General features: G+C 41.5%; 1 protein-coding gene across 2 annotated transcripts; it reads left to right on the top strand.

Moving 5' to 3' along the window:
* The first annotated feature begins 28,602 nt into the window (after nucleotides 1-28,602).
* PPP2R2D (protein phosphatase 2 regulatory subunit Bdelta) lies at nucleotides 28,603-67,467 on the top strand. Of its 2 annotated transcripts, none has more exons than XM_060241403.1 (10): nucleotides 28,603-29,078; nucleotides 29,320-29,406; nucleotides 49,409-49,506; nucleotides 50,547-50,712; nucleotides 54,100-54,212; nucleotides 55,950-56,127; nucleotides 57,775-57,939; nucleotides 62,909-63,078; nucleotides 63,164-63,255; nucleotides 65,362-67,467. In XM_060241403.1, the coding sequence occupies exons 1-10, from the start codon at nucleotides 29,072-29,074 to the stop codon at nucleotides 65,639-65,641; spliced, it is 1,356 nt and encodes a 451-aa protein (XP_060097386.1). In that variant the 5' UTR covers nucleotides 28,603-29,071; the 3' UTR covers nucleotides 65,642-67,467. The 2 variants fall into 2 exon arrangements, with proteins under 2 accessions (XP_060097386.1, XP_060097385.1); XM_060241402.1 differs by having other exon boundaries at nucleotides 28,614-29,078; nucleotides 29,317-29,406.
* Nucleotides 67,468-72,089: the final 4,622 nt, after the last annotated feature.

The raw sequence follows: 72,089 nt of genomic DNA, 5'->3' as shown, positions 1-72,089 counted from the left end.
ATAGGGGTGAGTTAATATGACAGTGGTGTGATGAGATTCAAGTTGCTGGACAAATGAAGTGAGTGACATCTTCCAGGTATTAGACAATAGGTAGGGTATTTGCTGATAGGTGTAAGAATTTGGTTGAATGGTGGCAGTTCAGTAAAAACTGTAAAGCTAATGTTTACCTTAATAGCCTGGAATAAAGGGAGGAAATACAGATACATGACACATAATTGGCATTAATGAAGTGATTATCTGGAAGGGACACATACCTTTGGTACCAGAGTATAACAGGAACAGAGACAGGAAACACATTGCCAGACATAATCCATTTATACCAGAGGAAATAGACTAGAAGCTAATATACTTTGACAAACAATAGGCAACATCTTAGCCATTTGGGGACATAGACAGTGATTGCCCAGCTGCTGTTCCACAGGGAAGAGGAAAGAAGGGAGGGGGACTGCTTGGAGGAATTTGGCAACAGTGTCTGCCCTATCACTGAGCCTTTATTTCTCTCTTGCAGATCCAATGATATCTCCTAGTCTCCTAGCATACCACCTCTCCTGCCAAGCCTGGCTTTTTGGGGTGCAGTGCTATAGGAGATTCAGATGTTTCTCCAGGTTGCTGGGGTGTCTCTACTTGTGGAAAAACCACCTCCAGTTGCAGGGCTGTTGCCATAGTTACAACCTTCCCTAGTTCCTGATGGCTGCTTGACCAGAGTCATTAAGGTCCATTGAGGGAATATCCATAATATTCCTGTTGTCACATAGACTGGATTACTGCAATGTGCTCTGCTTGAAGATTTGGGGCCAGCTATTAGAAGTATGTGACTCTGATATTATAGCAATTACACTGGTTACTGATCTACTCCTAAGTCCAATTCAAGGTGTTGGTTTTGACCTTTGAAGCCATACACAGCTTCTCCCATATATTCTTGCCCAGGAATTAAGATCATAGGGAGAGGCCCTCTTGACTATCCCATCAGACAAGGAAGCTTGATTGTTGTATATGGGAAGAAGACCTTTTCAGTGGCAGCCCCATGATTATGGATCAGCCTCCCCAGAGAGGTGCACCTGGCTACCTCACTTTTGATCTTTAGGAGGAAGCTGAAAATCATTTTATTTAGGAATGCATTTAGTTAGGTTTATTAGAAGTCCTGAATTATGTTTTTAAATATTGTCTTTTATATTTTAACTAGAAATAACTAGAAAGAGGCTCTGGGTGAGCGCCCCCTCACCCTTGCTGTTTTCCTGCCCACGCAAGTGAAGGCATTCACTCCCCACCCCTTGGTGTTTTCCTATACACCTCTTCTTTGCTGCCTACTTCCATTACCACCTTTGTTCCTTGTCTCTTCGCCATCTCCCTTCTGCCACTACCTACTTTATCTTCCAAATGCCCTGGAGAGTGGGTAGGCAACAGAGAGGTGGAGAGAGGAGTGGACTTAACCAATGGAACACAACTGATCTTGAGTGGCAATTGATGGGCCAATGTCTGATGGAGCCCACACCACAGCCAATGGGAGAGCTGGAAAGTGCCAATACACATGGGGTTTTATATTTATGGAAGAAAGGTGGCTAACAAATACAGGATAGACTGAGCCACTAAAAACAGCTCAAAGAGGTGTGTTTTTTGGTGGGACAGCAGCAAGGAGAGAAGGGATCAAAGGCCACCCCCCACCCCCCACCCCCCAATGCATCTGCAGACTCACTCTCTCTTCCTTCTTCTGCTCCAAGCCTCCCCTCAAACAAGCAGGAGAGTTCCACTGGGAAAAATAAATATCTTTTTTTTAAAAATTGTGGAACTGTATATCATTTAGCTTTAGCCTGGCACTTGTTTGCAGAGTTTAATCTTTAAAATAAGAAGTAGCAGAGCTAGCAAAATGCCTTTGCTCTTCTACCGAATTCCAGAGGTGTGAAGGCTAGTAAAAATGCAAGACCTTTGCTGACTTCCTTATCTGGCACCTTCACATCACATGCCTCCCCACTCTGCACCACACAGAAGACTCAATGCATGAGCCAGGCCCTCTCTAGGAAAGCCAAGCCCTGGGATTTTCTCTTTCAAACACAGTTGTGTGGTGGCTGATGGAAATCCAGACGGTGTCAACTAACATACTAACAGGGCCTCAAGGTGAACAGGAATTCCATGTTGTGTCTATGACTGGAAATGATTGCGCCACTACAGTGTATTTTACTCCTTGAATGCTTTATAAATGCATTGTATAGATGTGATATGCTCTATTTTACTTGAGATTCATTGATGACAAGTCTGGATAAGAACATAAGAGAAGCCATGTTGGATCAGGCCAATGGTCCATTCAGTCCAACACCCTGTGTCACAGTGGCCAAAAAACCCAAGTGCCATGGAATCCATGGGAAAGAAGCCCTTGAGAGATCTCACCAGGCTTTCCACAACTTCCAGCCCACCATCAATCTAACTATGAATTAACTATGCACAAGGGACCCTTAAGTACCACATTATTACCAGAAACCAATAGATCAGCAAGCTTATCTACATGCCTCCAGCTACCACTCCAACCACATCAAAGAATCCATTGTGTTTAGACAAGTGCTACGTTGTAGCAGTATCTGCTCCAACCTTTCAGACAGAAATACTCACTTGAAGGATCTGCAACAGGATCTTCAACATCAGAAACCACAACATTCAGAAAACAAAGTGGGAACATTTTACCCTTCCAGGACATTCACTTGCTGACCTAAAAGTAGCAATTACCTTACAAAGGAATTTCAAAGGCAGATAAGAAAGAGAGACTGCTGAATTACAACGAATAACAAAGCTCAAGTCAATGCATCTACCTGGATTGAATCAAGACCTAGGTTTCCTATACCATTACCAATGATGATTTCTCCATGCCTACTACCTCTCTGCATATTACACCTAATCCAACTGTACCTTCTATTGTCATTTGCCTGGTAATGTCATTTGGCATCTGAAATCACTCCACTTTTCAATATATATATAGGAAATACGGACTCACATTCTAGCTGTATCTGAATAAGTGCGCAGTGACTCACAAAAGCTCATACCCTACCACAAATTGTGTTAGCCTTTAAGGTGCTACTGAACTCTTACACTCTTCTGCTGTATTTTGGCATGTGCAATATGCTCTAACATCCACTTAGTTATGGATTAAGGTGTTTCTTACATAGCATTAAAAAGAGCCCCATGGCGCAGAGTGGTAAAGCTGCAGTCGGAGCCCTCTGCTCAGCCTTCCATCCTTCGGAGGTCGGTAAAATGAGTACCCAGCTTGCTTGGGGGGGAAGTGTAAAAGACTGGGGAAGGCAATAGCAAACCACCCTGTAAAAAGGTCTGCCATGAAAACGTTGTGAAAGCAGCGTCACCCCAGAGTTGGAAACAACCGGTGCTTGCACAGGGGACCTTTCCTTTCCTACATAGTATTTGCAAATCAGAAACTTATAAGAATGCCAACTGCCCTAGATGAAGAATTGTCCCCGTAATAGAGACTTATTAGGATTTTATTTACCAGGTGATGTTATTTATCTCCATGAAAAAAATTAAACTGGCCATTTCCACACTTTAAGCCTCTATTAATGGAACAGACATTTTTCTCCAGGACTGATGGCAACCCCAGAGTCCTCTAGTATTGGCGGGGGGAGAGTGTTCCTGTGGTCATGATGGTTTGTACCCCCTTTTTTTCCTTTCTAGTATTAATAGTGTCAGGACTGCTGCACAGTCCTGACACAACAGACTGTATCAAGCCCTGGGAAGCTGAATGTATGCCACCAGATCACATATTGTGATCTGACTGATTCTTGATGTATCTCCTATTTATGAAATTCTAGGTGGAAGGCCAAGAGGTACTAGAGCTCATTAAGTGCCCTGGTGGGCCACCTCGACCCAGCTAGTGGGCTTTGGTTTCCTAGGTCACAAGTGGTGTGTGACTCCACTGCATGGGTCAAGCCTGAGAACTGACAGTAGATAGCGTGTGAAAACCTGAGCTGCTCTCAACAAGATGAAAAAAGTCAGGTAGCAAAGGAATAATAATGGGACGTCCCTCCTCAAAACAATGTTTTGCCAAGAACTCTATCTCTTTTCTATACCTCCCCAGGCCTCTTGGGCTTGTAGTTACTAATCCATGCACATGAAAGCTTATACTCAGAATTAAACTCTTGTGGTCTTAAAGGTGGCACTGGACTCAAACGCTGTTCTATTGCTTCAGACCAACACAGTTACCCATCTGAATCTAATCCATCATTGAGATGTTGTTGTTTCTGAATTAGCAAAGCAGCAATTATCCCTGCTTTCTCATGGAGCGTAAAAATGAATCCTTAACCTTTAACACATAAGTGGAATCTTTCCATTCAAAGCACAGATCTGTGGTATTAGCATTCTGCTCCTCTGCTAGAGCTTGAGAGTAGTAGAAAATGTGGGTTCCCCCCCCCTTTCTGTTTTACACTTTTTTCACCATATTAAAAAAGCAGACAAATTCCAGCCATGGGAATCTTGAACAGCATGATAAAAACTCCCCCAATATTTGAAGCATTTAAGTTATTCCATGTGTCTGTTTTGATTCATATGTACAGTCTGATTCTAAAAGGCCCTCAGAGTTCACACTGCTCTTATCTAGCTATCCCTTATGTCAAATAAGGCTTCATGAAACTGAAATTCATGAATAAGGAACAATAGTACCACCTAGTGGCTACTTAGAAAACTAAAGCAGTCAGAAAAAATCCTGGTTGGAAGAGGTATCCGTCTGACGCAATAAAACAAAGTTGGAGCCTAATAACACCTTTAAGATCAACAAAATTTATTTCTGGGTATAATCTTTCATGTGCACACCCAGAATTAAACTCCATTGGTCTTAAAGGCGCCACTGGACTCAAACTTTGTTCTAATGCGAATCCTGTGTATTAAGACCTAATGGTCCATCTAGTCTGACATCCTGTTCTACACAGTGGCCAACCAGTTATTCTGGAGAGCCAATAACAAATCAGAGAGGCAAAGTCCTGGTGCTGCCTCTGGTACTCAGAGGTTTATTGCCTCAGATTCTAGAAGCTCTTTTTAGCCACTGATAAACCTGTCCTCCATTAATGTATCTAGTCTAGGATTGCCAGGTTCCCCCTGACCACCAGCAGGGGGTGGGGGGCTTGGGTTGCTAGATTCAGGTTGGGAAACTGAGAGATTTGGGGGTGGAACCTGGGGGGGACAGAGACCACAGTGGGGTACAATGCCATACAGTCCACTTTCCATTTTCTTCAAGGAAACTGCTCTCTGTAGCCTGGAGATGAGCTGTAATTTCAGGGGGTCCCCAGATCCCTCCTGGAGGCTGGCATCTCTAGTCCTCTTTTAAAGATCTCTAAGCTTGTGGCCATCACTACATCCTCTGGAAGTGAATTCCACATTTCAATCACTCGTTGAGTAAAGTACTTTGTTTTTGTCCATATTGAGTCTATTGCCCATCAGCTTCATTGGCTGCACAAGTCCTAGTATTTTGGGAGTGGGAGAAAAAGTTATCAACATCCACTCTCTCCTCCCCTTGCATAAATTTATAAATCTCTATTATGTCCCCCTTCAGTAATTTTTTCCTGAACTGAAAAGCTGATGTTTCTTTAACTTTTCCTTCCAGCTCCATAATCATTTTTATTGCCTTCTTCTGTCCTTTTTCTAGCTCTGTGTCATTTTTAAATACAGTGAAAATAACTGCACACAGTATTCCTAATTAGCCACATCACAGATGTAGGGGGGCATCATAATATTGACATTTTTTATCTCAATCCTTTTCCTAATAATCCCCAGAATGGAGTTTGTCTTTTTCACCATTGCTGCATACTGATATTTTTATTCAGCTATCCACCATTGCCCTCTCAGTTTCAGCTATTTCAGATCATATTACCATATACTTAAAACCGGGGCTTGTTTTTTATTCCAATGTGCATAAAGTTGGTGGTGGAACATGCTGTCAAGTCGCAGCTGATTTATGGAGACCCCGACCTGACCTGGATAGCCCAGACTAGCCAATCTCATCAGATCTTGGAAGCTAAACAGGGTTGGCCTTGGCTAGTATTTGGAAGGGCAACCTCCAAAGAATACAGGGTTGTAACAAAAAGACAGGCAATGGCACCATCTCTGAAACATTTCTTGCCTTAAAAACAAAACTAGCTTGCAACCTAGTGGTACATAACACTAAAGGAGCTAGAGCTTTTGGTTGCCAGACAATCTTAGGATCTCCTGGCTATTCTACACACAATGGGATATGATAATTTATTAATTACAGTGACCCTGTAGGGCAGGGGTGTCAAGCATATGGCCCACGGAGACGGATCTGGCCCCCACAGGGCTCAGATCCAGCCCACAAGCAACTTTCTTCTCCTACTTCCTTTTCCAGGCTGACACTGTAGCTTGCTTTTTCCCCCAGTTCCCTCAATGACTCTTTGCTTCCTGTTCCCTGCCTCTGCTTCCCCCCCCCCACACACACACACACAGTTCCCTCAATGGCTGCTTCCTGCAGGAGAAATACAAAGACAAGCCTCTCTTACACATGCACACACAGAGAGAGTGTCTGCTTTCTTCTCCAGGGCTGCTGCTCCTCTTTTGGGGAGGATGGGAGGGGGAGGAAAGAGAGAGGAAGAAAAACAAAGTTGGAGTCCCATGGCAGCTTTAAGACCAACATTTTATTCCAGGTATAAACTTTTGTGTCCAAGCATACATTCACAAAGAGGGTGGGTGGGTAGATAGATTGATGGATGGATGGATTTTTCTGACAAACACAATTTATACTGCGGAAATTATTTTGGCTTATCCTGAAAGGTTTTTTTTTAAGATTGGATTTCTCTGTTCCTATTAGGCTTCCCAATCCCCAGGTCCCAGCAGGGGATCCCCTGGTTTTACAGGTTCCACCCCACCCCCAGCCAGCTGACGAGTGGGGGAAAGCCCCACCCCAGCAGCCAGAATGTTTGTTTAGATTCCACAGGTTTAGAAGCCTGCAAACAAAATGTGTGTGCGTCTTTAAATTTGAGCAGGAAGTATTTAATGGCGAAGGGCCAGCAGCAGAGCCACATGAGAGCACAGTCCCTCAGTTTGTTTTGCTTTCGTTTCACAGCAAGTAAGTATATGTGGGTGTGAGAGAGAGAAAGAGCGCAACATAACCCCTGTACTTTTCAGACGTCTTTGTGGAGGAACCAGAGCCAGTAAGAGCGTGTGTGTGTTTGTTTTGCATTGTTTTCAGAGTCTTTGTATAGGAACCTGTTTATGGGATGCAGGAAAACTCCACCTCTCTCTCTTTTTATTTGCCAGTGTTAGCCTATAGAACAGCAGTTCCTGTAAGTAAAGCCCCAGTAAGATCAGAAAAATGTGAGCTTGCAAACTGTGTGCATTTTGGCTTTTTTGTGTATGATTTAATAGAATTGCAGCTTTGGGGGGGATGAAGAAATGATGACTATTCAGGTGAACTGCACTGCTGTATTTTTATGTATTTTTGAGAATGGGACAGCCTTGCTCCACCCCCAAAGTCTCCTGGCTCCGCCCCCAAAGTCCCCAGATATTTTCTGAATTACTTGGCAACCCTAGTTCCTATCTGGATTTTATTTTCTTTCAAAAAGAATTAGAACGCTTGAAGTGTGGAGTGATTTCAGATGCCAAATGAAAATAGCAAACATTGGTAATGAGACAGGAAAACTAGCTCTCAATTCAGTCCAGGAGGGTGCACTGTTTTGAGCTTCATTATCAGTCGCAATTCAGCAGTCTCTCTAATCTTCCTTTGAAATTTCTTTGTAAGAGAACTGCCACTCTTAGGTCAGCAACTAAATGCTGTGGTTTCTAATAGCAGATGTTTGTCCATTTATTCTTATCCTCCTGAACTGAATCCCCCTAGATTGCATTGAGACCTAGGTTTCCTGTCTCATTACCAATGCTCCACACCTACTACCTCTCTGCATATCACACCTAATCCAATCAAGTCTGCATTGCCATTTGGCATCTGAAATCACCTTTATCAAATTTATATCTCCAGTACCTCATGGCATTCATGTCAGATCTGGCCCTTGTAGCAAATGATTTTGACACCTCTGCTGTAGGGTTTTCAAAGCAAGATACATTCAGAGCTAATTTGTGATTGCCAGCCTCTGCATCACAACTCTGGTATTCCTTGGAGGTCCCCCACCCAAATACTAGCCAGGGCTGACGCTGCTTCGCTTCCAAGATCTGATAAGATCAGGCTAGCCTGGGTATCCAGGTCAGACCTCTGCTTACTTAACTGAATTACTTTCCTCAGTTCCAGAATGAACTAGTATGAGATCAATTCCACACGTTCCTGGAAAGGATGGAAGGGAGAGACATTAGGGTATCACTCTCTACTGAAATAACATGGGATAGTCATACTGTAATAGTTTTCTGAATGTCATGGATGTGTTACCACCTATGTTGGGCTGCTGCATTCTGTGGTATTTTAAATAAGACTCCCAGAATGTCTTCATTTTTAGAGTTCACTTGACCTCTTTGCCTCTACCAGTTGCAATGTATGCATTTTCTGAAGACGCAAAATGAAAAACCTGTTACAGCTGACTTGTGACTGAGTCACTTCTTTGCAGCTCGGTGTGGTTTGGGATGCTTTCCATGTTTACTGTCAGAATTGGCATTTTTAATGGAAGATCGTTTTTGCATGTGAAAGCATCTCTAATTTTTATGGTCTATCCATGTCAAGAAGGTCCTTCTAATGCTATCCCAAGAAAAGCTGCACATATGACTTCCTTGGAAATGGAAGAATTACAGTGCAATGCTAAGCCAAGGTACACCCAACTAAGCCAATTGACTTCAATGGGTTTAGAAGGGTGTAGCTCTGTTTAGGATTCTATTGCTCATAAACTCCAAGGCCATGGCTTTGGAAATGATTGTACCTGAATATGAAGCATGTTTGTTTCCTTAAAACGTGTCATAGAATTCTTCTCTAAATATAGTAGAAATTATTGTGACATTCCTCCCAAAGGCAGTTATAAATAAACAGGTGGAAAAATCAGCAGAAGGGTTTTGGAAGTGGAAGAGCCAACAGGATGTAAGTAACTTGGAGGCAGCCACCCCACCATTCCTCTTTGTCACTTGAAGGCTTCTATTTTGGCTGCAGTTAACAGACGCTTGTGGGTGGGTGTATATAAGCACCCAGTGGAGGAGGGATATGATGTTACTCTGAGACTGTGTTCAGACATACAGTTTAGTCATTGTTCCCTACTGGATTTAAAGTGTACGATCAGACAGCAACATCTGCCTCCTGTTAGTGAGTTGTCATGCTCCCGCTCAAATCCCTCTTTAAGATGGATACTTTTGTTACCTGATCCATTGTGGTGTTTTACAAGTTGTCCAGTTTTGCCCCACAGATGTTGCTGTCTGAACCTTCCTGCTGCGATGTCAAGCCATTTCTGGATGCCTGAATGTTTTTCCAGCATGAATGCTGCTTTAGAAGTCTCCAGCTTCCACTTAACATCCACCATTTTTTTACTAGTTAGTGATGTGCACATAACTGGATATTCACATATTGCTCGCTCACTCTCTCTCTCACACACACACACAGGAGCTTTTCTTTAAAAAAAAAAAAAACTACCAGAGAAAGACATCTGTGTATTGCCGCTTTTTTCTGTGCTTTGCAGCACACAGGGTGGAAAAGGGTTACTTGAAAAGAGATAAGGGGTTCCCCCCCCCTAGAGATGGAGGGAGAGGGCAGTCTGAGGACGATGCCTGCAACTCCAGCTTTGCTCTAAGCTTTTAAATAAAAATGTCAGCAGCACACAGGACCACAATGAGGTTCTGTATGCTCTCCACAGTTTTGAAATGTTTAAAATGTTGGCGTTTTTAAACACACAGCTTGAAAAACACTTTCCTCATGCTGACTGGACTACATATCCCAGAAGCCTCCTCCAGGAATCCCATTGGCCAACAGATGCCACCATTCTGCCAGGAGTTGAAGTGCTTCTTCCCATAAGAACTTATGCACATGCTCAGAAGACAAATGAGATTAGGGGGGAAGCCCACTGTCCCACTCCTTTGCTGCTGCATCTGATCAGTCAAGGACAGGGTGAAAGAGCACTGAAGGTTAAGAGGCTAAGTCTGATCAGAACTCTCTATTACAACAAACAAACAAAAAACTGGGTCAATTAGAAATGGGGCCAAACTGGATCAGAGAGCCAGTTTGGTGTAGTGGTTAAGTGCATGGATTCTTATATGGGAGAACCGGGTTTGATTCCCCTCTCCTCCACTTGCAGCTGCTGGAATGGCCAGCCCCACTTACCTCACAGGGTGTCTGTGGTGGGGAGGTAAAGGAGATTGTAAGCCACTCTGAGATTCAGAGTGTAAGGTGGGGTATAAATCCAGTATCATCGTCTTCAAGCTGCACATCTGGACACAGAATGAAAATGGTATCAAGAGGTAGTGTAAGGCTCCTATCTTAAAGGCACTTCCCTGAGAATAAGGTTTATTGCATAACATGGGACTTATTTCTGAGTAGATTTGCTTGGGATTGCTGCTTACAGCTCCCTCTTCAAAAAGTTTGAAAACCATTGCATTTAGGATATTCAGTGTGTGTTTAGGAATTCTTACATATGCCAACCAGTAGGTGGCGCCATTGTACCCTTCAAATAACTAAAGTTGTTCCCTCACTGTAGTGTGGATTAGACTCTGCTTACTGTACCTCATTCCTCGTCTGAAGAAGTGTGCATGCACACGAAAGCTTACGTTCTGAGTAAAACTCAGTTGGTCTTAAAGGTGCAATTGACTCCTAATTTTTAGTATGGATTGTGACTTGTTTCCACAAATGCAGGATAGAGAACGAATGAAAATAAGTTTTAAAGATTTACTTTGACTTACAATGGCTTTGATGTATAAAAATCCCAATCTAAAATACAATGATATTTGTGAAAGAATAGAGACAAACAATTGAAAGCTGTGATGCAAACTTTAAATATATCAAAATTAAATATAACTCTCGCAATGTAAACCTGCTAACCCAGTGTCTTTAACTTGGGCCACATTATACATGGTTTAAAAGTTGTATTTCATTATTGAAACACACCTGTGTGAAAATTCTATTAGGACATATTAGAAACCACAAAAGGATGCCAGAAACGGTCCGAAAACTGTATTTGTCAAACTCAAAGCACTCATAACAGACATTTCATTTCATGTCAGTTCTTAATGGAGATCTTACCCTAAAGAGATGCACATAGCATATGGGGACACATTCTTGAGCAGGCTTCACTAATGTGAAAAGGACCTATGGGAAGGAAATCCCAATTTATTGTCACTTAGATGGCAGAAGAGATCCATTTGTGCCCTGTACTGAAGACTCCCTAACTATCAGTTTGAGAGAGCACGATAGGACAGCAAACTAATGGGGATGGGGGTGGCATCTGGATCTCATGACAGGCATTCTTCCTCTCCCCGCCCCCCCCCCCATGTCCATCACTGCCTCCAGGTCTTGTTCTAATTAAGAGCACTGAGGACCGGCATGGATGCAGGACCTCCACAGGCAGTCTCAGTGATTCTATGGCCCCAGGCAAAAGTCCAGGATGCCGCTACAGAACTCCTGTCATCCCACCACCAGCTCCCCCTGGCAGGGCCAAGGAGGTTGTGGCCTTCATCCAGTGGTAGGTGGGCAACAGCCACCACAGCCCACAGGAGCCAGCTACCTGAGCCCCTAGCCAGCCCAGGACAGAAGCAAAAGCAATGGCAGAAGCCTACTCTTTGTCTTCTTCCCCCCCTCCTCCTGCGGGGTGGGGCCATGAGTGGTTATGATCACCCCCCCCCCCCACACCAAGCATGGGACCTGGCTGGGACAGTGACTCTTGTTGGCTGAATACCCCTGGGATCCCTATCTGTAACATCCCTGAAAGTCTTCTCTGAGCGGAAACCCTCTGAACTTCCGTAGGTTGGTCACAATGGCCTTGCAGAAATTGACTTATTTCCTCAGGACTAGATGCTCACTACACTGAGCACCACACCCACAGTTTCTACCCAACAGGTATTTAGTCATACACATGACACTGTAAACTAATAATTGGGCTAGTCCCACTTTTTAAAGAGTTTTGTTTAATTCCACTCTGTTCTGTAAGCTTTGTTTCTCTCCTTCGAAACCAGGGGTGTCAAACATGCGGCTCAGTGGCCGAATCAGGCCCCTGGATGGCTCCTAATAGGCTCCCGAGCAACTGGCTGTCATCTGCTTCCTTCTTCCTCTCTCTTGCTTCCTTCTGCATAGCAGCTTGCTTTGCAAGGCTTGCTTAATCGCACAGGAGCCTCAGAACAAAACCTCTGTTTTCTCCATTGGCTGAGTCTTCTCCCTTGGGGAGGAAGGGGGGAGAGGAAGAGCTGGCTTTGCCAGACTCTCTCTATTACACAGCAAAGCTACTGAGCTAAAACTCTCTTCCTTCTATTGGTTGAGACTCTTCCCCCTCCTGGTTTTCTGGGAAGGAAAGAAAGAGCCAGAATTTCCTTTGCCCACTTCCCTGGATCCCATTGGAGAAATACAAAGAAAGCACCTTTAAGATCAAGAAGTGCTAATGTTTTGTTTTAAAGGTTATTTTTTAAAAAATATTTGTGTTTGTTTGTGTCCTTTATAAAGTTTATATCTCTGCTACCTAATCTTAAGTAGGTACACACATGGCTCAGTCCAACAAGGTCTCATCTATGTCAGATCCGTCCCGCATAACAAATGAGTTCAATACCCCTGTGTGTGAGTGGAATAACTTTGTTTCCTTTCTCTACTGCTGAACTTTCACACTAGCCCAACTGTGTGAACATGCTCTTCCAGTGTGGCTGCTGTGACACTCCTACCCAGCAGTTTCTTCTTGCTTCTTTAAAGACCCACCTCAGCAGTGAGCCAGTTTGGTGTAGTGGTTAAGTGTGCAGACTCTTATCTGGAAGAACCAGGTTTGATTCCCCACTCCTCCACTTGCAGCTGCTGGAATGGCCTCGGGTTAGCCATAGCTATCTCAGGAGTTGTCCTTGAAAGGGCAGCTGCTGTGAGAGTCTTCTCAGCCCCAACCACCTCACAGGGTGTCTGTTGTGGGGGGAGAACATATAGGAGATTGTAAGCTGCTTTGAGTCTCTGATTCAGGGAGAAGGGCGGGGTATAAATCTGCAATTCTTCTTCAAAATCGTGACACATTTTTATGACTTTCCTTCTAAAGTGGTCTCTCTTTGATAGGGAGCTGCTACTGAGGCAGAACTTTCTAAGATGACCCTACTCTCTACATTTAAAATAGGGGGTGCTGAAGCTGAAATTGTGAGGGGGGGGGGGTTAGTTCTGCCTGCCATTCTCTTGCATGAAACACGGAGAATATTGAGATGCTTATGCTTTATATGAAACGGTGCAGATACAGCAGGTGCAAAGAACTTCTTTCAACTACTGTTCAAGATCATTCAAGTTACTTAACCATCTTGGGGAAATACCTGGGGTCCATCAAGAGAGATGTCATTCCCTGGTACAAATTTTTACAATTGAGTTACAAGTCTAAGCAGGACTTTTTAAAAAGCAGTTAACAAATTTGGAAAAAAACTATTGCTTAGATGACTACTCAAAGAACTCATTTTGCAAATATACCAACAATTTATAGTGGTTAACAACATTAAAATCCCTTTGATTCAGACATCATGGAATTTAAAACCTTCAGAGATAGCACAAGGCTTAGACTGAGATGTAATTTATAACTCTCCCAATATGAAATCACCAATTTTTAATATAAGATTTAATTCTCTTAAAGTGCTTCACAGATGGTACTTACTTCCTGTTTGTCTCCATCGCATTTATCCTTCAGATAGTCCATACCATTGGACAAAAATGTGGACAATTAGGAGATAATTTGCATAATTGGCTGTTATGGCCAAAAACCTACCTTAATGTCGGTAACACCTACATTAAGTATGTGGCATATCAAAGTGTGGGAATTTTTTGAATTCAGCAAAATTACTAGCCGTGCAATCCATCCTAATATTAAGACTTATCAGGAAAACTTTCAAACACTTTGGTGTCTTGTAACAGAATATTTAGCCAGTTGTGAAACTCCTCCAAGCAATTCAATGTATTGTGAGTTGTTATACTTTTAATTCGTATGGTGTTGAAGGTTATATTTTCTTCTGCCCTCCTATCTGTATGATACTGAGAGTGCATAATGTGATGCCTTTATTGCTGCTGCTGCTGCTGCTGCTGCTGTTGTTGTTTCTACTGTACCCGAGCATAGATAACAATTTTAAAAGTATTTTTAAAAGAGAGAGGTATCATTTGGGCTGAAAAAAAGCAAGAAAGAACACACAGGAAGGGATGCGATAGCGACATTCGATCCTGGGATTAACAAAGAATGCCAACCTTATTTCGTGATTGTTTTAGAAAGTGTTTCAAAGCTGTTCCTTCTCCCCACTAAACAGTGAGATGGGTTTCATGTGAGGCAGGAATGGAGAAAACATGGGCATCTGCTTTGATTAGGAGCAAAGGAGAAACTACAATTACAAGCTCCTGTTGATCACAGCCAAAATAGAAGCCGTCACGCGACGAAGAGGCATGGTGGGGTGGCTGCTTCCAAGTTGTTTACATTCTGTTGCCTCTTCCTCTTCCAAAGCCCTTCTGCTGGTTTTTCCACCTGTTTATTTATAACTGCCTTAGGGAGGAAAGTCACAAGAATTTGTACTATATTTAGAGCAGAATTTGATGACATGTTTTAAGGAAACAAACATGATTTGTGTTCTTACACAATCATTTCCAAAGCCATGGCGTTGGAGTTTATGAGCAGTACAATTCTGAACAGATCCAGGTGGGTAGAAGAGTGGCATTCTTCCAAACCCAGTGATGTCAATAGATTTAGAAGGGCGCACCTTTGCTTAGCATTGCAGCGTAATGCTTCCATCTCCAAGGAAGACACGTGTGCAGCTTTTCTTGGGATCGCATTAGAAGGGCCCCCTTTAACAGTATCACTCGAAGGGGAAAGACCTTAAAAGACAGAGATGCTGGCGCACACAAAAACTGTCATCTATTAAAAATGCCAAGTCTGACAATGAAAGTGGAAAGCATCCAAAACCACACCTAGCTGTAAAGAAATGACTCAGTCACAAGTCAGCTGTAACAGGTTAGGGTTTTTATTTTCCTTTTTAGAAAACACATACATGGCAACTGGGTACAGGCAAAGAGGTCAGGTAAACCCTGAAAATGTAGATATTCTGGGATCTTATTTAAAGTGCCATGGGATGCAGCAGTTGAACATGGGTGGGAATGGCTCCACAATATTTAGACAACTATTATGGTATGAACATCCCACATTATTTCAGAAGAAGAAGATATTGGATTTATATCCCGCCCTCCACTCCGAAGAGTCTCAGAGCGGCTCACAATCTCCTTTACCTTCCTCCCCCACAACAGACACCCTGTGAAGTGGGTGGGGCTGGAGAGGGCTCTCACAGCAGCTGCCCTTTCAAGGACAACCTCTGCCAGAGCTATGGCTGACCCAAGGCCATGCTAGCAGGTGCAAGTGGAGGAGTGGGGAATCAAACCCGGTTCTCCCAGATAAGAGTCCGCACACTTAACCACTACACCAAACTGGCTCTCCAGTAGCAAGTGATGCTCTAAAGTAGGGTCGCCAACCTTTAGGTGGTAGCTGGAGATCTCTTGCTTTTATAACTGATCTCTGGGCAACAGAGATCAGTTTACATGGAGGAAATAGCCCTTTTGGAAGTTGAACTCTATGGCATTATGTCCCCAACCCCACCCTCCTGAGGCTCCATTCCAAAACTCTTCAGGTATTTCTCAACCTGGAGCTGACAGTCCTACTGATATGCCTCCCTGCCATCCTTCCCAGGAGCTTCTGGAATCAATCTGGTACTAGTTCATTCTGGAAATGAGCAACATAATTCAACTAAATAAGCAGAACATCTGTCTCTAACATGTGCATAAGTATATACTTTCACCATTAACATTTTTAACTATTTCAAGAGCAGGTCTCAAAATGATAATCTCCCACACCTCCAAAAGCAAAGTAACTTTCATAGCTACATGAGAAATTCAGGGAACTTGTCTTCTTAAAGAGACACAGTCACCAAGGAAAGTCTCTCTTTTTTAAAAAAAAATAAAAACAAGTTTATTTCAATAAACAGATTAATATTTAGGATCATAGTCAAAATAATAATCAAAATTATGATCCAACAAAGTCAACTAGTCACCAATAAACATCCACATGAACCACAAGTGCATACAAATAGTGCATAATCAAATTAAAAACAAATTAATACCAGACCTGTATATTATTTGCAGTTGAACCAAAATTTCCACAAGAAAAATAATCCAGAAAAGGGCACCACATAGCTATAATAGTTTACCTTCGATGTGAGGTATGCCTCCCTTCTAAATTATGTGTAATTTTGTCCAAAACAAAAGGGTCTTCCCCCCTTTTTCTTGCCAGGAAAGAATTGTGCTGACTGATATACATCTTGGTGAGACATCACAGGTGGGCCTGGTTCATTCCCAGCAGCAAACAAAGAAATGCTATGTATGAACAAAAGAAAGTACAGTGCATGCTAACACATAGCAAGGATTTGAAAGCAAATTTCAGAGAATGTAAAGGAAGCTGGATCTGTGCCAAGGCTGTTTGCTGGAACAAAGTCATCAGCAGAAAAGCAAGATGAGGCAAGAATCTGGACAGCCTTAGGAAAGGTGCGGTCCCCTACGTCATTATGCCGGTCAAAAATCACTAAGTATCAAGTAATTTAATTGATGACACATCTATCTTAAATGTCATTTTGCCTCTCTTTGGATGAACCGGCTAATCTTGTGTTTTCCATATGTGCTATCATACAAATGATAGAACCATAGGAGGCCTACCCTCCCTCTAGATTTCCTTCACAATTTTAGGGATGCCAGGCTCCAGGTGGGACCTGGGAATTCGCTAGGATTACAGCTTATCTCAAGACTACAGAAATCATTTCCCCAGGGGAAAAAATGGCTGCTTTGGAGGGTAGATTCTATCTCATTGAGGTCCCTGTCCTCCCCAAGTTCCATCCCCAAATCTCCCAGCACTTTCCAACCTGGATCTGGTAACTCTATTCTCCATTCCACACCAGTGGGCAAGGTGGACCTGGCAACCCTACAATACCTGCTCAAGCCACAGGGAAATATCCTCTCAGAAATCATGTTAATTTTTTTTATGCTATATGGTGGCAATACCCAGTGTGATATTTCTTTTGAATCTGATCAACACCAGCAGCTCAAGGAGTTCAGCATAATACAGAAGTCAGCTGGCTAAAGCATGTTTGGCTTCAGACATCCAAACATACCTCAAAGAGATAATTTCTGTTTGCCGGGAGTACTCAAAACATGCCTCTTAAATTTAATCTTACCAAGTTGCTGGCCATAGCTGGCAATCTCCTGCCTCCACTGTCTTGATGCTTGCCCTCACTCAATGGGTAGAGAGCAAAAGTGAGGGAAGAGCACTACACAGCACCATTTCATACACTCTCTGACCCCAAACATCCCCCCATACTTTCTTGTCCAGGTTGCCAACCCTACTTAAGTTGCATTGCATACTCTCTTTTGCTGTAGGTTTGTGGCATTCTTAGAATCTTGTATTTATCTATGGTTAATGGGATTCATTGTACAGCAAACACAATTTGAGGCAGCTTCTTGCTTAACCAAAAATGATTTATGGTACTTACAAAAATGACGTGAAAGAGCTAGTGCAAAACTTATACTGATGCAATCAAACAATAAAACACCTTTTTCATTCTGGCTTGGTCCTAGCTCTTGCTGTGTCCTTGAGATGAAGCAGTGACTGTTCAGTGTGCGCCTTGCTGACTCACAGAGCGGCAAAACTGCTGTAAAGCTACCATGATGCACAATTGCATACTGTTTGAAAATAAAGGCACCAAGAAAGACCAATCCAAGCTCTTGCTATGGCTGTCCTCTTCAGTATTCCTTAACTCCAGTATTCTACCGCAGACTACCAGGAAATTAGTTCACCTACATCAATCACCAAAGCCTTTCGTCAGGGCCAGCCATGCTCCCCGGCGCCGTTTCCTCCCTCCCCCCGCTTCCGTTTTTTTGGGGAGCGGGGGAAGAGGGTGGAAATCCTGGGGTCCCCCGCCAGGGCGGGAGGGTTGGGAAGCCTACAGCCCAGCCAGAGCATTCTGGAAATACTGAAGCTCCAAATTAAAAAGTGTACAATGAACCTGGCAAGTTAGCTGTTTTTGTTTTAAATACCTCCTGAATATTTGATTTTCATTGTTAAGCACTCAAAAAAAATCAGAGAGGTCAGCCTTTTCAGTGAAGATTCTAAGCCCATGAACAGGCTAACCTATCACTAGGCCACAAATGTTCCTTTCTTGCAGTTGAACTCATGTAGGGGCGTTCATTACCCTATAACACATTGGAAGGAGGTTGCTGAGATAATTGTAATACATAGCAATCACAGAATATTGTTGTTGATTCATCTGGCTAAAACAAGAAGTGCCAGATTTATGGAAAGGAAACATTCCCCACCACCACCCACTTTGCATGGGTTCCCCATGGGTGGTAGCCAGCCACATTTACTGGCTGCTAAATCACACCCAAGAATAAGTCCTGACAAAGCAATATTTTCAAACACTTATTTACTCAAAGCTGAATCTGTGAAAACCAGTTGGTTACTTTGATCTTTGGAAATACATGATGTATCAAAACTCATACATGGTAATAGGAATATATGTAACTTTATTTGTTTATTATTTTAATTTTATTAGGTGTTGTTAAATCTAAGTTGGACAATGTTGTATACATATATATCTATATACATATTTCTTTTTTCTTGTTTTATAAAAAAAAAATAAGTGTAGAAAATTAAATAAAATGTGTTATTGAAAGCTGACTCACTAAGTTTGTAACATCCCATAGAAGTATGTAAGGAGTGTCAAGTGACAAGCAATGTCCTTAGTCAAAGGACTAAGGGCTTAGTTCTTTCCATATCAGCCTACAAAACTGTCATACCACATCACACTGTCATTGAGCTAAATAAACCTTTATGACTTAGGTTCTCACAGTATGGGGCAAGACCTTTTGGGCGGGAAGAACACAACATTCTAGGAAAGGGGACGATTCCGAGGTAGGTGGAGCTTTCCCCCCACATACACACACCACATACTACCCAAAGGCTAAATGGCTTGAATACCTGGAGTGCTGATTCATGCTGGATTTGGGTGCATGCATGTGAATGAGATGGTACATTGCACCACCATACCAATCTGATTAGGAAATATGAGGTCTTAGGAGGAGCTGTTTCTTTGTTCTAAAAATGCTTCTATATTAATATAAATTTTAGAAGAGAATTGAGTCCTGTTCTAGTACATTTCCAGTGCTTGTTTTACATTAACATCCAATCCATGGAGTAGTGTGCTCCATACCCATGACTGCTGAGACTGAATGTACATGACACAAGCCCCAAACATTCCTGTAATGGTAGGACAAGCTTAGTGCAAAAAAACCCCTTGAGGAAACCCAGCTTTCTGAAGGCCACTTCAATTTAAGGCTTGATTCAGACCTCAATGGGACTGCAACCAAATGTCACAAATAAACCCCAGTGTATCTCCAACTGGCAAGAAAGAACTACAGTTTGTTAAAGAGTCATAATTTGAACTTTGAATTGAGAACAATTTCTTTGGAACCCAAATATCTTTGTTCTCAGCTCCACAAGCAAAAGGCAGGAGGGATGAAGAAGTATCATATGAACTTTTTGTTGGATTCAGACTTCAAAGGTTTAGAGAAAACTGCATTTTGATAGAATCCATTTCCTGAGATTCTGACATTTCAAGCTAGTCTGGTACTATTTTCTTCCCGTCCTGTTAATATTTCAGTGTTTACCTGCTCCCCAGTTTCTTACATACTTATTTGGGGAGGGGGAAGGTGTTCCCTGGAAGAATGTGGCAGAACAGAGTTTTGGAACCTCTTTGTGGAAACAAAATTCTCAAAAAGAGTCTAAAAGTTCATGAGGGGCACCTGTGTGTTTCTCCTTCATTCCCCTCATGAGAGTTCTGGCACCTCTTTTTCCAGAAAAAAAGCCCTGATCTGGGCTCATATATATGACAAACAAATCAGATTTTCTTAATGTGAATATAGCCAAAATTATGGTTCAGTTTAAAGGCTACAACCAATTTTTTTGACTGTCTTTTACTCTCATACAAATGGTTGGGTAGATTTCTGCTAATTGTGCTGCAATTACACAGTGTTGTGTTGCAATTACACAGTGAGCAACTTCACAATACATGGATTCATCATACATCATGATGCTGTAATATTGCATTGTACGCAATATATTTTGTTAATATAATGAACTGGACAATAGGTTAGACTCAGAAACAACCAAAAAAAGAGTGATAGAGACAAGATGCAAAACCTTCTCTAAGACCATTTGGGGCAGTAGCATCTGATCAGATCACAGATGGAATGTGAATATATATAGACCCATCCTGACTTGTATAGCCCAGGCTAACCTGATCTCATCAGATCTTCAAAGCTGAGAGGATAGGTCCTGGCTGGTATTTGGATGGGAGACCTCCAAGTAATAACAGGGTTGTAATGTACTGCCAGACAATAGCAAACCACCTCTGAACAGCTCTTGTCTTGAAAACCCTTTGGGGTCACCATAAGTCAGCTGTGAGCAGGGCCGGCCCTGCCACTAGGTAATTGCCTAGGATTCCAGCCTTTTGGGGGTGCCAAATTGGGCACCCCCATGTGACTCGGTAATATTATTAGTGCGGGGGGGGGGGCACCAGAAGTTAGTCTTGCCTAGTGGCAGGTTAGTCTCACTAGAAGTTAGTCTAGGAGCAGCCCTGGCTGTGACTATATGGCAAAAAAAGAAAGGAAGTAGAGCCACAGTGGTTGGTTAGGGTTCCCAACAACCTACACACACACACAAAAACCCTCCTGTCCCTTTAATAGAGACTTGATAGGATGTCATCTGGTGATCCGGTTTGCCTGCATGCTTTGAAAAACTTCAACTATTCATTTCCACTCAATAAGCTTCAATTAAATTAATCTATTAACAAAATTTTTGAACAGATTGAACAGCATAACTTTTAAAAAAAAATTAAAGTAAGTATAAATTCCTGGGTGGCAGGCACCTTCTTAGCAGAGACATTCCTCCTTTTGTCTCACACAGGAGAAAATGCCTCTTAACAAGAGGATGCTTACTATGACTAGCCAAAGAAAGATTTTCCCTCCAACAGAACCATTGCTTATACATGTGCAAATTTAAGAAGACAGAACAATCCCAAGCAGAGTTACTCTCTTCTGAAACCATTTACTTAAATGGACTTTTAATGTGTATCTCTGTGTAGGATTACACTGTTGATGAATTCATTAAAACTCATGAGACTATTCAACTATATTTCCTTCAGTCATCTGACAGTTCTAAAAATAAGCATGTAAGAAATTGGGGAGCAGGTAAACACTGAAATATTGAAGGGAAGGGAAGAAAATGGTACCAGACTAGCTTGAAATGTCAGAATATCAGGAAATGAATTCTACCAAAATGCAGTTTTCTCTAAAACTCTGAAGTCTGAATCCTGCTTTTGAAGCCAGCTGTGAGAAAAAGACCCACTGCCTCTTGCCCTTCCATCCTGCTCGACTCGGCAGGCTGGGTCTTTATGCTTCTCACAGCCAGGTGACTGCAAGAAGCATGAAAACCCACCACCTTTTGCTCTCCCATCCTGCTTGGCTGTGAAAGCATGAAGACCCACCATGGCTGCCTTTTGCCACCCATCCTGCTCCACCAGGTCAGGGGCCCTAAGTTGGGGGAGTTTCTTTAGGAAGTCAGGGGCTGGGCCCCCAGAGGCTCTCCCTCATAGATATGGGTCTGCTTTGACTGTGATATAAGGCTTTGCACCAATTTACATCTATTATACCCCCCCCCCATTTGGTCCTAAATAGATTTGGTAAATGTTTCAATTTGTATCTTGAGCCTGTATATATTCGATATGCTTGACCACTGAAAAAAACCTTTTAGGACCAAAATGCATCAGGTTGCATTGATTTCCACGTGTTTTATGTATTTTAATTTGTAATGAGGCCAATGTTGGGCCCTTAATTGCTTTTAACCATTAAAAAATACACACATCTATTTTTGATAATGAAGTTATACTGTTTTTACAAAAGGCCCTGCATTTGGTTTGTACTGTTTTTGGTTTTTGATTTTAAAAAGGTCCATTAGAGGCTTCACCATCTTCCAAACAGGTGTGTAGCTAGAATTGCTAGATGTTCTCTTTTTAAAGCTATGTCCCTTGTTTATGTATACCTTCCTCAGGAACACCTCAACAGAATAGACAGTAGCTCTTTTTCTCCTATTGCTAAAGAGGTAGACTGTGAAATTGTCACCAACTGCTACCCATTTCTAGGATGCCATAATTACTGATGTTTTAGCATCACATGCCTCAGACTGTCTTAAAAGTAACCCACAGTTCAGAGCACTTAGCAAACTGTTAAGTATTCCTCTGATTTTGAATGAGTGGTTATATTCAACTATTTGTTTGAAGGAAGCCTATTAAATACATCAAAGTTTAATAAAACATATTATTAATGTTACGGTTTATTGAAATGTTAAACTATAAGTATAATATGTCTAAACATACTTTTCTTTTTAACATCAATAAAACTAATAAATTTACTCATGTTTCAGCCAACTTAATCAAGGGTTAATCTCCAGCTTCCCACATTGTCCCTGTGGTTTTTAATAGCTGCATAGTGGAGGAAATGTAACAGGTGAAGCTGTATTCCATCTCAAATATCCACACAGAAAAGCTACATTTGTCATATTTCTAGCTATTGCGTAAGTGTTCAAAGACAATGATGCCCCACCAGAAAAAGATAGAAACCAACACTGCAATCCAAAGAATAATACAGGACTTACTTCCAAGTAGACCTGTTCAGGCTTGCTCCATTCCCAGATGCTTCATAATGCCCTCCTCTACTTATAGTATCAGAAATTGCCTTATGTCTTACTTGGGCACCATTTAAATTTATATTTTAAAAAATCTTTATCACATTTGTATCCTGCTCTTCTTTCCAAGAAGTTAGAGTAGCTAACATGAGGTTTTCCATCTCACAATGATTGTGTGAAATATGTAGGTGTGAGTGAGAGAGTAGTTGGCTCCGTGAATGAGCATCAGGGAATCATACCCATGGTTTAGCAACATGTTTTCTTCTGTAAATCTGTCAGACTGACTGTTGGGATTTCATAGCATCTAATAGCACAGGACTGCCTCTCGGGAACCACTTAATTCCCAGGAAGAGGAAGAGGTTGGATTCATACCTCACCTTTCACTCAGAATCTCAGAGAAGGTTACAATCCCCTTTCCTTCCCCGCAACAGGCTCTTAAGAACTGCTCTTAAGAATAGATCCAGGTGGGCAGCCGTCTGAAGCAGGAGAACAAAGTTGGAGCCCAGTTGCACCTTTAAGAAGAACCACGTTTTATTTGGAATGTAAGCTTTTGTCTGATGAAATGTGCATGCACACGAAAGCTTATATTCTGAATAAAACTTTGTTGGTCTTAAAGGTGCTCTTGATAAAGCAGCTCTTTCAAGAACTGTGACTGGACCAAGGTCACTCAGCAGGTGCATTGTAGAGAAGTGGGGAAACAAACCTGGTTCTCCCAGATTATGTGTGTGCACTTAACCACTACACCAAAGTGGGCTATGATGTTCTGGATTATGATGCTTGCATCCAGGCCGTCATTTCCCCACTCCCCAGCAATTCAGTAGTGAACAGGAGTCACTTTGTAGAAAAATAGGTGGTAGAGTTCATCCGGGGATTGTTATGCAGCTGCACTTACTATTCAATAGACAAGATGGGGAGGAGGAGGGAGAACCCTCAGAAAGGTTCAGGAGCTGTGTTCCTGTGAGCTCCTACTGAATCCGAGGCCTGGTAGTGAAGGACAATGCAACTTACCTTGAAGCAAACACACCTGTCCGGTGTGGGGAGGAGCAGTAGAAACAGCAAGGTGAACAGATCAAGTCCTTCTGTGTGCTTTTCTCTTCTCTGTTCTGCTGTCATCTTTTTATTGTTTAGATCTATAATTTCAGGGACTTCTTTCTTCCTTGCCATCTTTTCATTCTCCCTCCCTCTTTCCAACATCCAAGAGCATTTCATCTGGCTCTAAGTTGTCTTCTGCCAGCAGGTGAAGACATCCTATTTTGTTTGGCATTTCGCACCAACTCCTATTAGCTCATGTCTGTGTCTACATGTTTTATTTAATTGTTTTACACATTTTTTAAAATATTTGTATTTTATATGTTGTGTTAATGTTTGAAATGTTCCCCACCTTGGGGAGCTTGAGTTTGGCGGAAATGTGGCATAAAATGTTTTAAATAAGATAGACATCTTACCTTTCCTATCACAGTGTGGATTTATCAATAGAGAGCCCCATCTTTAGGCAGCCTCTCCTCTGCTTGCACACAGCCAGCCCAAGCTAACACAAGCATCCTGATGGCTTTGTATCTGGTAAGCTTCATTGCTAACTGGGAATTTGAGCCCATTTCACCAATCCAACATGCTATGTACATGCTTACATTGGGTTCCTCAGTGAGATGAAAAATAACAGATAAGTCTTTTTTAAAGGCAGTCACTACTGAACAATTTTGCTCTGAACTGGACAACTGCAGTGGACAGTCAGCTGTGGTTTAAGGCACATTCTCGGTTCACCTGGGTGACTTAGACTGGACAGAGCAAGTTAAGAATCTCCACTGGGGTTATGAAACTTGCTGAATGATCATGGACCAGTCATATCCTTTTTGTCTAATCTACTTCATGGGGTTGTTGTAAGGAGAGGGGAGAAGGATAACCCCACCCATGTATGCCATCTTGATCTCCTTGGGGGAACAGTGGGTATAAATATGAGGAATAAATGAATGGCAGTAACAACCTGGCCATTATGGGACGAGTTAGACCAACGGAAGTTCAGCTTTCTCTTCAGAAAGGAACACGTACCCTATCAGAATCTGACCTACATTAAATGTAGTGTTTTGGAGCTATTGGAGCCCATTTGCTAGGACGGCGGTATAAAAAGCTCCCTGCCTTCCTCTAAGTAACAGCCCTTTGAATACTTATAGAGAGCAATCATGTCCCCTCTCAACTTCCTAGTCTAATTTACAGGTAACCATTGCATGGATTAGAGTGGCTAGGTCAGAGAAGGGGACAAGTTGTCTAATCTGGCACAGCTGGAGAAATGCCAGTATGGCAACGTTTGCAATCTGGACCTCTATTAATAAGGAGACATCCAGAAGTACACCCAGGATCTTGACAGATGGCACCGGTATTAAAGGCACGCCATCAAGAGTCGGGAGTTGGGACCCCAAGTCTGAATCTCCCCCACTCAGCCACAGAACCTCCATCTTAGATGGGCTCAGTTTCAGCTGGCTCTGCTACAACAATCCAACCACAGTCTCCAGACTTTTGGCCAAGGTGGCTGGGGTGGTATCCATCCATCCATCAAAAGATATAGAAGATGATATTGGATTTATATCCCGCCCTCCACTCCGAAGAGTCTCAGAGCAGCTCACAATCTCTTTTATCTTCCTTCCCAACAATAGACACCATGTGAGGTGCATGGGGCTGAGAGGGCTCTCACAGCAGCTGCCCTTTCAAGGACTACCTCTGCCAGAGCTATGGCTGACCCAAGGCCATGCTAGCAGGTGCAAGTGGAGGAGTGGGGAATCAAACCTGGTTCTCCCAGATAAGAGTCCGCACACTTAACCACTACACCAAACTGGCTCTCTGGGTGCCATATAGCTGGGTTCCATCTGTGTATTGATGACAACCCAGCCCGAAACTCTACACCTGTTGGAAAAAAATGGAGAGAGAATTGCTCTCTGAGGGACCCCACACACCAAGGGTATCAAGGCGACACCCTTTCTCCTAGTGCCACTTTCTGTCCACAACCTTGGAGAAATGAAGTAAGCCACTTCAATGCACTTCAAGTAAGCCACTTCAAAGGCGGTGGGCCAACTGATCATGGTCAACTGTGCTGAACATGCTGTCAAGTTAAGCAATAACGGCAACCTATGGCGATCATCTGTGAGGGCAACCAGCACAGTTTCCATTCCATGGCACAGGCAGAAGCCAGACTGAAAGAGATCTAAGGCCGATGTGTCTTCCAGGAAACTCTGGAGCTGCTCTGTCACTGTGCTCTCAAGTACTTTACCCGGAAATAAAAGGTGGTAATTGCAAGGATATGTGGGATCTAGCAATGGTTTCTTTAAGAGCAGTGTTACCACCATCTCCTTGAATAAACTCCCAAAGTGAGGGACAAGTTGATAATATCTGTCAGAGGGTCCTGTATTCCATCACCACTGGCTTTCACCAGACTTAACAATAACTCCTTCAGGAAAGCAAGTCAAGGCTTTTTATAACAGGGATTCATAAGCCTTGCAAACAAGTCCATTGGAAAACCTCTGTGCATTCTTTGCAATAAAGTCCTTAGTGCAGAAAGTGTGCTCCCCTAATCTGCATTTTAGTTGGATAAATCTAATCATTGCCTTTTGTGCACACTTATTTCAGTACCTGAAAAACAACTCTATGAAATAGGATCATATGCTTCTCAGAACTGCTGACTACAACTCTCGGTAGAGAGGAAGTATTCAGGATATTGGAGAATTCCATTACCTGCCAGGAACTGGAGTAGGCAAAATGGCATATAAACCGATGGCCATTTGTTCTGAGTTCTAATGTTCACAATGTAGATCATTCAAGATAGTACACTCACCCGCTATACGCATTATTGATATGCTTTGGCAGTGAAGACATTTCCACATGGTTGCGTCAAAGTCCATTCTGAGGTTGTTAAAATTGTTACTCATACCCACAACCACTAGAGACATATACATTCTGTACATGCTCATTCACTAGGGACATACTTTCTGTATATGCTCAGAGACATGCCCTTTTATTATGCCACATTCAACATTTGATACGTGAGGCTGATCACAGTAGGTCCAGAAATCAACTCCAGAGTATGTGTGTTGCAAGCAGATGCCGCCAGATCCATGCCCATCATCTCAAGAGGAAAAGCTTAATGCTTAAAACCTGGAGAGCTACTACCAGTTAAAATGAACAATGCTGGCCCAGACAGGACAATAGCAGTACTGACTCAACAGACCGTAATTTCATTTTGGAATTAACTTCTGGGTTGTTGCTAATCTCCAGGTGGGCATGGAGATCTCCCAGAATTACAACTGACCTTCAGCCTACAAAAATTAGTTTGGGAGAATATGGTTGCCTTAGAACAGGGGTGTCAAACATGCAGCCCAGGGGCCAAATCAAGCCCGCGGAGGGCTCCTATCCGGCCCCCAGCAACTGGCTGTCATCTGTTTCCTTCTCCCTCTCTCTTGCTTCCTTCTGCATAGCAGCTTGTTTTGCAAGGCTTGCTCAATCGCACAGGAACGACAGAGCAAAGTCTCTGTTTTCTCCATTGACTGAGGCTCCTCCCTTGGGGTAAGAGGGAGAGCTGGCTTTGCCAGGTTCTCTCACTTACACAGCAGAGCTACTGAGCTAAGCTTCCCTTCCTTTTATTGGTTGAGGCTCCTCCCTTTCCTGGTCTCCTGGGGAAAGAAGGAAAAAGCAAAACTTCCTTTGCCCACTTCCCTGGATCCCATGGGAAAAATACAAAGAAAGCACCTTTAAGACCAACAAGTACTAATGATTTAAGCATGTTCTATTTTAAAGGGTTTTTAAAAAATATTTAATTGTGCTTGTTTGTGTTCTTTATAAAGTTTATGTACCTAATCTTAATTAGGTACACAAATGGCCTGACATGGCCCGGGCTGACATGGTCTCATTTATGTCAGATCCAGCCGTCATAACAAATGAGTTCGATACCCCTGCGAAGGTGGGTTTTTATTCGTTTAGGACTACAGACTCATCCTATTCTGCCTAGTAGCGTTGGTGAGGGATGAGGCCACACTGGTAGTGACCTATGGCCAGTTACACACTCTGTCTAACCTACCTCACAGGGTTGCTGTAAGGATAAAATGTAAGAAAGGACAATTATGTGAGCCACCTTGGGTCCCCAATGAGGAGAGTGACAGAATATATACAAGGAAGAACTAAGACTGATTTCCACTGAGCTGCAACTGATAAAAAAAAAAAATCTCAGCTCTGTAATTCATGGCCCTTTAATGTTACTCTTTACATTTTCCCCTTCATTCTCTCGTGTACCTTTATTGTGTGCTTTTGTTTAGCGAGGTCCTACCACACGCGGCCGACAAGGTGGGTTCTGAACTCATAAAACGTTATAGTTTAGCCTTTAAAGTGCCACTTTATCTTTGTTATAATTTGGAAAGCCTTAGAAAAATAAACTCTAGCTTGGTCAACTTGAAGCCAGCTCACGGCCTTGGTGACTCTTCAGCGACTGCTGCATATATATTTGGTGGTGGTGACTAGTTCGTTTGTCCCAATTATATTTTGTTGCGTTTCTTTGTAAGCCGCTTTGAGTCCTCCGTAGGGAGAAATGCGGCGTAAAAATACTCCAGGAAACATATCGGGCGGTGTCGTGAACGCTAGTTCCTCGCGTCTTCCTGGGTAGCGGGGCGGCATGCCATGCAGGGCAAAGAATCGTAAATCCGGCAGCAGCCGCTCCCAAAGCCCCATTTCCTCTTCGAGCCGAGATTCGCCGCTAGGGAACCTGCCTGCTCCAGCCTCAGACAGACAGCTCGTGAGAGCCCCTGCTGCGCCTGAGAGACAGTAGTCGGCCTCCCGGGAAGCCGCCGGAACCTCCGCTCAAGCCTACGGGGGCTCGCCTCCTTCCTTCCCGTCCACCCCTCGGGCCCTCACACGACGCCCCTTCTATCCCCCCCATTTCGTCCCTTTCGCGGGCCCGGCCGCTTCTTGCCCTCGCTCGACGCTTCCCTCCGCCCGGCGGAGGCTGGCAGGACGATGACGTCACCGGATCAGGCTGACCGGCAATGGGCGCCATTTTGAAACCCCCAAACCTCCGGCGGCGTCGGCGCTGGCGGTGGCGGCCGCCACAGCAGCAGCAGCGGCGCTACTAGCGGATCCCGCGTCCCTTCCCGGCTGGCTCCTTTCCCTCGCGGGCCCCGCAGCCCCTTGGCTCCGCCCGGCACACGCGTCGCGACATGGCAGGTAAGAAGCACGCGCGGCAGCGGTGGCCCAAGGGCTTGGCGGGCGGGGGCAGGCCTGGGCCCGCGGGTGGCCTAGGACGGCGGAGGGCGCCCCGGGAGCCTGGCCGAGCAGCTGCAGGGGCCGGGCGGGCTTGGGGCGCTAGCTGGGGAGAGCTGGGCCTTTCCTGGGTGGAGGCGGCAAGCGAGGGGCGGGAGTCTGGTGCTCCACGGTCCGGCTCACGGTGCTTTTTCGTCTCCAGCAGGGGTGGCCGGCGGTGGAGGCGGCAGTAACGATTTCCAGTGGTGCTTCTCCCAGGTGAAGGGGGCGATCGACGAAGACGTGGCGGAAGGTAAATCAAGGTGGAGGGACGGAATGACCCTGCCAGCGACAGGGCCGCTTAAGGCCTCCTCCTTCGTGGTGTTCAGCCTCCCGCAGCGGGCATGCCTGGGACTGGGAAGTCCGCTTTAGGGAAGGCTGGTGAAACCTATTCTCTCTCCTTTTCCCTTCTTCTCCAATGCTTTTTCCCTTTAGTTTCTCCATTCGGGATGTTTCAGATGTCCAGGCATGGAATGGGGTGGTGGCATCCCTGAGCCCGCTGTAAATTAAGGGACGGTGCCCTTGCTCAGCCTCATAGTGATGCCATTGCAATCTGACAATTCAAGTACCGCTTGTTCTTCCCTCTTTATCTCTTTTTCACCCACCTTCTCTGCAAATGCATGGGTGGGGGGAGGGAGTTGCAGTGTCTGACTAAGCGGCTGCCACTCTGCCGTCACACACAAGGCAGAAACAGCTTTCTCTTGTTCTTTATTTGTAATCATGTTCTGGAGGAATGACAGTGGAACAGAATGACAAAAAAAGGGAGTAGCCTTGTCAGAACTGTCAGTTTCAATGCTGGTGATATAAGGAGGGAGGTTCCCACATCTGGCGTAAGTTTAAAAAGTCAAAATATGCGGCCTTTCTCTTTAGAGTGCAAGGTTATAGTGACACTGTTCTTGTTCTAGTAACAAACAGTCATTCAAGTCAAACTATTCAAAGCAAAAATGAGTTTTACCTGTAAAAATTCTGTTAATAACTTCATAAGTAGGCGGTACTTATCAGGCTCCTCCCGCTCCCTTCCCCCCTCCGCTCTAGTGAGCCTTCTTTTTACCCTTTCTTGGAATTCTGCTTGTGCAGATGGATTCAATCCACATCTCAGTTCAATAATATTTATTTGTGTTCGTCTGATACTTCAGTTTTATGTTTGTCTCTGTGCTTGCTAATGCTATTTCAGTTTTGTTTTTAAACTGAGTTTAGTTGTTTCACTTTTGTAATTTAAGAACACTGAAGAGAGAATTGTAACAATTTTGCTGTGCTAGGATGGGTGGCCTGGAAAGGTGGACTTGGGGTGTGGTCTGGATGAAAGGTCTGAAATTCTTTTATTTAATGGCACTTGGATTGCATATCTTTTTCAGCATGTGAACCCATTGGATGATTCAGAGTTACTTGAATTGGCTGCTATAATTTAAACATGCGTAGGTGAGGGGTTTCCACACTTTCTGGAGCTGTTCTGTTTTCCCTGGAAACTGGATGTATTCCAACAAACAGCACATTTGGAGAAAACTGCTTACTTGGGTTAAATTGCATTCTTCTCACAAGCATTGACAAGAGGTTTATTCATAATCAAAAAAATACCTGTTTTCTGAATTGTGTGTGTGTGTTTTTCTAATGTGAAGTTGTTATTTCGCAGTACTGCAAAGGTAGAAGAAATATTTCCTCAATGTATTCCTTGGTGAGATAAGTAAACTGTTAGAGTAGATAGAAGTAACAAAATCTGAATATGTAGAGTAATGTTAGTGTTTTCAGATATATGTGACAGTTAGCTACACAGCACTGATAACAAGATACCTACATGCTTTATTATCCAAGGTAGTTAATATTGATGTTTAACGGTTATGTGGAGATGGTATTTGAAGTTGTGCTTACAGTGTAACAGCCACACCCACACAGCGCTTGTCCATCTTCAGTTATGTTGTTTAAGGGGTGAGTGTTGCAAGGATAATTATCTGGTCTTCCTATTCTGCATTCTGTAATAGCCATGTATGAAGGTGCACGAACAATTCTGTGTTTGGTTATTTGTTTAATTGAATTATTTGTTTAATTGAATTAAATACAGTACTTTTTTACCAACAAAGTGCTGAGGTGTACAAGTTCACTCTGCTTTGAAACAGTTGGTGTGATCTGTTTGAACTTTTGTTAGGAACAAATTAATGTAAACAAATTACTAGCTGTTTCCTGATGAACTGTTAAGACCTGCATTTTGTTTAAAAATGGACAGATGACTTGCCAAATATTGTCTGCATTACTTTTTTAGAACAGTTAAAAGAGCAGGGAGAAATATACTAACTACAAATACTGACTTTTAGAAGACTGCGGAATCCATTCTTAGACATTGTAGAAGCGCAGTGCCTTCTCCCACTACTTTGGGATTTCTGCCATTCCTGATTAATGAGAACATCACCTGTGTGATAACTTCCTGTCAATGTTTGCACCTTCCTGTTTAGAAATGCCTGCTACCACAGCCACTGGCCAGTAGAAGCCAAGCAGGTTGGATTAATTGGAAAGGGAACATCTAGAAGGTGCCTGGAGAGAATTGCAACACTGGGTGTGTTTGTTCCTATTTTATGGATGAGTACATGGTTTACCCTAACTCCTGAAGGCCTAGGGTATGAGGAAACTGTCACTCATGCCTTTCTACCTGATGAACCAAGATGGAAGTGGTAGACTGTAACTTCCAGAAGGACATACTAGATTTCATGAGTATTTGACTTTGCTGAATTGCATGTGGTCATTTGACAATATTTGACCCATCATTGACCAGCATTCAATCTTAACCTTTGTTTATGAATACTTAAAAATAGTAATCACTAGTAAACTATTTATTTCTATCTACATTTTTCAAAACAAGTTTTAAAGCTTTATTAAGCATCCGCATTCAGGTTGTTAGAGCTCCAAGGTTTCTCCATTTGTGGACTTAAGAGGCAATGCATATAATCTTGCAATTAATTAAACATAGGGCTAAAAAACCCCAATCCCTACTAACAAAGCTAAGTTGACACTTTACTGTAGTAAGTTTGAGCATCAGTTTTCAGGAATGAAACTAAAATGCTGTTGATCAAAATACTACAAACATACATGAGTATTTAGTGACATTATTTGAAAGGTTGATTGGATGCCCAATAGAGCATTAATGATTAAGCCTTTTGTATTAGCCTTTTTACTGTGTGCCCTAGTATAAACAAGTCTATTCAGACAGAAGCACTATGGTTTTTAATGGAACTTGTTTCCAAGTAAACGTGTGCCTTAGGCTGCAGTAGCACTTACAATGTCTGAGTATTCTTGGTTACTATTTGGTTGTGAAATTACTTGGACATAAGGTTCTGTTTTTTTCATTTATTTGAATATCCATTGCTGCTACATCTTTGACTTAATTCTGGCATGGGATGAGAATTGCCAACATTCAATTTATGGGTCTTGCTCCAGCCATCAGATTATAGAAGTTTGTATAGTTGTTAGAGTAATATCTCAGCATCTGATATATCCCTACACGTTGCCATGAAGCTCATTGAGCAACTTCAGGCTAATCAAATGTACTTAGCATAATGTATCTCAGTATTTTGTGAGCTGAGAATACTAGGGGAAACCATGTATGCTGCTCTGAGTTCCATGGAGGAAGGACAGGATAAAAATGTACTAGGTAGATAGGTGTACGCTTGTGCAGAATGACTAGAAATCTCACACACACACAACAAAATCTTAAGAATCCATAGAAATACTCAAAGTGTTCAGCGATCTTCTTTGGTGAAGCATGTCAAACCCTATAGAAGGCACAGGTTCAATATGCTCCACTTACACTATTTCATACCTTACATATGTTTCATTGCTTCAGGATGTGGTTACTTGCTATTCCAGGTCTTAGGCTGGTAGAAACTTCTGGGAAAAGTTAGAGGAATTGTGACTGCAGTGTGTCATCTTCCTATTTTTTATGAGGCTTCTGTTTTTCTGACAAATTTTATTTAAAACATTTCTAAACTGCCTTTCCACCCAAGGTGGGAACAACAAAAATGTTAAAACACAATTAAAAACACTCATGTGTAAAACAATTAAAACTATTTATTTTTATAATAACTAAACATATAAACAATAGCAGGGGTTAGTGAGAATCAGTGGAGTACCCTACCAAACAGAAATATCTTCACCCATCAGTAGAAGACAGTGATAGAAGGGGAAAGATCAATCTCCATGGGGAGGGAATTGGTGCTCTCTTAGTACAAGTCTTGGTTCCATTATGATTTGTGGACATGAGACTTGAAAGCAGTTCAGTTTGTTTTGAGGAGTGCTTTCCTAGGGAGTTTTATGGGTAAATGAATATGCAAAGATTTTGTATGTTCTTGGGAAATTGTGTGTTTTAAAGAGAGTTTTCAGCCATGAGTATTACAGTGTTCCATGATTACAGTGTCAATGGTGTCCTACAGTTCCCTATTTTACATACATAAACGAGACTTCTGTTTTATGTATGAATTTTCATAATCCTTTCCTCCAAGGAGCTCAGGGTGGATACATTGTTCTCCTCTTCTCCCAGCAACCCTGTGAGGCAGGTTGGGCTGAATGAGAGTAGATGACCTAAGGTAACCTAGCAGGTGTGGGGGTTTGAATCCAGATATTCTGGGCCAAATGAAATACTGTTTAACTATTTGCTAAATTTCATGTGCATATCAAGTATTGTGTATAATAAAGAGACTCAAGTTTGGTAATGTGAACCATATCTTATGTTTCTAAACTTTCATCCCTGATACTTGACAACTTTCCCCCACCTTTAGAGAAATTAGGTATGCTCCATTTTTTAATGCAGTTCTTGTGCTGAAATACTATTGGTAGTCTTTGTTGAAATTGTTGTATTTTTTTTAGCCTTAAACAAACGAAAGTCTCATGATATTTATCAGAATGGTCTAAAGCAGGTGTGTCAAACATACAGCCCCCGTGGGCCAGAGCCATCCCCCCCCAGAGAGCTCCAGTCCGGTCTTCAAGCAACTGGCTGTTGTCTGCTTCATTCTCCCTTGTCTGCTTTCTTTGGTCGCCATTTTGTGTTTCTCCCCCAATAAGCCAGCCAGCAAATCAGCCTCTCCTGAGCTTTCCATCTTCCCCCTCCCTCTTCCCAAAGGGAGAAGGAGAGAGAAGTCTCAGCCAATGAAGGAGCTTGGCTCTATAGTTCTGCTTGTGTGATTAAGTTTGCCGGGCTCAATCAGTCACACTGCGGAGCTACTGAGCCAAGCCTCTCTTCCTTTTAATGGCTGATGCTCCTCCCTCTCCTTGCACTCTGGGGTAGGAAGGAAAAAGCCAGAGCTTCCTTTGCCCAGTCTCCATCATCGGAAGAGATACAAAGAAAGCACTTTTAGGATGTGCAACGTTTTATTGAAGATATGAGCTTTTTGCCTTGCTGCACACAGAGAGTGTGTTTTGTTGAGCTTGTTATGGGTGTAACTGGGTTCCCCTTCTCTTTTTCACTGTATCCATGTCATCCAGTCTTTCTCAATAGGAAAGCATGCAAACTATTTAGAAAAGCCAATAACAGCAAGCCAGGATTAGGCTGAGAGTGTGTGTCCAGCCCAGGTTTACTCAGCAAATTTCCCTTGATTTTTCTTTCACGTTTTCCTTTGATTGGTGATCTTGAACTTCTCAGATAGTAAGTAGGCTGATACCGACCACTGTACATGTCTGTCTCTCTGTTCTTGCACTGGAGAAGACTATAGTTTTGTAGACAAGCACATAGCCCTCAGTCTGTGCCATGCTGCCTGCACATGTTCTTGACCAGCACATGAAGCAACTTCTATACAAAAGCTCACAATGCCCAGCTGCTTCATGTTTTCCTCTGGGTCTTAGGCTCAAAGCATTTACCAGGAAATCTCTGTAATGAATGTCAGTAAATCAAAAGTAGGTTTGCAACTTACAGATGTGCACACCTGAACAGCACCTAAGCAGCATATTCAAGATTGGTACAGCACAGACATTGTCTGCAGTTTTTGATGCAGTAATTCATAGCAAGAGGTAACATTTATCAGAGACTGTAAAACAAAATTTCGCAAGCATGCTAATGTTTTAAGCATGTTGTATTTTAAGTTAAAAAAATATCTTTAATTGTGTTTGTGCCCTTTATAAAGTTTTTATGTCCGCTACCTGACATGACATTTTATGACACACATGGCCTGGCCCAACAAGGTCTCATTTATGTCAAATCTGGCTCTCATAACAAATAAGTTTGACACTCCTCGTCTAAAGTGTGTTAACTGCAGAAAACCTGGAGCTATCTGGGTAATCAGTTTCAAAAAATTAACACATTTAAATTAAAGCATCACCTTTAATTTACATCAATGTATTATTTTTCTAGTGGGAAATATAGATAGCCAATTATTTCATTTAAAAGTATTCTAGACTTATTAACAGTGGCTTTGAAGCAGATTTCCTATGAACAAAATACATAACTGGCTTGTTTCCCTGTATAGCATTTGTGATAGCTTTGCAAAGCCTTCTTGTTGGTCTGGCCCACCACTTGTCCACTTGATATTCCCAGAGTCTTACTATCACTGTGGAAATTTCCTTTTCTGTAGCCTACTACTTTGTCCTTGCCTTTTGCCCTTTCCTTAAAGAGTATGACAAGACTGTCTTTTCTTGGATCATTAAAGTTAGCCAAGGCAGCTGGGGAAAAAATACCAGACACTGCCCCCACCCCCACCCCAGTCTACCAGGAAACACTGCAGCAATATTATGCTTGTGTGTGCAGTCTTTTTCTTGTCTCTGGGAACCATCAGTACTGTGTGGTGATGGTAGAAGGGGTTAGCAGTGTGGATGAAGTTGGCACTGTGTATTTGCTCAACCAGGAGAAACTGCTGCAGCAAACTCTGAGCTATATAAAAATATTCAGGTTCATAGAATATATGCTGCACTAGGTATAACTCTTCATGGTACCTATGCACTCAGTCCAGGCAGTCTCTCCACTGGTAATAGGTTCTCTGGCTTGCCATTTCAAAAGTCTAAGAAATACCTTAGAATTTTCAACACATCAGTCAGGTCTTCCTTTACAGTTGAGTAAGTGTGAATTAGTTAAATGTGAGCTTTAATCTTCTGGTAAGGTACAAACTATTCCACTGCTCATTCTTTAGAGTTTGGTGATATTAGGAGTCTGCATGTTCAGCATGTTCTTTAGCCATTATTTGTAGTCCTCCCGAGCCCTCTCATTATCCTAGTCCTCTGGTACATGCTGGAGGACTTTGGAAAGAATTGTGTATATTTTGGGGAGAGGCGGTTGATTTTTGTCATTTATTATGGAAATGGTATGAAGCAAGTGGGAGTCTGTCCCACTTCAGAAGATCATTGCTGTTAATTTTTCCAAAACATAGCAGAAGAGAGACCTTTGGAGAAATGGTCAGTAGATTACTGGGAATCCTTCTTTCCAGAAGACCTGATGCCTTTGTTCCCAGAAGTATGGCAAGTAGATCTGTAGGTCGCTGGTGAATGTCCAAGATTTGCATAGTGTGTTCAGTGGCTTCAGTGCATACACTCTTTCAAAACAAAAATAAGCTAAGTGCAGTACATAAAAAAGAAAAACAGGCCCTTAATTGCAGGCTTACAGTCTACTTGAAATACAAGTAGTTTTTAAAAATATGAACCAGCATTGAGAGTTCTTCTTTTAATGAAGAACAGTAAAATACTTTTAGAGTAGCTTATTTCTGTCTAGATGAGCACAGTTGACAACTAAGGATCCTTCTCAGGTGCTGCCATAGTTGTTGACAGGAGTGTAACTTATGTAAGCTAGCCTCTTGTTTGACCTGCAATAAATACTCTTTTCTTGTAGGCACACTGGAAACTAGTCATGAAATTTATCTGAAGTGTTTTCACCACCCTGTCTTCTGACAACAGTTGTTTTTACTTCTTTTTAAATCCCATCCGCTGTGGGCTCAGTATCAAGGATTTCCATAGGATCTGTAGAGTCCTGGTTTCCTTCCCCTGCCTGCCTGTGTGCACAGAAGCAGCACTAAGAGCTGTAAAGGTGAATGTGAGGTTTGTGAGTATTTCATTCACTTAAATGGCTCCTAGTGTTGCTGTTGCTCAAACAGTTAAGTAGAAGTCTGCTCATCTTAAGGAAACTCCCGTACATGTAGGCCCTGCACCTGCGGTGCCCTGAATTGTGTTCCATAGATGTAGACAAGAGCAGTGGCCCCCAACGTTTTTGGCACTAGGGACCGGTGTTGTGGAAGGCAGGTTTCCCACGGACTGGGTGTGTGTATGGTTGATGGTTTCAGGATGATACAGTTGTGCACTTTATTTTGGTGTGGTGGTTAAGTGTGCAGATTTTTGTCTGGGAGAACTGGGTTTGATTCCCCACTCCTCCACTTGCAGCTGGTGGAATTGCCTTGGGTCAGCCATAGCGCTCACAGAGTTGTCCTTGAAAGGGCAGCTTCTGAGAGAGCTCTCTCAGCCCCACCCACCTCACAGGGTGTCTGTTGTGGGGGAAGAAGATAAAGCAGACTGTGAGCTGCTCAGATTTGGAGTGGAGGGCAGGATATAAATCCAATGTCATCTTATCATTACTACTACATTGTATTATATAATGAAATAATTCTACAACTCATGGCTCAGTTGCTAACAGGCCATGGACTGGTACCAGTCCACAGCCCAGGGGTTGAGGACCCCTGGTCTAGAGACAGTTTCACCCAAGAATTAATGAAAAGAATATGACTTCTCAGTATGCTTATGCTGGGTTTTTTTTCCTGAGTTGACCTTTTAGCAGCTCTGATGCCAAATCAATTGCTTTTTAAAACCCAAGCATTCAAAAAGCAATTTGGGAGCTGTTCATAGGGAAATGTCTCAATAATTCTGTGTCACTATGTTTTTCTACAACGCACTTATATATCAAAACACTGGTTAAAAACATTTCAGATGATTTCATAAATACAGGAAACGTTCTTGGATGATAGTTGTCTGATAGCAAAAGTGCAGCACTTTTAGGATGTGTGTAAGTTTCTGTGTTCGAAGCATAAAGTGTTGACTAGCCTCAGTTCACCCCATTGTACCCCACAAGTAAACAAAACATAGTAGAAGGGCATACTCCTGTGGCCACAGAGGAATGCTCACCGGGGCACCAATGACTAGCTATAGATTATGAATTTATTTTGAAACAAGATCGAGTATGTATTTTCATGTGAGAAACTGAGGTCTTCCTACTGAGCATTCGACATATGTCGAACTATAGACTGGGGCATTTAAGATCAAAGCAGTGTTGCTGATTGACTCTCTAAGTAGAGACAGAAAAATTAACAACTTTGCTGATCTAAAGGATCCTTGCAATTTTTCTGTCTCTGATTTGGCAAGTTATTGATTAATTTTTCCAGAGCTATAATGTGCACTAGTAAAAATAAAGCTATCGTCTTGCCACTTGCAGGGAGCTAGTTGCACTTTATCTGGGAAGATATTCGCTGTTTTTATGTAGATTTTATAGCACTAAAATCCTGTTGCTGAAGTTGTATTAGACAAGCAACTCATTGAAAAAAGATTGTTAGCAAAATCAGTATATCGTTTAATCTAAATTAGCAAGGTAAGGTGTGTAATTACACCTTTTCTTTCCAGAATCATCAGTGAGAGAATGCATGCAGTCTAAGAAATAATCTATTAATCTGAATCCTGCAGTAGATTTCTGCCAATGGTAAGGGTGTGATTTTCACTGATTCTCCCCTCATATTCTTCCTAGGATCTCCTCTCTCCCATGAGCAGCACTGGGGATTTTTCTGGGCTGCAGGCTATGGGTGTGAAGTAGTTGTGTTACCCTGATGGAAATCCCTTCCATCAGCAATGGTTTATTACTGGATCTAAGACATTTTTTTCAGACTTTTCAGACTTTAATGAAACAAGTCACCTCTGTAAGAATTCAAATAATTACTTGAGTGAACAGGAAAAAACATGCTTAGAGTCTCTTTCTCTCCCCCCTTCCCCCATTAGTTACTCTTTTCAGTAGCTATGCATTGCAGTATAAAGTAAGTTATACCCATCTAAATCTATTTAAGTAAATGGGTTTAGAAGGATATAATTCTGTTTAGGATTGCACAGTCATTAGGCCCAGTGTGATTGGGATAAATGTTTAATACAATTTCTTGTAGTGTGTTTTTTGGGGGGAGGGTCAAGATATATTCTTGTATATTGTACTATCCTGACCTAAAAGTTTGCATGGCATTGAAGTATCATCATTAGAGTTTCTGATGCATAATTTAAGACTAAAAACAATAATGAGGAGTGTGCCTGGGTTAGAGTACTGGAGAAGGGTAATTTAGCTTTTCTATGTTGTGCATGCACATACACATCTCCTTTTCCTCACTAGACACCCCCCCCCCCCCCGCTTTCAAGCCCCGTTGAAAGATGTGGTGGAAGGGACAGCACTTCAGTCTGGCAATTAAAGAGGAAGAACAGACTCTCTTCTCTGGTGCCCCAGGCCCAATTTATATCTCCCCCCCCCCCCCCAATATTCTTAACATTATAACTCGATGGTATGGAGTTCTAGGAAACGTTTCATGGCAAAAGAGACTGTATCAACCATGACTGCAGCTTTTCCATGTAAACGGTAGTTTCATAATCTTTGATATTACATGGCACATGAGGAATTCTTATGATTCCATCTTGGTTCTATGACTGAGCCCTCTTGCTCAATTTAATAGTGATGGTCAGGGCTTTTTTTTTTGAGCAGGAACGCACAGGAACAGAGTTCTGGCTGGCTTGATGACAGGGTGTGTGGCTTAATATGCAAATTAGTCCCTGCTGAGCTTTTTCTACAAAAAGCCCTATGTAAAACAATGTTGATATCAGGGTGTATGGCCTAACAGGCAAATGAATTCCTGCTGGGCTTGTTCTCCAAAGTCTTGTTGATGGTCCATGTGGTGTGGTATAACTGTGTGTGCCTGTAGCTTGCAAACCTTATTCATGTTGAAGTTTTTTGGGGGGGTTGCTTATTTATTCTTACTATCAGAAGCTTTTCTTTTAATGAATTGTATTTTTTGTTCTTTTCCTAAAATTGATTGTGATTTTTTTTTCATGTTATTGCTTTAATTGGGAAAGAAAATTTTCAGAGTAGCAGAAAGCAGTTGCTGGTTCAAGAGCTCCATCAAGGGATTTTACGATCTCATTGAGCAGAGATTAATTTGTAACTGTACTTCTATGAAGATATGAATTTAAAAGTATTATAAGGCTTATTATTGAGGCTTATTGAAAGAATTAATAATTCAGTAATGAAGAAAATGTGTATTGTGACCTCTTTCTTAGATACTATAAAAATCATTCACATTTGGAATCCTACCTGCCTCATTTATAATAATGACCAGTTATTTAGATGAGAGATTCTGCTCTGCATGTCACCATGTAACTTGGGAAGTCAGGTGGGTGACTAAAAAACCCAGCATATTCTTTGTTGGCTGCTCCTCTACACCTGACACCTTCATTGCCCAGTTCTAAACGTAAAGGTAGTCCCTTGTGCAAGCACCAGTCATTTCCAACTCTGGGGTGACATTGCTTTCACGTTTTCACGGTAGACTTTTTATGGGGTGGTTTGCCATTGCCTTCCCCAGTCATCTACACTTTCCCCCCAGCAAACTGAGTACTCATTTTACCTACCTCGGAAGAATGGAAGGCTGAGTCAACCTGGAGCTGGCTACCTGAACCAGCTTCCGCTGGGATCGAACTCAGGTCATGAGCAGAGGGCTCCGACTGCAGTACTGCAGCTTTACCACTCTGCACCAAATCCCAGTTCTAGGACCCAGTAGAAAACTTCTTGTTTTGACTCTGTATATTGCCTTCAGAAATAGTTCTTTATTGTATTGTGGGTTCTGGAAGGTAATTGACAGAGTTCATGGGAACCTAATTCAAGAACTATTCCATCTTGAACTTGATGGTTCAAGAACATGAACCACAGTCACCCGTATACACGGCTTTGACAAATTGGCATAAAGATTTTAATTGATTTGATGGCAGAGAACTATAAAATGAGAATTTTGTTCCTTAACTTAGCAGATTCTTTGTTTTTCTTTATTACATTTGAACATTGATTACAAATGGTGAAATAAGTGGCTTTATTTTTATGACCTTGGTACTTTTTTATGTGTCCTCTGAGATAATTTCAGTCATCTTTTGAGTTTCATTCTACCACAGGTAGATAGAATGTATTCAGTTGCCATGTTTCAAGTTCATAAGTCATAATGATGAGTTCACCTCCCCAGCTTTATTACATTACTACCTTCAGTGTGTATGGGAAGCCTTTTATGGCCTCAACCAGATAAGGAAGTACCTAAATTTTTGCCTTGTAAAATACTCTTTCAAGTAAGTTTCTGGATTCTTATGCCAGATTACATGGCAGAGAAGAAGCCTTGAAAAGCTCACTTACCTAGATTGATTAAGAAACAAAGCAGGTATCTTCCTACCTTCTCTTTGTTCCTTGGTAGGCACTGATCATGTGGATGCAGGTAGATCACCATAAGACCAATTTCAGAAAAGCTTTTCTTATATTTTAGTCATTGGTTGCAAAACAGGAAAAGTATATAATTGACCAAAAAATGACCATGTACTACCAAGCAAAAGGGGGGGGGGATTAAAAGTACAGTCCTTTCTCCCTACGTCTACAGTTTACTCTCTGTGGTAGAGAAAAGCAGACAGAATGATATTAAAGGTTACAATACTTCTGTTTTGGTCCATGTTTAGTCCTGCATCTTTCCTAGTCTCTTGGAAGTTGCTTTCTCCCCCCACAGTCAAGCTCAGAGTTTCTCAGAGTCCTTTTAAACAGTTGGCTTCCTCCCATTTTACCTGATGAAAATTACTATCCAGACTCCAGAAAGTTCCCTGAGATTTCATTTTTTATGTGCAGGTCCTGATGCCACAGGAGAAATCCTTTTGTTCCTTTGACTGTATAAATTGGCATTTTGCTAGTCTGGCAGTTGCGGAAGCCTTAAAACTTGAGCTGCAGTCTTTCATCTACCTGGACAGGTAGTTTTAGCTTAACTTCTGAACATTTAAAGTGTACAAATTAAAACCTTTACTGTCCAAAGTGGTACCTTTTTACACAACTCATGATTCGCAATCTGGGCAAGAACTTCAGATATATAGTTATCATTGAGAGTACTAACATCTACATGGTCTCCAGACTCCTAAATATTTGAAATTGCTAGTGCAGAAATGCACATTTGTCTGTCTATGTGTTTGTACCTACTTGTTTTTAACAAACTTCAACTGAGATGCACAACCTATAGACCAGAGGCTTTAATCAGACCCCCAGGGCTCTTTTCTCCTCCCTCCTGCTCTTTTAGTTCCTTGACTTTCCTGCCTTGTCTTTGCAGGCTGCAGCAGAGACAAAGCTGTAAGGAAAACATGGAATGGACTCTTCATCAAAGCTGTGGAAAGAATGTGGAGTGGGTTTTCCATTAAGGTCTCTGTGACCAGATAGATAAGGTCCAGGGACCTTGATGGAAGATCCATTCCACATTTTCCTTGCAGCTTTGTGCTGCAATGTGTTTCAGGTTTCTAGATAGACAGCTGAATCTCAGGCTTCCTGGAGTTGTATCCTTGCAAATAAGGGTTGATGCTTTGAGCCACCTTGTCTCTGCTCAGTGGACCTGACCTAGTGAGTAACCTGGGAACCTATAGCCAAAGGGGGATATTATACTGGAGAGTCATTGCCAATCTGAGTAGACCCCAGAGAGGATGGAGAAGCTTGCAATTCCATCTCATTGTTTTCCCACGCTCAGAGCATTTTATATTTTTAAGAACATAAGAGAAGCCATGTTGGATCAGGCCAATGGCCCATCCAGTCCAACACTCTGTGTCACACAGTGGCAAAAAAATTTATATATACACACACACTATGGCTAATAGCCACTGATGGACCTCTGCTCCATATTTTTATCTAAACCCCTCTTGAAGGTGGCTATGCTTGTGGCCACCACCACCTCCTGTGGCAGTGAATTCCACATGTTAATCACCCTTTGGGTGAAGAAGTACTTCCTTTTATCCGTTTTAACCTGTCTGCTCAGCAATTTCATCGAATGCCCACGAGTTTTTGTATTGTGAGAAAGGGAGAAAAGTACTTCTTTCTCTACTTCCTTCCTTTAGTTTCTGCTGTGATCCTTGTGCTTTTTCTTTGATGTTTTATTTTAAAAATTGCATTGCCACATCCCACTAATCCCCCACCGTTCCATTTTAAAGAAAATATTGCAAGACTTTTAAGCATGTTTATATTTTAAGTTAAAAAATGTCTTTAATTGTGTTTGTGTCCTTTATAAAGTTTATATCTCCACTACCTCACATTACATTTTTTATGCACATGGGCTGGCCCAACAAAGTCCTATTTGGGTCAGATCTGGCCCTCCTAACAAATGAGTTTGACACCTCTCCTGTAGATGCATTGTATATTGTCTTTCTCTCAAATCATGCTACTAAGCCAAATACCTGTTTTTCCATGAAAACTACACTGATTGCTTCACAGTGAAATTATTGTAAAACATGCATTTGCACTGTCTACTTTGTATGCTATTAGCATGTAGTATGAAAAAAAAAAGGGTAGTCCCCTGTGCAAGCACTGAGTCATTACTGACCCATGGGGTAACATCACATCATGATGTTTCTTGGCAGACTTTTTACGGGGTGTTTTGCCATTGCCTTCCCCGGTCATCTACACTTTCCCCCCAGCAAGCTGGGTACTCATTTTACCGACCTCAGAAGGATGGAAGGCTGAGTCAACCTTGAGCTGGCTACCTGAACCCAGCTTCTGCTGGGATCGAACTCAGGTCATGAGCAGAGCTTAGGACTGCAGTACTGCAGCTTACCACTCTGCACCATGGGGCTCATATATGTAGTGTGAACACGCCTGCAAAGAACCCTGAACACTAGGGCTGACAGACATTGGAGAAAGCAGAGTAACCTGGAAACATTGTTTCAGTAGTTACTGATTATTATATAGTTTGTAATAGCAGGCTAAATGTGGAAAGTCTTGATTTTCTTCAGTTACTTTGAATATAAATAGGCATGAACCCAAAAACCTGGTTCAGTTTAATGTGGTCCCATTCCTGCAATATACTCAAGGCCAATGAAGGGGTATGATGAGGGCCCTGACCGCTGTCCTTGGCATCTCCAATTAACTGACTGGGTTATATAGTTTATATATTTCCCTGTCTGTTTACCTCATTCTATAAATGAGGAAGATGCCCACATCTGAGAAAACATTTTTCTGCAGAGTCCACTTTGACCAGTGTGCCTTAGTTTGGTCAAGCTGTCAGTATTGGAGTAGTGTGAAGCCCAGTACCTTTGACCGTGCTGTTACATCCATATATCTCTTGTGCTAGCCTAGCTGTATTAGGTTGCAGAAACGGAGTGGCATCATCTCCTTAATCTCAGCTTTGTTGTTCCTAACAAGTCACAAATGACTTACAACAATCCCATTGCGTTTTCAAGGCAAGAGATGGTCTGAGGTTTGCCATCATCTGCCTCTGCATCATGACCCTTAGGAGAATAGGTTTCATTTGGAAAGTTGGTTTCTCTTCAACTCCCCCTGTCTACCCAGATGAGTAGAGAGTCTCCACATCACCCCTGAGCAACTAGCTCAATTTGTGTGAGTCTTATTCATCCAAGTCAACTCCAGTTCAGCAAGAAACACAGCCTATCAAGCTGCAGAGCATTGAAAATTGCAATTTTTTCATCAGCAGTGCCTCAGTTGAGGAAATAGGTAGAATCACTACCTCCGTACCATTAATTAGATACTTTTGCATTGTCTAATTGCATCCCTGATAAGGAATACACTGGTTATTCAGACAGAATAAGTCAGACGTTCCCACCTGACATGGGAGTGACTGCTATTGGACATCCTGTGCTGTTTCCTTCCTAAGCTTGGCCTTACCCTGGGTTTCTTTAGCTTTGAGGTTACCCTGGGTTTCTTTAGCTTTGAGGACATGAGAATATCTTATCTCCCTGCATTAAAGTAGGGGGGAACAGCAATTTGGACTGACCATATATAGAGAGACATACTTTATTTTGTTGTTAATTATCTACCTGTCTTATTTAGTACTGTTTTATTCAGAGTTGTGCACTGTCCACCTGGCATGTTTGCCATTTTATAGTTTTCTCTCTTAGTTTTAGATAAAGTGATTATACAGCTTGGGGAACACGTGAATTGAGAAGGAGGATGACCCCTACCTATGGAGACAGGAAGTTTGAAATTAAGACCTGCCTCCTTTACAATTGGTGGGACTCACCAAAGCTGAGATGCCTTCCCTTCCTCAGAGCAGAAGGAATGTTCACAGGGTGAAGCCAAGGTTCCATTCCATTCCCTGTCAGCCGCTTCTGCCCTGGAGTATGTGTCTCCTGTGCTTCTGTCTCCTTTCCTCCCTTTTCTGTAAATAATGTCTGGATTCCCCTTGCAAATATGGGTCTGGAACCTTGCTGGGAGTTGGGTGCTTTCTGAGGGAATTTGGGTGGCAGGGGAAAGGTTGTACACCTCTCCCATCCACCTCTTCTCTTCTGAGGTTCCTTTGCAATGGAGAAGGAGCCACTGAGCTTGCAAGCAGCTGCAGTGTAAATTGCAGCTTTACCCTGATTCCCCACCCAACTACTTTAATTCTCGACTTGCATTTTTGCACATTAAGGCTGTGAGGTTAAGGGCACCTGAATATCTTGAGTTCATACCCGTGCAAGTCTTCTCCCATTGCCTCCCCCTTTTATGATACTTAAACATCCAGGATGATAACTAGGGAGGTTGTATTTATATTAGGCTTTGTATCATTTTTAACAGATTCAGCTGTGACCAGGGATTAAATTTGGGAACAACTACAAAATTAGATGATAAAGTTTGGTAATATCTGTGGCAGAAATAAAGGCAGTTGTCTAGATAACCATGGGTAAAAGCAAGGAGTAAACCACATGCAGCATATTAAACAGGATTTCTGCGTTATTTTTCTGTAGCTTTCATGAAGTAAAGTTGTACAATATAGAGCTGCTTCAAAAGAATCAATAAGCCCATGTATTAGTGGAATGCAGTGACTTACTATGCTTGGTTTCTTTGCTTATCATGTTTAAATGACACATAAATCCTTGGATGACTTGGGGGTCAGCCTTGCTCTATTTTCTTTTGTCTCATTTCCACTATTACAATACCATGTTCTTTTTATGGTAATATTCATAATTATGCTTAAGTAGCAAATACAAATAGATGTCTTGGTAACTGCCAATAAGCTGATAGAGAACTTGGTTATTTCTTGAAGGTTTGTTGTAGTCTGAAATTCTAATACTTATAAAAAATACTGTAGTCAGAACCCAAGAACTGCACAACTAGTTTTGTGTAATCAGTTTGGTGTAGTGGTTAAGTGCACGGACTCTTTATCTGGGAGAACCGGATTTGATTCCCCACTCCTCCACTTGCAGCTGTTGGAATGACCTTCGGTCAGCCATAGCTCTTGTAGGAGTTGTCCTTGAAAGGGCAGCTGATGTAAGAGCTCTCTCAACCCCACCTACCTCACAGGATGTCTGTTGTGAGGGAGGAAGGTAAAGGAGATTGTGACTGCTCTGAGATTCAGAGTATAGATCAGGATATAAATCCAAGGAGAAATCTGAACTTGTATTTCCTAAACAATTAGTCACCTCAGTATGCTACACAGTAAATTAAATCTTGAGACTGAACAGTGTTTCAGAAACAGTTTGTAAAGCAAGACAAAGCAGCCTGACAAATTTTCTTTGGACCTGGAGGCCAAAATTTAGTAACTAAACTTATTTTTCAGTTTTTACAATTTCATACCTTAGTGATTAGATTTTCTGATTATTGCCACCATGAAACTTCATTAACTTTTCTTCACAGTTTATTGTAATTTTATTAATGCCATGAGAGTTTGGTGTATAAACAAAGTAGGGGCAGCCCTGGTAATCATCATTACAACAAAAATTTAACCCTGTGGGGGGCTAACATATCTATATGCTCAAGGGGTATTAGGATGTCAATGAACCAATTCTCAAGATAGTTCTTTTTCCATGCTGTGAATATTCTTCCCACCCTAACAATCAGGATGCAGCAAACTTTTCTGAGGTTAGCTTAATCCCTTTCCATTAACCAATGGGCATTTGAGTGGAAGTGAATAAGATCACTTTCTCTCTTGGAAGCATGGCAGTCAAGGTTTTTGATCTCCCCCTATCCCCAGATGGAAACAGAGGAGGAACTCTGCTAGCCTCAGAAATCTCTATCCCATCTTTCATCATGTTAAGACTAGGCACAGAGCTTGTCAAAACTGATGGAGTCCATCTAGGGTTGCCAGGTCTATGTTGGAAAATACCTGGAGACTTTGGGGGTGGAACCAGGAGAGGGCAGGGTTTGGGGATGGGAAAGGTCCCAGCATGGTACAATGCCCTGGAGTCCACTCTTCAAAACAGCCATTTCCTCCAGGGGAATCTACAAGCAACCACTGGAAACAATCACACTATAGGTTTGTAAATGCGTTCTTATTTTGTTCAAGGTAAAATAAGACAGAGGAACACTCAATATTTGAAAAACCTCAGAAAGTCACTACATTAGTCTCACAAGGGCAATTGCCTTTTCAAAATGAACTGCTATGTAGGTATGGGTGGAGTCTTTTGGTGTTCCGCTCGTGGTTTAGATGTAGAGAATAAGGAATCGCTTATTAAAGGAATCCTCACAGTTTCGCTTATCAAGTACTTCAGCCTTTTCTCCTGACATTTCATGGAGCCACAGTTCTTTTTTCTATAACACAGATCAATGCATGCTCTCAACTTCTGCTATTGGCTCTGAAGTGTGATTGTTTCTGGTGGTTGCTTGTAGATTTTTCTATATACACCAGTACCAGTTTCCCTGATTATTATTTCCTTCAGGGGAGCAGATCTCTGCCATCTGGAGATCAGTTGTATAAGTGGGAGACCTCCAGGCCCCACCTGGAGGTTGGCAGCCCTGTCCATCTGATTATTGCTAAAGAAGGGTATTTGTTGAAAATAATAGACACCTGTACTTGTCAAGCAGTGGTGTAAGTAGAGGTAAAATATTCAGAAATTTTAAAGCCATGGGGAAAAAAACTGTGTGTTTTTATTGAAAATACATGTATGTTTTAGGAAAATTCAAATACAAGCAATGCTTTTCTACCAAACTTAAACTTACTTAATTGCTTTCACAAATAAAATATAATATTTGTAACTCAGTTGGCATATAAAATAGCAGCCCAAAAGTTGACTGGAATGTGTTTCAGTTACCCTGTGAGTCCAGTCTTTTCCCATGAATACTCGTTTACTTCCAAGCTTAATTCAAGGAGCTGGTATTGATCTTTAAAGCCCTATATGGTTTGGATCCAGCATGCCTTAAGAAAATATAAATGTACCTATATGAATGTACCTGTCCACTGCAGTCATCTTTAGAGGCCTTGATTTGGTTGCTCCTGCCATCTGATGCTAGATGTGTTAGAAAGAGCCTTATCAGTCATGGTTCCAAAACTTTGGAACTCCCTCGCCCAGATTTATTTGTTTTCCTATGTTGTCTTTCACTACCAAGTGAAGACATATTTATTTTTTGGCACACCCCTAATAAACTTTTATTGGCTCTCTTCTCTAGTGTTTTGTGTGTCTGTATGTTTTATTGTATTGTTAAATATTTATATATACTTTTAAAGCACTGTTTGATGTTAACTACCTTGAGGAGCATATTTGGGTGGAAAGGCGACATATAAATGTTTTAAATAAAGTTGATCACTCCCTGCAAAACTGTTTTTAGTGGAACTAATAATGCTCCTGGAAGATATTCAGTTGCACTTCCAAGTGATGTCTGCAACATGTTTAGATTGGAAATGCAAGAAAAAACATCTTCATATATATGGCTGTGATTAAATGGAATTATCTGGTATCTTTGGCCTAGAGAAAGGTTTCTGTAGGAATTTTTTTCCTGTCAGTTCTGCATTTCACAGCAGCACAGAAATTAACAGTGCAATCCTGTGCATATTTACTTTTGTAGTAAGTACCATTGTGTTCATTGGAGCTTACTCCTGGGAAAGTAGGCATACGATTACAGCCCAATAAATGTTTCTAAATGTTGGAGACTGAGTACTACAATTATTTTGGTATTTTAATATTGTATATTATTCAGCTACTGTCCTTTTGTTTTAAAAATAGCAGTAAGTGTTGAATATAAAGGCTGCAATGTTATGAATTAGCTTGAACATTAATGTGACATGGTTAAGTTACAATAAATTCTTAAATGTGCCGAGTTCACCTTATGCTTTTATATGCTAATACTGATTGTTTCTGTTTTATGTTTACAGCTGACATTATCTCAACAGTTGAATTTAATTACTCTGGAGATCTTCTTGCAACAGGAGACAAAGGTGGCAGAGTGGTTATATTTCAAAGGGAACCAGAGGTCAGTGCCATTCGAAACAATGAAAGTGGTTTATTAAAACAGCTTTGCTGAATGTTTGTTTAAAGAAAGTGACATTGCACTATCACATTGCCAAGTTTACTTAGATCCATGATGTTGTCCTTGCATAGCTTTTAGTCTACTTTGTTCTATTTAATTTGATCCATACCTGAAGCACGTGACAGGTCAGGGAATGATTTTTTTCCAAAAACTAGTCCATCACAATCACTTTTCAAGCTGCTACTCTAGGCCTTCGCCTTTTAAACTGATGGTATTTATGAAAGATGCTTGCTTCATTCATAAGCAAGCATAGAACATGTAGAGAAAAATCTTTCCATTGTGTTTTAACCTTTCTGATAGGTCATGTAACTAAGAGATGTTAAGGAATAACATTCTTAGAGAATCTTGAATATGACTCCTTGGTGTTGAATGGTGGGGCAAGGAGACTGCGTTACCCTTTTTTATGCAGGATACTGCATCAGCCATGGGTTTAGAAGTACAACTATAGTAGGCAATTAAACATGCTTTGAGAACAGATGTAGCATGCAACAGTGTATGTACTTTTTCCTGTTCATAAGTGGTTATTTGTTCAGGGAATATATCATCTGAAATATCCTTTATAAAGGCAGATAAATATGGACTTGTAGGAAGTAACAGATGAAATTTCTGTAGTAAAAACAGCCAGCCCATATGAATACAGTAGGATTCACCTTTGATTTATTCAAAAATGCCTAGAGAACATATCTTGAATACTGTATGGTTGAAAGGCGAGGTATAAACTTTTTAAATAATGTCATGTGCCCAGAATGTCTTGTGAGTTCTTTTGAGAGAATGTTGTCCTCCTCTATACTGTACTCATTTGTGTGCTAAAGTGGCTAAGAGAATTAGCTGTTATCTGAGAGGTCTCCAGTTCAAATATTACTTCTATGAATGCATGTTACTTTTGAAAATTGCATGATATTTTTGGTTGATAACTTCTTAACAAATCTTCTTGGTATGTGCACACTATGTTAGAACCACTTTCTACTGTTTTTGCTTTGCAGAATAAAAGCCGTCCTCATTCAAGGGGAGAGTATAATGTTTACAGTACCTTTCAAAGTCATGAACCTGAGTTTGACTACTTGAAAAGTCTAGAAATTGAGGAAAAGATTAATAAAATTAGGTGGTTACCACAACAGAATGCTGCTCACTTCTTATTATCTACAAATGGTAAGGAAATTTATAAAATACATTTTGCTGTAGGTGTTCTAGAAATGAAATTATTAGATATATCTAAGTTTCTTGATACTTTATAAATATTACATCATTTCCAATATAATCACACATGAAGCTGCTTTATACTGAATCAGACCCTCGGTCCATCAAGGTCAGTATTGTCTACTCAGACTGGCAGCAGCTGTCCAGGGTCTCAGGATGAGGTCGTTCACATCGCCTACTCCCTTTTAATTGGTGATGCCAGGGGCTGGACCTGGAACCTTCTGCAGGCCAAGCAAAAGCCCTTCTATGGAGCCATTGCATGTCTTGCATTTTTATTTTATTTTTTTTGTAGACACTGATGACTTGCAAAACAAATGCAAAAAGAAATGGCATCTTTTTAGTTTATTATCTTCTGCATTACATATTACAAAGTTAATGATTCTGCATTAATAAGGTTCTGATACTTTGCAAGGAGACCATTCTGTACTATGAGATTGGACAGTTACCTAGCAAAGAACAGAATCTTGTTTTCTATACTAGAAACAGCCTTGTAAATAAGTACGTCACTACAGCCTGTCTGTTTAGTTTTTTCAATTTATAGCCCACTCTCCCTGAAACTGATTTACATTGTCATAGGGTTCCAAAGTGGAACATTGGGAAGCTGCATGTCCACAAGCTGTTGTCCGTTGCACTGGGGTGAGGGAGGGGTGGTAAAAAGTGAAAAATAGCAATGCTGAAGCAAGGCTACTTAAATGGTGTTGAGACCTCCTATTTCTTCTGGGCCCAGCGCTCTGTTGGCAAAACTAGGCATCTGCTAAGACTCGCACACCAGCATGGACCTCCACCACTTATCCAGTGCAGTTTCACTGTAGTTATTTTCTGTTTGCATTTATTCAGAGATGCAGAACTGGGGCAACTTGTATGGCTGTCTTGTTTGTTTGCTGGCTTCTCTTATCCTTTTACATACAGGCAAATGGAGAGAACTCCTTCTGAAATACCCATCACTCTTGCTAGCTCTGTGTGGCCACACTATTGTGCAGTACTTCTCCTTCTACACCAGTTTGGTGTAATGGTTAAATGCACGGACTCTTGTCTGGGAGAACCGGGTTTGATCCCTCCTCCTCCACTTGCAGGTGCTGGAATGGCCTTGGGTCAGCCATAGCTCTCATAGGAATTGTCTTTGAAAGGGCAGCTGCTGTGAGAGCTCTCTCAGTCCCACCTACTCACAGGGTGCCTGTTGTGAGGGGGGGCGGGGCAGGAAGGTTAAAGGAGATTATGACTGCTCTAAGATTCAGAGTATAGGACGGGATATAAATCTAATATTATCATCTTCCTTGAAAGATCCCCAACCCCAAATACCCTCTTATCTTAATGAAGCAAAGCAGTCTGCTATTATCTCTGTTCTCCCATTCATGGAGATTCAACAGGTGGAAGAAATTCTGTATGTGAGAGTGATAGGGAAGTAAAGGAAATTTCTTGTTACCTTTCTTCAGTTTAATGTATGCCATGTTTACTTACATTAGAAGTGTTGTTGCTTGTTTGTTGGTTTTCAGCCATGTGTAGCTGCTGCTCTGACAACTCTTGTTTTAATCCTAAATATCTTAGTTTATCCTTGTTGCTTGTTCACTGCAGGTTTACTTTGCCTGCAATCCTTTTTTGCGAGGAAGCCCACTGTATAAAACTGGATTTATTTCTGAGTAGACTTACTTAGGATTATTCCTTGTGTTTTTCAGTTCCCCTCATTATTGTTAAAGGTTTCTAAGTAATCCGACTTTTTTCCTGATCTTGGTTAAGCTTATCTAACAGTAGAGGCAATGAGAATATTTGCCTAGGAGAATTAGTTTTCCTTCTGCTATTTTGTGTCTATTGGTTTATGCAAATTAATTTTAAAAAAACATTTACTAAAAGAACAAACATAGAAAGCTCTTTTTTATAATAAAACCACATTTTTAGTATAAGTGGCACATAATTTGGAGAACACATTTTTGTTCTTAATAGGGTAGAATAGCTAAAGAAATGTGATCAAAGTGTCATATATTCTTAAAGTTCAGAATAGAAAGAAAATGTCAAAATGTATATATTCCTAGCCCTTTATTTAGTGTGTTTTTCTGAATTCTTTATGTCAGCTTTAACTGTGTGAGTGTGGAGGAGTGGTTTGTTAAAGATCTTTTTCTATATAAAAAGAGTTTTATAGTTCATGTGAAAAAGTGCTCTTTAATCCCTTGCAAAAAGTGTATATTTTAGAATGGTGAAGCGCAAGCTTCTTATTGGTTCTCTTAGAGGCTTTTTCTTTATAGCCGCTAGTGAGTAAATGCATTTGTATATCCAGTTGCACAGAAACTTACATATTCTTCACAGAAGCTAAGGCATTGTAGAAAATAACAGAGTGGCTCTTTGAACTGTGTGTTTTATTTGCAAATCATTACCTAAAAAGGCAACCTATTTATTTATTACTTTTATGAATTGCCTAATCCCTGCTATTGTTGGTTTCTGAGCAATATGCAACATAGTAAAACATTAAAAACTATAAAGTAAATACATAATTGTATTAATGCCATAATTAAAAATCAAGTGGCATAAATTATTCCACCGATTTCCTTCCATTACCTAAATTTTCTTTCTTCAGAAATAACCTATACTTGGTGTTGCATGTGTGTGATAATTCTGCTTGAGAGCAGAATGTGTTATGGGGCTTTTATTTGAAAATAAAACCAAACCTTGCAATCCTTATAGTTGCAGTGTGTTCAAGTATAAAACAATTCCTATTGAAATCTCAGAAGTCAGCATGGTGACTGGTTTAGATCTCCAGTTGTTCTGAGCAGAGCTTCAGTGTATTAAATAGCTAGTTTCTTGCTATTAGTAACAAAACCAGAGTAACAATGCTCAGGGCTCCTCAATCCTTTGGCCAGCTCACCAGTAGTGTGAATACCTTGTCCCAAAACTGTCTATGAATTACACAGAATGCACAGAAGAAAAGCCATCTTTCTTGCATCTTCCTGGCTTCACAGAAGTCAGAAGCTGTGAGAGAGCTGCTGGAGATTAAACAAGACTTACCTCCTCAGACAGATACTAGAGAAGAGGCAGAGAGAGGGTTTTTCTCTCTTATTGAAGGAGGCACAGGAGGTGGGGAAGGGGGAAGCCTCTCTCTCTTTCTTCCCTCAAGTGCTCCCTGCACATTAAAAGACTGGGAGGGAGAGGCTGAATCTTGCTTCATTTTTTCATGGAGGCTTTTGCAGAAGATAAAGAAGTGTATATTCCTCACAACCCTTCCTATATCAAAATGCTCAGGCCAGATGAAACATGCACATTGATTCATTTGCAGATAATTATAACAGGTGTTTGTTATATTTTCAGTACTGTTTGACTTGAACAATTTTAATGTGTTTTTTTTCTTTTTAGATAAAACTATTAAATTATGGAAAATTAGTGAAAGGGATAAGAGAGCTGAAGGTTATAACTTGAAGGATGAAGATGGAAGACTTCGGGATCCATTTAGAATCACAGCGTTAAGGGTATCTTGCTATCCTAATTTAGAACCAATGAAATCTAAGTAACCTGATATTCTGCTGTTACAACACCTGGATGAGAAAATGCAATAAACATTTAAATATTAGAAATATTATATCTTCTAAAAACACCACTCATTTGGTACCACCAGTGTGGTGTATTGGTTAAGAGTGGTGGACTCTGATCTGGAGAATCTAGTTTGATTCCCCACTCTTCTACATAAAGCCAGCTAGGTGACCTTGGGACAGTCATAATTCTCTGAATTCTCTCATCCCCACCTTCCTCACAAGTTGAATTTTGTGGGGAGAGGAAGGGAAAGGCAATTGTAAACTGCTTGGAGACTCCTTAGAGTAGAGAAAAGCAGAGTATGAAACTCTTTTCTTCTTTAAAATAGTCACTCTAAAAACTTCAGAACATTATAGGTTTTGTCGTGTTTAGTATTTATTATATACGCTAGAGTACTTACATGTTGTTTGGAAGGGAAAGAATGAACAATTTCACTTGAAAACGTTGGATTTATAAGTTTTGGTTTATACAGTGTTTTTATGATGCATTAAATTTAGATATGTTTGAGACATGAGGAAATAGGATCTATACAAAAAAGCTTTTAGCCATGTTCAGACTTTGATGTTCAAAATGGTATTCCAAAAGAGAAGAGCAGATGTCAAAGGAAAGTGAAAAGCTTGATGCATATATGGTTTTCTGGGTGCATTTTTCCTAGATGTAGTGATACTGATGTTTTATGCTTTCATATTTTAAAATAGCTTGTGGTCTTTGAGGTAATACAAAAGGAAGTATCAGATGCTTTCAGTATTGGCTGGCAATGCTTTTGTATATTGAGTTGTGCTGTGATGACTGAGGTCCTGAAATAGCTAAAGTGGTAACTTTGGATACTAATTTAAATGGAAATTTTAACCATTTTAATTGAAATGCCACATTTGTAAATGATCACTCTGGGATTTCTCCATTAAAAACCAGCACACAGCATGGTAGCAGCATTTGAAAATTATTCAGCCCTGTCTCTTTGCTTAACATATGTTAAACATTTTATAAACCACTTTTTATTTTCTTTACTCAAGTAGAGAAAATGGGAGCATACATTATGGTTGAAATGCTGTTGAATTTAAAGCTCCAGTGGCAAGTTATTCTCATTGCATGCATGATGCCTGCAGGTGCTCACAGTGCAAATTAGTGCTATCATACAGAGAGGCTCTGTCCTCTTCCCACTGAATGTAATGCTAGAAATGCATTGTAGAACTGTGACACAATATGACCAGCACAAGGATGGCTTATAAGGGAGGCAGTTTTGAGCAGCATCTCTGTGACAGGTGAAATACATTCAGTCTTTTAGAACTTTAGAGTGAAAGTTTAGTTGACTTTTGATGAGAAAGATGTGGTAGAACTTGTAAATGACTGATGACATAAATGACAATGAAAAATCATGCTTTGGAGAGACTTGGCTTTCTTATGGTTAAAATTTTCTTAACCCACTGCTGAAGTCTTTGATACATATATATTTGGTTAACAAGGCTAAACTGAAAAATATAATTTTGCTATACACTGATGCATTAATAGTTTTGGAATCCTACAAACTTCGTATGCCTATCGTCCAATTTTACACTAAAATTATATTCAGGAGTAAGTACATTACCAGCAACTACTATAACCTTTCATTTGTATTATTATTTTATTAAGTAACAGCTGCAAATTTCTGAAACAAGTTATTTTTTTTTAATTTTTAGGTGCCAATCTTAAAACCCATGGACCTAATGGTAGAAGCAAGTCCCCGAAGGATATTTGCAAATGCACACACATATCACATAAACTCTATTTCAGTTAATAGTGATCATGAAACGTACCTTTCCGCAGATGACCTAAGAATCAACCTGTGGCATTTAGAAATCACAGATAGAAGTTTTAGTATCCTTTTTGTTATCCTTCTGTTACAATATAATTAAAACATCTTGATTAATAGAAAGGGTTTCTTGCTAATTGTTTCTATGATATATCATTGGTCTCTTCATCGTTTTGTAGATTGTAAAGTGCCTATAATACTCTACATGGGTTATCTGATATTTGTTAAACTTCTAGGCTGGGTACTGATTTTTAAAGATGCCAAACTTGCAATTTAAGCAAAGCAGGCGGTATTTCCTGAAACAAGGGAAAGCAGTTCACAACTGCATCTGTCGAAATAATGAATAGCAATGGAGTCTGCTGTTTTCCTTCTTTGTTCCTTAGGAAACTAATTTCATGTTTTTTGAAGTAAGTTGCTTTTTTCTAGTTTCAGGTTTTAATTTTTTTTTTTAAGTCCTGCCATATCCAATACTGTATTTGGGGACTCTTGGCTGGCAGTCTCCAGTGTATTACTGAGCATTTGGATGATCAGCTGCATATGTAAATGCATACCCGTACCTGCCTCCATGCTGAACAGCTTTGCACTGAATTTCTTGCCAGCTTCTTGCTGGTAGAGTTAGCTTTGTATCCACAGTCCTTAGAATTTAATTACTCATGGAGGTTGGGGACATCAACTAGGATATTATTTTAGGCAAAGGAATCCAAAGCATAAAGCTTTCCGTGAAAACCAGCCTCCGTACACCAAAGACACAACGGATAAACAATTCAAAAGCATATATTAATTCACAGTACATACAATAGGTCCTTATACAAATAAGGAATGTGTTCACCAGGAATCGATCTAATATTTGCAGCAATTCAATATTGAGTTCATCCATGAGAATCCAGGTGAAGTAATTGTGAAATTGATCAATGTCTCTTTATATATGCAGCCAGCAGTCCAGAAAAGAACGAGGTTGTACTGGAGCCCTTGTTTCGCACAAGCTAAGCTTCTTCGCGCAATATTTTACAAATCTCTTCACACTCAAGAACTAATTTTATCTCTCACACACCAACAATTAATGGTAGCTTGGTAGCTTGCGCGAAGAAGCTTGTGTGAAACAAGGGTTCCAGTATGATCTTGTTCTTATCTGGATTGCTGGCTGCATATATAAAGAGACATTGATCAATTTCACAATTACTTCACCTGGATTCTCATGGATGAACTCAATATTGAATTGCTGCAAATATTGGACTGATTCCCGGTGTATAGAGGACCTATTGTATGGTCTATTGTGAATTTATATATGTTTTTGTATTCATTGTTTATCCATTGTAGTAATTTTATTCCTGTTTCTTCACAGCCAGTTTCCTCTCCTCTGGGAGCCTTTTCTTTCATTCTGGAAAGTGAGAAAGCACTCTTATTACAGATACGCATGGGCAGGCTGAGGTCCCACACCTTTTTACAGATAGACAAAGGCAGGCTGAGGTTCAACAGCAGTAAGTTGAGACACAGTAGATACTCAGAAGAATCTGGTAATTTAAAAAATGATATAGCTGTATGTGTTTCATGGGGGTGGTGTACGGGTGTAGTAGTCATGTGACTCTTGGTTGATGGTAATTGCAAATTTGCTTTGCGAGGTGCAGAGTGAGTGCCACTGCTTTAAAAGGACTCTTATCCAGTAATGCCTTGATACACTTTCCCACAACATGACCTTTACAAGCAAATTTCAGACATTGTAGATATAAAGCCTGCTAACATGGAGGAACTGACAGAGGTGATAACTGCAGCAGAATTCCACCCCCATCATTGTAATGTGTTTGTCTACAGCAGTAGCAAAGGAACTATACGGCTCTGTGACATGCGTTCATCAGCCCTCTGTGATAGACATTCTAAATGTAAGTGGCTTCTGGGATTTATATACTGTTGTCAGAAATACATAGGTATGCTTTCTATATCGTATCACTTGATTAAGCATGTATTTGGGTCAGTAGCCATCATTTTAAGAGAGAAGTTCCATTTTATTACAGAAGAAGGAATGCTTTTAAAAAGAAATTGGATTGCAGAACTGAGAAGACAAGGAAAATAATCACTACCGCTGTTCCACAAATTCTTCGTTCAAGAATGCATGCTCTACTATAATAAATTCTGTAGCGATTCTTCTGTAAGATATTGCATGTGCTGTTGCTCCAAAGGAAATAAATATTTTGGGTTTTGTCTCATTTTGCTTGCACAACTAGGTTGAGCAAGGTATGTTGAGTTTGACATTGGGGTAGGACTTAAGAGAATTGGAGGGTTGCAACTGGGATTCTAATGGCATTTTGGATCTTGTGTATTACCATACTAGTTTTGTTAAGTTTTAATTATGTTTTATTGTGTTAAACTCTATGTTAATTGCCTTGTGCCCCAGATATTTGGGAGAAAGGTGAGCTTATAAATGGTTTAAACAGTAAAGAAATGGGCAATTGCTAGAATAGTAATCAAAATATCCTTCTTGGCCACTTTCAAGAAGAAGCGTAATACACACTTTTCTCATGTTCACAGTTATACCACAGTGTATTCTGGATTCAATTCAGTCAGTTCTCCATGGATGTGAGGTTTTCAAACTTTGTTCAATTAATTCAAAAGCATTAACACAACTTTAAAAATAAGGAAACAGTTACTGTAGCACTGTGGAGAATGCATTGGAAAACCAGGAATGGCACAGAGGGCAAGATCTGTGTTTTGTGTGCACTGTATGGTGCATTATAATGGGATTCTACTGTAAGCATACAATTTAGCTTTCCCAGTATTTCTTATGGGACAGTTACACTGCAACAAAGAGTTTTCTGGAATATGTCACTCTTCAGGAGCATGACAACTATTTTTTAGCAAAACTAGCTGTACTGGTTTCCAGTTCTGAAAGATAAATACGTTAGCCTGTTGTTCAGTTGCACAGTCGAGTCCACCTCTTTGTGATCCCATGGACCAAGTCACGCCAGGCCCTCCTGTCTTCCACCATCCACCGAAATCTGCTCAAATTTGTGTTAGTTACATCAGTAATGCTAGCCTACTGAACTGTAAAAAAGGCTGCTTATAAGTGAAGAGCTTCTTCTCATAGTGAAGGTTTTCGTCCTGTGCCAGTTGTCTTCTTCCCAGAATTAGAAACCTTTGTTTCTGTAATTCTGTTGGTTTGTCTTGATGTTCTGAGACTGAGCCAAGTTGTGTTGATTGCCTTAAATAAGGCAAATTATAGTGACTGTGTCCTTTTTTAGCTTGTTCATTCTGGTATTTGTGTGCTACTCTTTCACTTGAGTTGTGCTGTCCATGCTTCATGTTTATCCTCTCGTGCGCCATTGAACAAGTGGTTGGGTTGCGACTGCCAGTTTATTCCATTCTTTTCTTTTGTGTGCAAGCAGAATAGGCTTTGGAATCGAAATTTAACATTTCTAAGAACGTTATAGCTCACTAGAATAGAAAGCTGGAGACAGCTGCTTAAAGCAGTGGTGTCAAACATACAGTCCACAGGAAGGCTGGAACCAGCCTTGCAGGGCTCACATCTGGCCCGTGAGCAACTGGCTCTCTTCTGCTTCCATCCTTTGAGCTGCTGCTGCTCACCCTCACAGCTACCGTGTTTCCCCAAAAATAAGACACTGTCATATTTGTCTTTTCTCAAGAAAACACACTAGGGCTTATTTTCAGGGGATGTCTTATTTTTTATTAAGTATGATACAACAATCTACATTTATTCAAATACAGTTAAGTCATCTTCTGGAACATTGTCATAACTCCCCAGGTATTTCAGTCTTCCTTACCACTCCGCGCTGAAATGCATGGCGTGGCTATGCAGATATGCTGCATAGCCACGCCCATCACTAGGTCTTATTATCGGGATAGGGCTTATATTTAACAAATGCATAGAAATCCTGCTAGGGCTTATTTTTTGGGTAGGTCTTATTTTCAGGGAAACAGGGTAGCTTTCATCCGTCTTCCTCAGTTGCACCAAGAAACAAATTGAAGCCTCCCTCCGTGCTATTGGCTGAGTTCGCCTTCCCCCTCCTCTGAGGAGGAGGAGGGAAAAAGAGAGTGTGTCCTATGGCATCTTTTAAGACCAACAACATTTTATTCCAGGTATAAGCTTTTGTGTGCATGCACACTTCTTTAGAGGGAGGGAGATTCTTCTGACAAGACCTGATCTCACACATGCATGTTAAAAGAGGAAGGGGGCAGGAAAATGCATCTGGGATAAGGGGAATTAAAATGAAATTATTTGGGTTTATTCTGAAAAGTTATGGGATTTTTTTAAAATTAGATTTCTCTGTGCCTATCTGGGATTTTATTTTCTTTCACAAAGACCCTGATTAGGAATTTCAACAGTTAGATTGGATTCCATTGTTTAATGACTGAAATTAGATGGCTTAGTATTTAAAAATACACTTATGGTTCCATACATTCTAGTTCAGCATGTCTCCCTCTCTCTCCTTACACCTTTCTTCACATTAACCCCCCCCCCTTTTTGTTTTTTAAATTGTTTTATTATCAATATCACTGAGTGGATTTTGTCCAGTCTAAAATCAACACATTATTTCACTTGGAGAGATCCCTTTCCAGTTCTAAGGTGATGGAAGAGAAAGAAATGTAACAGCACATCCTGCAATCTTTATTAGTGGAAAGGAGCAATAGTCTAGTAGCACTTTGATGACTAAAAAAAATTGTAGCAGGACATGAGTTTTTATGAGCCACTGCTCACTTCTTCAGATACAGCTAGAATGTGACCGGAAGGCCACTGTGTGAGTTGCAACTGTTCCTGTAAGAACCCACTAATAGTTCATCTCAATAGCCAGACAGGACAATATGTCCTCCAGGCTTGAGCTTTATTTCAGTTGCAATTCAGCAGTCTCTCTTTCTAATTTCCCTTTGAAATTGTTTTGTGAGAGAACTGCTACTGTTAGGTCATCAGTTAGAATGTCTGGAAGGTTAAAATGTACCTCCACTGGTTTTTGAATGTTGTTTCTAATAGTAATATAAAACAGTCCAGTAGTATCTTAAAGACTGATAAAATTTGTGGTAGGGTATGAACTTCATGAGTCCCTGCACACTTCTTCAGACTTATCTCTGTTTATTCTTTGTCTCCTCCTGGGCCAAACTGAGACCTAGGTTTCCTATCTCATTACCAGTGCTGGTATCTTCAGACCTTCTATCCCTCTACACCTAATCCAATCAAGCCTACTATTGCAATTTGGCATCTGAAATCACCTTTATAACGTTTATATGTCTAGTACCTCATGCTGCATTTTGTGGCGCACATGGTCTGGCCTGACAAAGTGACACTTATGTCAAATCTAGCCCTCATAACAAATGAGTTCAACACCTCTGGCTTAAAGCATACGTGTGTATTTGGCACAGTAAGGCTTAATTGCTGGTATGCCATAAAAACTGTATTCCACTTCCCTACCTTGAGATGTGAGATAATATCCTAAAGCATATTAAGCTACTAATTAGATAATTCTTTTTATAAGTGTCTGTAGAAGCTGCATTCATAATTAAAATGCAAATAAAAACATACAGTTTTAATCATGCTCTCTGCAGGTGGAATAGTATAGATTGCCATAAATAAAATATTACTCTGTGGTGTCTTCCAGTATTGAGAATTCTTAATAGAACCTTAGTGTATTTTTAATGGAGGCATATCTAGCAGATGCACATTAAAAAATCCTTAATTTGGTTTGTGATAAACATTCAGAATAAATGTAAGGCCAGAGAGAAACATGGTGCTTAAGTGTGTGTAATATTCTGATTATATTGGTTCCATTTTATTTGTTATACTCAGATGAAGATTACTTTGCCAACAAGCAACATATAGTGGTGGTTCCTGTGTGAATTAGGTCATTTATAAAAGATGGGGATTTGGTGTATTCCTTTAATCAGATTATATAGTCAAGCAGTTGTGTAGCTGCTGTTTATACGGTTGGTTGGGAGGTTCTTGTAGTGAGATTTTGTTTTGAATCTTTCAGTGGTCACCACATATGTGTGGAGTAGCCTGGTGAAACTCAGATTCCATGTGGGTGAGCTTCTCTAGGTAGAGCTCCTTCCTAGATGAAGGATAGGATCCAGAAGGCCAAATATAAAACATGCTGCACCTTGTTGGGGAGGGGGACTCTTTTGCATTCTAGCCCCTCCTTTCAAATACCAGTGAATGAAAGCTGGAAAGTCTCCAGAGTATTAATGTGGCACAAGGATATACAACTGAGTTAACCCCCACCCCCACTCACACACAAACACATGCTCTCTGTTTATACACAGTAGGTTTTCTGGATTCCAGCACATAATTAGGTATGTACCTCATTCTGTATTCAAAGAGAGAATGTGTTGGTGGGTATCCTGTTGGCTACAGCAGTTGATTGAGTCTGTGTTGCCTTCTGCCATTTCTGTCTGCTCCCCTTTACCAAGTCGCTCGAGATACTACCTGTCCACTGGGTGATGATGATACTTCAGAGGCAATTTCAACACATCTAAGCTGGGTTACTGAATTTGTGCCTTATTCCTTCCCTCAGAGTGATGTCACTGCCAATGTATTTGCATTGAGAGTATGTAGTTTGATGTATGGGGTGTTGGCCATTACAAGGGCAGTTGAATGCATCCAGGACAGTGCTTTCAATTTTTCAAGAGTCCAGATTCACCTTAGAGACCAACAAGTGATTTGGAGCTTTGGTTCTTGAAAGCTTATACCCCAAAACTCTTGTTGGTCTTTAAGGGGGTACTAGACGCTTCTACTGCAGACCAACAAGGACTTCCTGCTGAAATAAAAACACAATGATTTTCTGAAAATGTTGGAAGGTTCTTCTTTGCTTCCAACCATTTTTCCTTTTCTGTCTTTAACATTTTCAGTCTTTGAGGAGCCAGAAGACCCCAGCAGCAGATCATTCTTTTCAGAAATAATTTCCTCAATATCGGATGTAAAATTCAGTCACAGTGGTCGATACATGATGACCAGGGACTACCTTTCAGTTAAAGTATGGGATCTCAACATGGAAAATAGGCCTGTAGAGACATATCAGGTATAATATTTGTGCTTCATCCTAAAGCAAGGTTTTTTTTAAAGTGGTGAATGTTCTCATGTTGTTCAACATTTGTGTTTTAAAGGTTCATGAGTATCTCCGAAGCAAACTTTGTTCACTGTATGAGAATGACTGCATCTTTGACAAGTTTGAATGCTGCTGGAACGGTTCTGATAGGTAAGACTGATTTGTGTACTGGAGTTCACATTAAAGACTTGCCTGAATTCTAGAAATGCTAATGTTCTTGAATTGAGGAAAATGGATAAGTTCATTCTATGAGCCAACATTTGCAGTCCACTTCAGGCATAATATATGGAGGTATCAACAAATGGCTGCAGATAATTAATAAAAACACAATACAGTTCACTTTAATATACTTAAGACAACTGTAAGTCAGATTATTCAGCATCTGCTATCTCTGTCACAAAAAAGGCATTTTAATTCTGGTTGGTTGGTTTTTTAAGTTAGCTGCAAGTATTGGCATATACTGCTGCAGAGTCATAGCTGAAAGATAGAACCCATGTTTTGCACATAAAAATTGTAAAGCCTAGTCCTGATATTTCTGGTTTAAAAGGGGGAGGAGGGAGGCTGAGCCACTGACTGAAGGGAATTTTGTACATGACTGAAAGTGCAGAAAATCTTGCTGTAGTTTCCTACTGATGAAAAGCATCTCAGCTAGGGAAACCCTCTCATTTGATATCTTAAAAAGCTGTTGCCAGTCATAACTGTGCAGTGCAATCTAGGTGATCAGTTGATGCATTTTTTAGCAAGCTGGGAGAAGCAAGCCAGACACTGAGGAACTGATTTATCCCAGATACCTACTACTTAGTATTCTAAAACACCATGTTCCTTGTAATTTATTTTGTAAACATTAAAATATACTGGTGCTCTTGCTTCAATTTTGAGTTTTAAACTTCCACTTCCAAAACTACTTTCCAAAGTGAGTATAGTATTCCAAAGTGAGTATAGTATTCTGTGAACAGCTAAGTCTTCTATGAGACTAAAATGCTGTTGGAATATTATGTTATGGTGTTTCCTGGATAAACCATTTTCTGCTTTCATCATCCCCTAATGCTGTTGCATTTACTTTTCTGGGGAAAGGAAGGGATGAGAGCAAAAAGTAGCACCAATAGAAAAATCAGACTGCAAATTTCTTGGCACTGTTAGTAGTAAGAACTTCTCCAGTGAGAACCAAATTCAGCTAGAGTTGGAAGCTGACTAGTAAATGACACAAGAAAAGAGAGCCTGGGTAAGTGAGACCTGCTTAGGCTGGCTAGAGATCCAGCCAGGCCTCACTTGCCTGAGGCTCTCCTTGGCCACCCCCCCCCTCCACAGTCAAAAGGCCAGCAAGCCACCTGCCACCCAAAATCTCATAAGAAGTGGAGAAAAGGTGGTGAGGGCTTCTCCAGGGGTTAATGAGGGTTGCTGGGGGTGTGGCAAAGCTCCTGGTGGCTGGCTGCCTGCCTGCTCTCCTAATCCAGGGATTGTTATGCAGCTGCACCTACTATTCAACGGACAAGGTAGGTGGGGAGGAGGAGGGGGGCCATCAGAAAGGTTCAGGAGCTGAGCTCCTGAATTCAAGACCTGTTTGTATGACTGCTAGCTTTAAGGAAAGAGAAAAGATAGTCTGTGATAAGGGGAGGGACGATGGCTCAGTGGTAGAGCATCTGCTTGGGAAACAGAAGGTCCCAGGTTCAATCCCTGGCATCTCCAAAAAAGGGTCCAGGCAAATAGGTGTGAAAATCCTCAGCTTGAGCCACTGCCAGTCTGAGAAGACAATACTGACTTTGATGGACCAAGGGTCTGATTCAGTATAAGGCAGCTTCATATGTTCATGTTATATGGCGTATTACACAAAATGTTACAGGCGTCAAATCATAATACAGGATTCCCCAGGACTTCCCTTTTTAGTACTTTGCTTGGCACCAATAACTTTTTTCAGAAAGTGTGTGGGGCCATTTAAGGCAGGGCTTATTATTAGCTGACCTAATTCAAACGCTGTTTTTCCACTTGAAAATCAAGAGGATTAGTAGGCATATGGGCTTTCCTTAGTCAGTGTGTGGTTTCATTCCCCCTCCAGACTTCCCTTCTTCCCAGGATGTGAGGAGAGTTGCATCCCTTTGGCTGTGCCTCCTGCATCTGCCATTTTGTGTTTTGCCCCAGGAGGTGGGGGCAAAAACCATTAGTGCTCATCACTCCATCTTATAATTATAAGGTTGCCTGATAACATTCATTTTTGTCTATCAGGTAATTGTAACATTTTCTCTCGTTTGTTTTATGCAGTGCTATTATGACTGGCTCCTACAACAATTTCTTTAGGATGTTCGATCGAAACACACGGCGAGACATTACACTGGAGGCATCAAGAGAGAGTAGCAAACCTCGTGCCATCTTAAAGCCTCGGAAGGTGTGTACAGGTGGCAAGAGAAAGAAAGATGAAATAAGTGTTGACAGTCTGGACTTCAACAAGAAGATCCTTCATACAGCATGGCATCCTGCAGAAAACATTATTGCTGTAGCTGCCACCAATAACTTGTATATATTCCAGGACAAAATTAATTAAAGACGGCTTATTCGAGGACAAAGTTGTCGTCTTGCATAGTTAAGCTCAGTTGTTTATCTGTCAGAGAGATGGCCTTGTTGTCCTCCCAGTAAAGAACATTGATGCACTTATTTCCCTTTATAGGTAAAGGAGAGAAGCTGGCCTGGATTTGAGTTCATGGTGTATTTCTGCCTTCAGTGAGGGAGAACGTGGAATTTAATTTTTGTAAACAAAATAAGCTCACTAGAAGCAGAACTGATGGACAATACTCAATAAAGGCCAATATTCAAAACAAATGTATTTATTTAAGTCTGAGCCTTCCTTTCCAGTTGATAGACCAAAAAAATCTAACACCCAAGAAACAAATTGTCATAAAATGTAATTTCTATCTCACGTGCTCTTTATCTGCTGTAATATTTGGGCCTTTCAAAACATATATTTGTGCTTTATGCCTGTAAACATTCTTTCTCTGGCCTTCATCTAAGCTTTAGGTGTTTCTACCTTTGAGCAATATAGGTAAGTCTAGAGTTGGGTGCATAGACAGGTTTTTCATGTATATTACTCACCAACTGTATCTATAACCACACCTTCTGGTGTAAACCACTTAATAAAAATAACAAACTATAAAAAGTGTTTTTAAATCTGAAAGTATGTATTCAGTCTTTTTTATTGCATGTATTGAGATTGTGCAAAATATCTCTAATGGAAAGATTTGAAAATAGTTTGTCCCGAAATTTTGATTTTGACAGTATAAAGCAGTTTCTTGTGATATCTGCTTCTTCAAACTCTAAGCTTAATTTTTCCTCATTACCTTAACTTGTATTGGTTTTCTGTACTGTGTGCACGAAAGAAGAAACAGAAAAGACTGGTTTAAAGTTCATATACAGCCTTAAAGGAGCAAGATTGTCTCGTACATCAAAACCTTCAATGGAATCACTGCTCTGGTTAACAGTAAACATGCCTCACATGAGAGACACATACCTTAACGTGCATTACTTTTTTTACCTTTTGAGTTCTTTATTTCAAAGCGTATACTTTTTATTTCAACTGGGCATAAGCATATAAAGTTTCCCAATGCAGTTTAAAGCTTGTATGTTTTTAAACTTGATTATGCCAAACAGGAGCACAACTTAAAACGTATTTTAGCTCTGAAGATGGGTCTGACACAAGGTCAGAAAGGCTGAATGCTGATGTGAAAATACATTTGTCAGATTCTGGGTTTCAACTGGCAATAGGGGACTAAGGAAAAGTTTATGAATTTAGGGATTTCTCTCTCCTAAAGGGCATAAGATCAGCTCCCAGTGTTTCATTGTAAACATCTCTGGGTATAAACTTATACACACAAAGGCTTGTGGGCACCACTTTAATAGCAGTAAGTATCTAGGTACTACTGTTTTGTCTGTACTTGCTATTAAGTGTGCCTATAAACTCCCCCTTGAAATTCAGGCCCTTTGAGCTTCCTGGATAAAGTACAGGTGTATGGTTCACACTCCATTTTTAATGAAATGAAGGTTTAATATGATTGCTAAAAGTCGGCTGTGAATATGCAAGAGCAATGCCTCTGTTCTTATCCTGTCAATTAACGTCCATAGAGTGCCACTCTTGTTCGCGATAAGCTAATAAATACTAATTTGGGGGTTCTAAAGATAAAGTTTAAATAAAAATCGTATACTGTATATCAGTTGTGACACTATTTGCAAATCTTGAAATGTGGAACGGATAGGTCATTTAACCATTAGATTGACTTTGTTCCTAAAAAATACATGAAAACAAATACAATGGGATTGTACATAATTGTTCAATTATTTTGACCAAAAAGTTTAATAAATTTTAAATGTTTACCTGAATTTGCTCTGTGTACTTTGACAACTTCTTCAGTACATTTTCCCCTAAAATTTAATCTTAAGTTGTCTAAAGCACTCACTTCCTGTTTGCTTATGCTATTCATTTTGCAGTGCCAGTTTATCAACAGTAGCAACAGGTCACACTTGCTATGATCTTGTATTCCTTTATGATTTCTACCTTGACAGCTTCTGTCTCTGGAATTGTATGGCCCATTGGCCTCCATTTAAAAAACCAAAAACCATTGTACATGGTGTACATACTAAGTTAACAGTCTCTAATATCTGACAAAGTAGGTTCCAGCTTTTGATCCCTCTACTGCAGCATTTATTAGTCTTTAAGGGATCCTAAATTAATTTTAATGCTAGGCTGCCAACACAATGAATGGAACCAGTGTGTAATGCTGTGTTTACTTTCCAGAGTAAATCTTACCCACAGTGCATTTGGAGCCATTAGTGTCATGTGGCTTTGGTGGGTGGCATTGAATTATCTTGAGTTGATGTAAGACTTTAGGGGGGAAGTAAAATTACCAGACACACTGTGTCTCATTCAAAACAACCATACAGGGAAGGATAAACCATGTGCTGTGCCTAGTCTAGATTGAATACCTGCCAAGAAAGGAATGTTTCATCACCTCTGAAAGGATGGTGCCATCCTCAGCATCAGTAAAGGAAATTACATAGTAGTGACCAGAAGGCCACTGTGTGAGTTGCAACTGTTCCGGTAAGAGCCCGCTAATAGTTCATCTCAATACCCAGACAGACCAATATGTCCTCCAGGCACTTGGGGACTTAAGCTGTTCTGGGTTTTAAAAGGAAATACCAGGACTGTGAATTGGTCCCTCAGCAAATTAAGAGCTCAGTGTGTGCAGAGGTCATGAAGGTTCTGATTGTTCCTTCTACTGATGTAATAGGGGCTACAGAGTTGTCACTTTTCTGTAATCTGAGTTTTTTGTATGTAATATGGCTAAATTGTAGAGTCTGGCTATGGTAGTTTGTGGTTCAAAACAATGTTTTCAGAATTTCAGTTTGCAGCATATAAAGAAAGTTCAGGAAAAATAGATGCGATTGTATGCAGCACAATGTTGCCACTGTCTGTATTAATATTGTGATTCTTGAAAACTATCTTGGTCTTTGAATTGCTAAACCTGGTGTATCCCAGCCAATGTTTCTTTCCTTCAGTGATGTTTGTGATTATGTAGTCTGGATGAAGAGTGCCCAAAATAGCTTAGTTTGGAATTCTGCAGGAGAGTTGATTTAGGTAGAAGGTGATCTACATTGTTTAGAATTGGTTTATATGCTGTGTGAATAGCTGTGACCATGATCATCTTTGTGGTCTCTGTGCTTCACACTCATGGGATAGAGCACCTGCGCCGATCCTCAAATCGGTACCTAAAAAGCCTGGGATTTTTTCGCGCTCAGCACCAATGGCATGAGTAGGCGTCCCAGTGCGCATGCTCGCCGGGGCCAGCGTGAGGCTCCCGCCAGTTCCTTTCTGACCGCTGCGCTGAGAGGATCTCCTTTCGTGTCCCCGGTCGGTAAAGTAATCTTAGGATTGCCTTTCTTGTTGTATATAGCCTGTTTGTTATTTTCTTAGTTTAGTTAGTTGTTGGATAGTTAGTGTTTAAAAAAATAATTTTCTTGGACTTGCCCTTCAGGGCCCATTTTCCCCATTTCTCCCCTCAGAGACTTTCCTGGGTGGGTTTTTTCCTTGGCGTCTATGGAAAGACATTAGGGGTTTTTTAAGAGGTGCCGCTCCTGTGGAAAAAAGATTGTCCCCCCGCCAATGGCCATTCCCTCTGTCTCCTCTGTTTGGGCGAGGGACATTGCGTTGATTCTTGCTCGCACTGCCTGAGTTTTTCCAAACAAACTCGCAAGAATCAAGCGGCGAGGCTTTCGGCCGCTTTGGTTGAGTCGGCACTTCATCCTCAAAAGATGGCATCGGGCCCATCGGTACCGATGGGAGAGACCGCAGCCCCGATGGTCACATAGGCCGATACATCGCCAATCAGGACCGAGATGCCGTTCGAGCGTGGGCATTCCACAAAGCGACCTTCTGAAGGGTCAGTGGACAACCCAGCTAAGAAGCGTCGGGATGACTCGGGGACCCGATCATCCGCATCGAAGGTGAAATCCAAAGAGAAGCGGAAGAAGAGATCGTCCCGCACTCCTTCCCCTTCTCATGACGCTTCGACATCGATGTCGACCACTCCACCGAGGAAGATCTTGGCATCCCCACATCGTAAACCTTCAGTGTCGAGAGGCAGTGCTTCGTAGCAGTTGCGTCTATCGGCATCGGAGCAAGAGATCAACCTTACTCAGCGCTCCCATTCTTCAGGGTCGAGGCATTGCAGTGAGAGTGACTCCGTCTCGGAAGTGAAGGTGTCGGCACCGATGGAGCCGTTGGCACCGCTGGATCAGGCGAGGGGTCAGAGAGAGCTGGAACCAACTACCATAGCTCATCGCTTCCCATCGCTTCCCACCGCTTCCACCATGGGAGCAGCGCCAGTGGCCTCCCTACACCTATCCATACCCGCCGTACCAATGGTACCCCCCTGTGACTTTGCAGATTGGGACCAGCAATCCGAGGCATCCCATATGACGAGGCTTTCTCAGCATTCTAGGCGGCATCCCTCGGCATCGATGTCCGTTCCACCCAAAAGACACGGCGTGGTGGTGGAGGAAGTCCAACTTAGGTCATCGGTGTCGATCCAGTCACCCGTCAGAGAGTCAACGACGGTGCTCTCAGAACATTCCTTGAGGAGAGAGTCTTTATCGTCGGACTCCGAGGTTGGTACCAACGATTTGGACAGGGCTTGTAACCCTCGCCAGTGTCTCATACCGCTGAGGATCTTCCCATTTCACCGTCGTATGGGGACCTGGTGAAGAGGATGGCACTCTCCCTCTCTCTCCTGGTGACACAACCGCAACCCGTTGTAGATGACACTGTATTCGACATCATGCAGCGGGATACGTCTACAGCGGTTGCCCTGCCTGTTACGAAGGTCATCTTACAGGTGGTGAAGGAGCCCTGGGCGAAGCCTGCTTCTACACCTGTGTCATCAAGAAGGTTGGACCGCATGTACCGCGTCCAAGAGGCCGGTGCTGAATTTCTTTTCACACACCCGAAGCCCAATTTGGTGGTCATATCCTCCTCATCAAAGGCCCACAAGACACACTCCTCTCCACCAGACAATGGGGGAAAGAAGCTGGACAACATTGGGAAGTTTTATTCTGCTGGAACGCTGGGAGTAAAGGTATCTAACTATGCTGCGTGCATGGCTAAATACCAATACTCAGTGTGGGAACAACTCACCCCCCTCCTGTCTTCCCTGAGTGAGGAGAAGAGGTCTGCTGCAAAGTTGCAGGAGGAAGGCTTTGCTGTAGCCAAGCAACAACTAGCTGCAGCAAAGCATATGGTGGACGTCTCAGCGAAAACCATCACGTCTGCTGTCTGCCTCCGCCGCCACTCCTGGCTCAGGTCAACAGCCCTCCAGCAAGACACCAGGGCCTTCGTTGAAGATCTGCCCTTCGAGGGCGAAGGCCTCTTCAGCTCGACCACCAACAATGGTCTCCAGGAAATGGATAAAAGCATAAAAACTTCCAGGAACCTGGGTGTCCCGGCGTCTTCCAGAGCTGCAAAACCAAAACAGTGGCACAAACCTTGGTCCATGAAACTATACCAAAAGTTCTCCCCGGAACAGCAGTGGAGACCTCACTCTGCCCAACCTGAGAGTAGGTCCCCATACAGGGGGAACAACAGAAACCGCTACGCTTCAGCACAGACCACCGGCAAGTTCAAGGGCACTCGCCCTCAAAAGCAGGGCCTTTGACTTTCTGGTAGCACACATCACCATCCCCACTTCTTCGTCTATCCGCATCCGTCCATTCCTGTTGACCTGGGAGTCCATCTCTACGGACAGGTGGGCGCTTTCCATCATCGCGGAAGGCTACAAAATAGACTTCACTCAGATTGAACCAATCTGTGGTAATCACCACACCCCCTTCCCCACCTCTGCTGGCGGAGGTGAGCAACCTCCTACAGAAACAAGCCATAGAATGGGTCCTGGTGGAGGCCAAGATGGGAGGGTTCTACTCTCGTTACTTCCTGGTTCCCAAGCGGGACGGGGGTCTGAGACCAATCATGGACCTTCGGAATCTGAACAAGTTTATTCTGTACCAGAAGTTCAGAATGTCCACTCTGCAAACAATTCTGCCCCTCATCAACAAAGGGGACTAGATGGCAACGCTGGACCTCAAGGATGCCTACTTCCACGTCAGCAGGCATCCTGCGGTCAGACGTTTCCTTCGGTTTGCAGGAGGTTCTCAACACTTCCAGTTCAAGGCCCTTCCGTTTGGTCTGTCCACTGCACCTCAGGTGTTCATGAAGATGATGAGCGTTGTGGCTGCTCACCTCCGGCTTCAAGGGATAGTTGTCTTTCCATACATCGACGATTGGCTCCTTGTGGCGGAGTCGAAGGAGAGTTTGTCAGACCATATTGCCACCACTCTTTGTCTTCTTCACACCTTGGGTCTGCAGATCAATTTGGAGAAATCACACCTTATTCCATCACGTTCAGTTCATAGGGGCTTTGCTGGATACGAACCTTCATTGCGCTTTGCTGCCT

This window comes from Heteronotia binoei, chromosome 6, assembly GCF_032191835.1.
Source record: "Heteronotia binoei isolate CCM8104 ecotype False Entrance Well chromosome 6, APGP_CSIRO_Hbin_v1, whole genome shotgun sequence".
NCBI classification, from domain to species: domain Eukaryota; kingdom Metazoa; phylum Chordata; class Lepidosauria; order Squamata; family Gekkonidae; genus Heteronotia; species Heteronotia binoei.
Note: the sequence above shows the minus strand (reverse complement) of the source record. Positions and strands in the feature narration are given on the sequence as shown.

Coding starts and splice junctions, on each gene's coding strand:
- PPP2R2D (XM_060241402.1), top strand. Junction 49,507..50,546: donor TATTTCAAAGGGAACCAGAG/GTCAGTGCCATT, acceptor TTTGCTTTGCAG/AATAAAAGCCGTCCTCATTC. Junction 50,713..54,099: donor CTTCTTATTATCTACAAATG/GTAAGGAAATTT, acceptor TTTTCTTTTTAG/ATAAAACTATTAAATTATGG.